The 72,089-nt window shown below is 42.1% G+C and overlaps 1 protein-coding gene across 12 annotated transcripts; it reads right to left on the bottom strand.

Annotated features, from left to right (window-relative positions):
• Positions 1-17,240: 17,240 nt before the first annotated feature.
• LOC110529439 (carbohydrate sulfotransferase 15) lies at positions 17,241-54,453 on the bottom strand. Of its 12 annotated transcripts, none has more exons than XM_021611650.3 (9): positions 53,674-54,453; positions 30,144-30,288; positions 28,228-29,215; positions 27,735-28,077; positions 26,741-26,884; positions 26,070-26,226; positions 25,505-25,661; positions 19,378-19,525; positions 17,241-19,212 (listed from the first exon to the last, which is right to left on the bottom strand). In XM_021611650.3, exons 3-9 carry the CDS (start codon positions 28,606-28,608, stop codon positions 19,022-19,024), a joined length of 1,521 nt encoding a protein of 506 aa, XP_021467325.2. In that variant the 5' UTR covers positions 28,609-29,215; positions 30,144-30,288; positions 53,674-54,453; the 3' UTR covers positions 17,241-19,021. The 12 variants fall into 12 exon arrangements, with proteins under 12 accessions (XP_021467325.2, XP_021467288.3, XP_090097036.1 ...); XM_021611613.3 differs by having other exon boundaries at positions 19,382-19,525; XM_090240910.1 differs by having other exon boundaries at positions 28,228-29,212; positions 53,674-54,429.
• Positions 54,454-72,089: the final 17,636 nt, after the last annotated feature.

Genomic DNA, 72,089 nt, shown 5'->3' with positions numbered 1-72,089 from the left:
TCTGTCACATGAAGGTGTGCGTGCTGGGGTGGGAGTGAGTGGGTGTACACCCCCTAGGCCAAGTGACTAACACTGAGTACTATGCACAGACCATTTGTTTTTTTCATTACATCGTTTATTATAACCCAAGTAGTTCAGGGTCATATCATTCTGTCCAATTATTTCTCATCTAAGAATATATGCGTAGTCTGTAACCGGATTGATGCGTAAATGAATTTACACATGGCTTTACCAGTGAATTGGGTGGTCTCTATGGCAACATGACCTTGAAAGTTATCTGTGTCAAAGAAGATTTGTTTCTTCGCAGTAGTGCATATACTCGACAGCCGAGTGTCCTATCATCTTAGTTATATTGCATTACAGTATGAACTGATCATGAGGCTTAGGAAACATTTAAATTACAAGAAGATAATAAAATGCAGCTTTTAATTCAAAGCACACATCATTTTGCTTATCAGTGTTAATATATATGTTTTCATGCAAAGACATGCCTTCTTCTTCTTAACTCCTATAACCTTTATGTAAATCTCGGTCTGGATTTTGAGTCATTTGAACAAACCTTGAAGTGATGCTACCTGAGCAACTATGACAGATTCCCCTCAAACACAAGTTACAATAGATACATGGTATGCATTGACACAGCACTGTAAATGCATCTAATATAGGGAGCACTAACTGAATTTTTCCATTCTGTGAGCGCAGAATGAACACAGACCCAACACTGTGCAGCCAAACAGGACGATGGGCTGAAATTGAAGGCATACACACAGTTGAACCATGATAGATTGCTTCTGCTTTGGCCCAGTGGAATACAAAGATGTATCTCTTTCTGTTTGTCCTTGAAAATGAGACGTGCTGCATTCAGGTGAAGTTATTGTTACTTCAAGTAATAGTTAAACTCTCCAGTAGGTTTACCAAAACATTCAAGGGTCATTTTCTCAAAAGTGGGGTTACAAGTTTATTAACTTTAAAAGTAGAAATACTTTCCCATTGTTCCTCAACTGTATTGTATGATATACCATTTTCTAGCTCTGAGTCTTTACTTTTATCCAATGCAAAATGTTGTTACATAAGACCGAATCGAGCTGGTCAGTCACATATGCTTAAACCATCAGAGTTATTTTTAGGTGCTCTAGAGAACAACATATACTTAGTTTAACCTGCATTCATTACTACTTTCAGATCAATAAAGTTTTTCTGTAATATAATGAAGGCAGACGGTAGTTCAGACAGAGTCTGGACAACTGTGGGGGCAATAGAATAGACAACAGTATCCTAGGCATGCAAGTGCAGTTTCCATTTTTTTTTACAGACAAGTCAATATTGTTACTGTAAACAGTAAAAAGTACAGGACTCAGAATCGACTCCTGTGGGACACTGTCACGCCCTGACCATGAGAGCTTTTTATTCTCTATATTGGTTAGGTCGGGGTGTGACTAGGGTGGTTTATCTAGGTGATTTATACATCTATGTTGGCCTGGTATGGTTCCCAAACAGAGGCAGCTGTTTATCATTGTCTCTGATTGGGAATCATATTTAGGCAGCCATTTCCCCTTTGTGTTTTGTGGGATCTTGACTATGGATGTTAGCACTATTGTTAGCGGCAAGTTTTGTTTGAGATGTATTGTTTTGCTGTGAGATTCACTTAGTAATAAAAAGATGTGGAACCCAGATCACGCTGCGCTTTGGTCCACTCATTATAACGATCGTGACAGACACCTTTTGTAATATCCAGGAAATGTGATTTAACACCATCAGTAGATACACATTGAGTTCTATCTGTCAAGTCATTTTTAAACCAGTTACAAGCAATCTAGTCTTGGCCAATTGAGGAAAGCCTCTGAATTAGCAGTGAGTGATCAACCTTATCGAAAGCCTTTGACAGGTCAATGAAGAGGGCAGCACAATGTTGCCTTCTATCCATACAGTTAACCACGTCATTTATAACTAGGGTTGCAGCAGAGATAGTGCTATGACCTGGTCTAAAACCTGACTGATGTACATTTAGGATACATTTCAAAGACAAGAAAGATCTTATCAAGGATTTTAATATTTTAGCTAGGCAAGAAAGTTTAGAAATAGGGCGGTAATTATTTAGGTCACAAAGGTCAACACCTTTGTGAAGGGGGAGTACATGGGCCGCCTTCCAAACCTTGGGGAGAGTACCAGATTTAATCATCAGCTTAAAATATGGGTTTATTATTATTTAACAATCAGGGGTTGCAGAGAGCTGCAGTAAAAATGGATCAAGCATATCAGCCCCAATGGATTTGTTTTTACCTCAATCTTAAGCAAGTTATCTAGCACATCACAGATAGTAAATTGTTGAAATGAAAACAAAGGTTCAATAGAATATGACGGGTTAACCGTCAAATCAGCTAGAGGCTGACAGAGGGAAGAGCAGCCCATTGACTGACCAGGGTCAATTAAACAACCGTTTCTCTCAAATAAAAAGCCTGCCATGATAATAATAGTGATCAGTTATGATGCCAGAGTCAGAGAGAACTTTCTTATGCAGGGAAGAAGAGGAATTTGTACACTTCCCTGCATTTATTTGTACACTTCCCTGTTTTCCAAAATGTTGAAGGATCACCAGCAGAGTCAGAGACAGAGCTTAACAAGTAGCTTGATTTAGATTTCTTAATGGAGATAGTACATCTGTTTCTCAATTGTATGAAAGAATGCCAGTCCACTAAAGAGTCAGTTTTCCTTGCTTTGGCCCAGACCTGATTTCTCATCTGACTAAGCTCAGAAGAAAACTAAGGGTTAGATCTATCTTTGACTCTGAATTGTTTAAAAGGAGAGTGTCTATTTGCCAGAGGAATAATTATGGAGGAAACATTTTCCAGAGCCAAATCAAGGTCACGGGTACAGTAGAATCAGTGTAGAAGATGTCATGTAAAAACCCTTGAGGAGAAAACATAAAAAAATATATATTCTTAATTAAACAAGGATTAGTATTTTGCTGTTTTGTATCTCTAATACATACTATGGGACAATGATCACATGTAAATACTCCACTTTGGGGGTTATTAGTTAGAATTAAATCAATAAATGAGGAGTTAAACAGGTTTCTTTAACAGTTATTTTAACATATCTGATACATATCTGATTTTTTCCCTAATGTGTAAACAGCAAAAAAATCTGATATTTTATCTTTCGATTTAAACCATCTCCATATATGGATCTGAATCCTGATTCAAACACGATCCTCCGTACTCTCCATCCTCTTTCTGGACGTTCAGATCAGAAGTGTTTTTTTGTACATGACCTGATGTTGACAACCACCCCAAAATGTAAAGGAACAGTGACAGGAAATGAGTATGGCATCTGTGTGCTACATCAGTGTGAATTTGCAAATTTTATATGGGTCACATGTAAAACTGTGTTTGGAACAGTGGAGGCTCCTCAGAGGAGGAAGGGGAGGACCATCCTCCTCAGGGAAATTTCATACAAATAAAAATAGTGAAACACTAAAAAGGTTATCTTTTTTAGATAAAACTACACTAAATATATTCATATGTCACCAAATAATTGAATAAAATACTGTTTGCAATGAAGGTCTATAGTAACTTCAACAGCACTCTCTGGGGTAGCACCATGGTGTTGCCGGAGGACAACTGGCTTCTGTCCTCTGGTACAATGCAAAACCTAGGAGGCTCGTTGGCCTCACCCCCTTCCATAGACCTACATGGTAATTATGACCACTTTCAGAGGACGTCCTCCAACCAATCAAAGCTTTTTCAGCATGAACTGACATGTTGTCCATCCAATCATAGGATTAGGATCAGACAATGAACCTAGTGTGTTGTATTGGGGTTGTGCCACAGAGCATTATGGAGGGTTATATGTGTTGAGAAGCTTGGTGAGTTGGTGACATCATTGGATAGAGATTGAAAAGTGATAGTTTAGCATTTTTGGGATATTGTTCAATTCAAATTAGTTTCTTCAAATTACAGGAGACGGAGGAGGTAGATTATGAATAATTTTCTTGGTTTTATAACTTTCTTTTTGTGTCCAGTTAGTGCAATTTATTTCAATTTGCCTTGCTAACTTCAGTAGCAGTAGCAGTAGCTAGCTACCAGCTCGAGTGTGCGTGCACCCTTTGCCGCCGAGCTGGTAGCCTATGTCCGCTGTCCATTTGGTCAGGGTAACTAATTGGTAACGTTATGTATTTATAGTCCATTTGTGTGTAAGGAGAAAATGTGAATGTGATCAAATTTGGTTTATATTCAAAATGCATCTGGCTAGGCTGCCTATATGTTTTCAATCCAAAATGATTAACTGGAATTAATCAATCAACATAATACTGATGACAGATGTGAGTACATTTTTTACAAGGCCTACAGTTGCATAGGCCTGCATGATGCAAACATGAATAAAGCAAGCTCAGCCCTGTGAGTTCTATTGTCTATCAGTTGTTGTCTCTGTGTCTGGGTAGAGGTAATCCCCCTCCTAATCTAGTTTAAATATAATTCATATGAACACGTATATGGTTTCTGCAGTTTGACAGGGTTTTTACAACTGATGAATCCCTGTCATACCGTATAGGGTCCAGGGTTTTCCTGGTTAGGTAAACAGATAAGGAAAAACTCTGGGCCACAGGGGGTAAAAATTTCCCCACCACTCTGGGACCTATGGTGCCACCAGTCTGCTTGCAGTAGTCAGTTATCGTCAGGTATGTGGATGATCAGGGCTTTATTCAGGAACGTTTCTTGGGCTACTTTGATGTGTCAAGTGGGTGAGATGTTTAACTTCATGGACAAACTTGTTGTTCAAACCTACGATGGCGCAGCTGTAATGGAATGTATCTGCTATTTGTATTTCCAGCTAAGTCCCCTCCTGTTCATGAACTGAAATCCCCTCCTGTTCGTGAACTGACATGAACTGAAGCCACGTCTCATGTGCCCGCTCATCCACTTGCACATGGAATGTTTCCTCTCTAGCACTGTGAGTACCCTTATCAATTTTCTCTCATTACTGTATGTAGAGTCAATCATATACACAAACACAATCACATTATTACACATCAATGATTTTCCTCCTTGCTTGGACAAACTCATTCTTAGTTCTTTTGTCTAACTGTGTAGTGTGTTGTGTTATTTTTTTTTTGTCTTCTCAGTTAAATCCTGTCCTGCACTGAAGTCAAGCATCTGAGCACCTCAACTCATGCCTCATACCCTTATTCAATCACTGCTGTGGTCCCTTCCCAAAATGGTTTAAGTAGCCCTCTCACTAACATTTCCCATAATATTGTATTATAATTGTCTTTATTAAATGCTTTAGGTAAAAATAATTACTCTTTGATGATTTTTAAAACACACTTACAGTAGACATCTCCGTGTGTTCCACACCTATACCATGTGTCTCCCATCCTCCTACATTTTTGAAGTCACCAGCCTCCACTGGTGTGGACAGTCAGGAAAAAAAGGATTGATATAGAAAGAAAATTCAATTTGGGTTCTTAGGGTGGCTGTCTCAACACCGCCTCAGCCGTCTGGGGATGGGCCATGAAATGTAATTAATATGGCTGACTGCTATCTGAATCACTAAAGAAGATAGAAACATTGGGTTGTTCACAGCATGCATGACCTCAAAATGTTGATGTTAACAAAGAATTGTCTCAAATTAAATTAGATTTTGGTTGATGAATAACATAGTATGCCTCCTAACCTTATAAAAAGCCTTTTTGGCACACTGTAGTCATATTCTCTGTCTTTAATTTGAAAATTGTCCATTTGTTGCTGATAATTATCATTGTCATTATGTTATTAGCAGCATTGTTGTCATCATCGTCGCCATAATCATCATCCCCGTCACCATCATTCCCGTCACCATCATTATATGTGTTAGGTGCCTTTGTCATCCTAAACTTAACGAGATAGAAAGTCACTTTCATGCACTTTTCATGTGCAATGAAGTTAAATCACTATTGTTGTGGTTGTATCCTCCTGATTCCTGCTTACAAGCAAAAATTAAAGCAGGAAGCACCAGTGACTCGGTCTATAAAAAAAGTGGTCAGATGAAGCAGATGCTAAACTACAGGACTGTTTTGCTATCACAGACTGGAACATGTTCCGGGATTCTTCCGATGGCATTGAGGAGTACACCACATCAGTCACTGCCTTTATCAACAAGTTCATCAAGGACGTCGTCCCCACAGTGACAGTACATACCCCAACCAGAAGCCATGGATTACAGGCAACATTCGCACTGAGCTAAAGGGTAGAGCTACCGCTTGGAAACTATGACATACTACAAAGGGAAGCACAGCTGCGTGCTGCCCAGTGACACGAGCCTAGCAGACGAGCTAAATCACTTCTATGCTCGCTTTGAGGCAAGCAACACTGGGGCATGCATGAGAGCATCAGCTGTTCCGGACGACTGTGTGATCACGCTCTCCGTAGCCGACGTGAGTAAGACCTTTAAACAGGTCAACAAACACAAGGCTGCGGGGTCAGATGGATTACCAGGACATGTGCTCCGGGCATGTGCTGACCAACTGGCAGGTGTCTTCACTGACATTTTCAACGTGCCCCTGATTAAGTCTGTAATACCAACATGTTTCAAGCAGACCACCATAGTCCCTGTGCCCAAGAACACAAAGGCAACCTTCCTAAATGACTTCAGACCCGTAGCACTCACGTCCGTAGCCATGAAGTGCTTTGAAAGGTTGGTAATGGCTCACATCAACACCATTATCCCAGAAACCCTAGACCCACTCCAATTTGCATACCGCCCAAACAGATCCACAGATGATGCAATCTCTATTGCACTCCACACTGCCCTTTCCCACCTGGACAAAAGGAACACTTATGTGAGAATACTATTCATTGACTACAGCTCAGCGTTCAACAACATAGTACCCTCAAAGCTCATCACGAAGCTAAGGATCCTGGGACTAAACACCTCCCTCTGCAACTGAATCCTGAACTTCCTGATGGGCCGTCCCTAGGTGGTGAGGGTAGGTAGCAACACATCTGCCACGCTTATCCTCAACACTGGAGCTCCCCAGGGGTGCGTGCTCAGTCCCCTCCTACTCCCTGTTCACACATGATTGCATGGCCAGGCATTACTCCAACACCATCATTAAGTTTGCAAACGACACAACAGTGGTAGGCCTGATCACCGACAACGACAAGACAGCCTATAGGGAGGAAGCCAGAGATCTGGCCGAGTGGTTCCAGAATAACAACCTATCCCTCAACATAACCAAGACTAAGGAGATTATGGTGGACTACAGGAAAAGGAGCACCGAGCACGCCCCCATTCTCATCAACGGGGCTGTAGTGGAGCGGGTTGAGCGCTTCAAGCTCCTTGGTGTCCACATCAACAACAAACTAGAATGGTCCAAACACACCAAGACAGTCGTGAAGAGGGCGCAACAAAGCCTATTCCCCTTCAGGAAACTAAAAAGATTTGGCATGGATTTGGCATGGGTCCTGGCATGGCAACATCGAGAGCATCCTGACTTGTTGAATCACTGCCTGGTACGGCAATTGCTCGGCCTCTGACCGCAAGGCACTACAGAGGGTGGTGTGTACGGCCCAGTACATCACTGGGGCTAAGCTGCCTGCCATCCAGGACCTCTACACCAGGCAATGTCAAAGGAAGGCCCTAAAAATGGTCAAAGACCCCAGCCACCCCAGTCATAGACTGTTCTCTCTACTACCGCATGGCAAGCGGACAAAAAGGCTACTCAACATTTTTTACCCCCAAGCCAAAAGACTCCTGAACAGGTAATCAAATGGCTACCCGGGCTATTTGCATTGTGTGCCTCCCCCAACCCCTCTTTTTACGCTGCTTCTACTCTCTGTTTATCATATATGCATAGTCACTTTAACTATACATTCATGTACATACTACCTCAATTGGGCCGACCAACCAGTGCTCTCGCACATTGACTAACTGGGCTATCTACATTGTGTCCCACCCACCACCCGCCAACCCTTCTTTTACGCTACTGCTACTCTCTGTTCATCACATATGCATAGTCACTTTAACCATATCTACATGTACATACTACCTCAATCAGCCTGACTAATCGATGTCTGTATGTAGCCTCGCTACTTTAATAGCCTCGCTACTGTATATAGCCTGTCTTTTTACTTTTGTTTTATTTCTTTACCTACCTATTGTTCACCTAATACCTTTTTTGCACTATTGGTTAGAGCCTGTCAGTAAGCATTTCACTGTAAGGTCTAGAGCTGTTGTATTCATTGCACATGACAAATACAATTTGATTTGTTTGTTGAGGTGGAAACAACTGTAAAACAAAAGAAAGCCTGATGTGTGATTAGCTGGAATAACTATGCTGGCTTTTCCCCCTCATTGTGTGGGTCACTATCCCCATGGCAACACCTCAAGCCTGCTCTGTGCTACACCACATTGCTGGTAGAGTACATTGATAACAAGTGGAACATCCACATGATAACAGCTAAAGAAGACATGCTAAGCTGCTGCTTAGACATGGATGAGCTGAATGAATGCACTAATTTAACATGAAGCCCAGACCAGAGCCTTGCACAGATCTTTTGGGTGACATGCTCAATTTTTTTTTTTTTTTTTTGCATCATGTCCTAATCATCCAAATGTATCTCAAATGGATTACGAAGCTCAACAAAGTCACTTCTAGATGATTTGAACATGATGCACACCTGTATTAATGGCCCCTGTTTGAACTTGTTATCAGTATATCAGTGGGAGAACTTGCACAATTGGTGGCTGGCTAAATACTTTTTTGCCCTACTGTATATATTCTAAAAAAGAAAACGAAAAAGATAAAACTAAAACACTATAGTAAATACTACAGTATACTAGAGTAATGTCCACTGAAACACTGAAGTAAATACTATTAATATATATTAATATGTTACAGTATATTACTGTAAATATATTACAGTAATGTCTACAAGAACACCACAGTAGATACTACACTACACTACAGTCATGTCAGCAAAAACACTGTAGTAAATACTAATACTAACTAACTAATACTAATACTTTCTAGCTATCACATTCATTTTGCAAGTTAGTTAGCCAGCTAGTTAGCCAGTCAGAGGCACTGACAGGTTGAAACTGATACACCAACAAAATATGTTCATTTCTATCCCATAGAACATGACATTGCTAAACAGGCTAACATATTGTAATTTTAAAGTTTATTAGGTAGTTTACTGAATAAGTTAGTTACTCAGCAGACGTGGTTTCCATTTCCAAATGGTTTCCATTTCCAACTGATTTTTCTTCTCCCCCTGACTGGTTGTCAACGGTTACTGGTCTTGAAACTCATGTGTTTACCAGAAACAGTTTCCCATTAGTGCTGCAGATTCAAGTAGATTCTCGAGAGAGTTGTTTGCCATAAAAAAATCTCTGGCCAACTCTTAGCCACTAGTGGTAATAAATATCATTTTTTGCTGCAGACTCACCACCAGTGGCAACATTTTATGGCACATAATAATGTGCAGTAAATTTGCCACAAAATTGCAGAACGTTTGCAGCAGCAAATACATTTTTGTGAGTGTCTCCAGCCAGCCACATTATTGGTTACTTTCTACAAGGCCTGCTGAGATAATTGTCTCTGTTTTAATCATGTACACAGTTTCCAGTGTGAGTTTGTTGTCTGACAGGCATAACCTTAGGTTAAAGGGGAAGGGGCTAGTCTCCAGGCTTCCTCTGTTCAGCTCCCAATATCAGTTACCCTGGCCTCCATTAAAGGGAGAATGGACACATTGAGCCAGAGTTAATTCACTGCACCCTGGTATCACTATTGTTGTCTCTAGGGAATGTTAGGAAAGAAATTAATCACATGGGCAAGCTGATGCCATAGATCCAGCTTCACTGTTGCTACTTCCCTCACAAAGTCCTCACTCACCCCTGTAGGTGGACAGTCTACATTACCTGGTCACCTGGTCTGGAAAAACTATTGTCCCTATGCATTAGAAAGACATTAATGCCTTGAAAAGCAGTACATACTGTAATGTATCTCTCCACTCCACATACAGTGATGCCATTGCACATTCTGGTTCAGTATGCCTCTATAACACCCCTCTAATTCTAATGAACTTCAGGGACTGTAGGAGAGGTGATTGTTATTCATTACAATCTGAATTGATTAGGCAATCAATTGAGCAAAAGATGCTCCAGAACTTCAATTGCTTACGATAATGTTTAATAATGAACATTGGGCCTCCCTAGTGGCGGAGTGGTCTAAAGCACTGCATCACAGTGATAGCCACTAGAGATTCTGGGTTTGAGTCCAGGCTCTGTCGCAGCCCCATCGCGCACTAGCGACTCCTGTGGCAGGCCGAGCGCAGTGCACGCTGACACGGTTGCCAGGTGTACGGTGTTTTCTCCAACATTTTGCGTCTGGCTTCTGGGTTAAGTAGGCATTGTGTCAAGAGCAGTGTGGCTTGGTTGGGTTATGTTTTGGAGGATGCACGGCTCTTGACCTTCGCCTCTCCTGAGTCCGTACGGGAGTTGCAGTGATGATACAAGACTGTAACTACCAATTGGATTCCATGAAATTGGGGAGAAAAAGGTAACTAATAAAAATACATAAATAAAGAATAAACAGTGACAGACAGCCACTCACGTATCTCACTTAGGATACAGTGCCTTCGGAAAGTGTTCACACCCCTCAACTTTTCCCACATTTTGTTATATTACAGCCTTATTCTAAAATGTATGTTTTTTTAAATAGCCCCAAATACACACAATACCCCATAATGACAAAGCGAAAACAGGTTTTTAGAAATTTTGCAAATGTATTAAAAATAAAAAACAGAAATACCTTATTTACATAAGTACTGAGACCCTTTGAATGAGACTCGAATTTGAGCTCAGGTGCATCCTGTTTACGTTGATCATCCTTGAGATGTTTCTACAACTTGATTGGAGTCCACCTGTGGTAAATTCAATTGATTGGACATGATTTGAAAAGGCCAACACCTGTCTACATAAGGTCCCACAGTTGACAGTGCATGTCTGAGCAAAAACCAAGCCATGATTTTGTCCGCAGAGCACCGAGACAGGATTGTGTCGAGGCACAGATCTGGGGAAGGGTACAAGAACATTTCTGCAGCATTGAAGGTCCCCAAGAACACAGCGGCCTCCATCATTATTAAATGCAAGAACTTTGGAACAACCAAGACTCTTCCTAGAGCTGGCCCAGCCAAACTGAGCAATCGGGGGAGAAGGTCCTTGGTCAGGGAGGTGACCAAGAACCCGATGGTCACTCTGACAGAGCTCTAGAGTTCCTCTGTGGAGATGAGAGAACCTTCCAGAAGGACAACCATCTCTGCAGCACTCCACCAATGAGGCTTTTATGATAGAGTGGGCAGACTGAAGCCACTCCTCAGTAAAAGGCACGACAGACCGATTTGAGTTTGCCAGAAAGCACCTAAAGACTCTCAGACCATGAGAAACAGGATTCTCTGGTCTGATGAAACCAAGATTGATCTATTTTGCCTGAATGCCAAGAGTCACATCTGGTGGAAACATGTCACCATTGCTACGGTGAAGCATGGTGGTGGCAACATCATGCTGTGGGGATGTTTTCAGCGGCAGGGACTGGGAGGCTTGTCAGGATTGATGCAAAAATGAACAGAGCAAAGTATAGAGAGATCCTTGATGGAAAACCTGATCCATAGCCCTCAGGACCTCAGACTTGGGCGAACGTTCACCTTCCAACAGGACAACGAACCTTAAGTGGCCCAGCCAGAGCCCGGACTTGAACCCAATCGAACATCTCTGGAGAGACTTGAAAATAGCTGTGCAGCGACGCTCCCCATCCAACCTGACAGAGCTTGAGAGGATCTGCAGAGAACAATGAGAGAAATTCCCCGAACACAGGTGTGCCAAGCTTGTAGCGTCATACCCAAGAAGACTCAAGGCTGTAATCGCTGCCAACGGTGCTTCAACAAAGTACTGAGTAAACAGTCTGAATACTTATGTAAATTTGATATTTCATTTTTTTATTATATAAATTAGGAAACATTTCTGTGTGCAGATTAACGAGAACAAAAAAAAAACATTTATTCAATTTTAGAATAAGGCTGTAACCTAACAAAATGTGGAAAAGTCTAGGGGTCTGAATACTTTCCGAAGGCACTGTATTTTCCGGATCACAGCAGATTATTTTTTTAAAGGCATCTGTTGTTTTGGTCATTTAAATGACTTCTGGGGAGGAATGGAACACTATTGAGGTTCAGCTCATTCTTTTGGAATGACCAGTTTGTTGATGAGTAGTAATTGTGACTACTCACCCTTGATAAGAGACTGTCTTGTTTGATGACCTAATGACAACCTAATGTTTGACAACCAGTAGGAGGTGGATCACTCTTGCATTACAGTATATATTTGTAGCAAACATTTTGCACTGATCATGTGATATGAAACATGTGCATGGTTAAAGCAGGAGAAAGCTGTCCTAGCCCATCACACATCGGGCATGTCGTCTAAGTCCTTGACAAAATGAGAGAATGTCAAATGAGACCTTATCAGTTTCCTTCCGCCTGTCAAAATCCAGTGGATGATTCGTGTTGATAGCACAAGGAGGGGGCAATCAACCACGCTTCACTGCTGCTGCTTCACTCACCACGCACTCACTCGCCACTGTAGGAAGACAGTCGACATTACCAGTTCTACCCAATCACACTATTCGACCGTAACCACCCTACAACTCCCTAATCAGAAAGCAAAGATGTTGCGATTCATCCTCTGCACTAATCACTTTTCATCAAAAGAGAGAGTTGGTTGCAAAAAATAATTTAATCTAACACCTATGGTTATAATTGCAATCAAGGTAAACAATGCTCTTGTCAAAGAGTCTTTGTCAAGCACTGCTAATTTTGAAATAGTAGTGACTGATCTTGCTCGAAAAATACTACCGCATGCAACAGGGACAATTTTTCCATAACGGTATAACACTGTTCCAGGGTATGCCTCGGTGTTTGTCTCTGTTTGGGTATATGGCATACGCTTACCTATGTGATATTTTTTTTCCATCTACGACCAAGCAAACAGTCCCTAGAGACAAAAAGAGTGATTCCAGGGGCAAGTGATTTAACTCTGGCTCAGTGAACACTCTCCCTTTACTGGAAGCCGGAGTTGTTTTCTGTCAAACAATTCTCTCGAGATTCTATTTTAATGTTAACAATATCTATTGCCGCTAGTGGCAAACAGTTTACCAGAAGTCGTTTCTGGTGAACACAGGAGTTTGAAGACCAGTAACTGTTGACGACCAGTCAGGGGAAAAGAGAAATCAGTTGGAAATGGAAACCAAGCGATCTACCTACCAAAGTTGTCTGCTGAGTGTCTAACAACTTATTAATTAAACTATCTAAATAACTTTCAAATTGTGTTAGCCTGGTTAGCAATGTCATGTTTTATGGGATAGAATGACACATTTTGTTGGTATATCAGTTTCAACCTGTCAGCGCCACTGGCTGGCTAGCTAGCTATCTAGGGCTAACGCTTAGCTAACTATGATATTGTTGCACAATGAGTGTGATAGCTACTAGCTAGCTAGCAAATTAATGATTTTTATATATTTTAAAACATCTATTTTTAGGTGAAGAAGTTGCTGTCTTTTAATACCAATATCCATGTCAATATGCTATTGTCACTGTTCAGGAGCATGTTAGCTAGCACAACAGCTAGCAACAACATGAGCTGACTTGATATTAAGGCAAAACTTCATTTTTGCAGATGGATATCCTTCCCCTACCCATGGTGTTGGAAGATGCTGTATTGAGAAGAGGATGCACCAACACCCTGGAAATATGTTTGTGGTGCATTCACACATAACACTTTTGTGAGTGATAAACTAGTGTATCAACTTCAAGCTTGATATGGTAAGCAAATGCATGTATTATTGTCATAAAAGTAGCCAATACATTCATTATTTCAATAGATGTTTAATTGCTTTAAACTAGTAGCTAGCTCATCTTGATCACGTGTTCCCATATGAAAAAATATTATAGCATTGTATTATTTTATTTACAGTGCATTCAGAGAGTATTCAGACCTCTTCCCTCTTTCCACATGTTATGTTATAGCCTTATTCTAAAATGGATTAAATGAAAATAACAATCCTCATTAATCTACACCCAATACCTCATAACGACAAAGTGAAATCAGCTTTTTTTTTCAAATGAATTAAAAATAAAAAACAAAAATACCTTACTTACCTTATTTATACTTTATCTGGGGAAGGGTACCAAACATTTCTGCAGCATTGAAGGTCCCCAAGAACACAGTGGCCTCCATCATTCTTAAATGGAAGAAGTCCGGAACTACCAAGACTCATCCTAGAGTTGGCCGCCCGGCCAAACTGAGCAATCGGGGACAAGGGTCTTGGTCAGGGAGGTACCTAAAGGACTTTCAGACCATGAGAAACAAGATTATCTGGTCTGATGAAACCAAGATTGAACTCTTTGGCCTGAATGCCAAGCGTCATGTCTGGAGGAAACCTGGCACCATCCCTATGGTGAAGCATTGTGGTGGCAGCATCATGCTGTGGGGATGTTTTTCAGCGGCAGGGACTGGGAGACTTGTCAGGATCGAGGGAAAGATGAACTTAGCCAAGTACAGAGAGTTCCTTGATGAAAACCTGCTCCAGAGCACTCAGGACGTCAGACTGGTGCAAAGGTTCACCTTCCAAAAGAACAACGATCCTAAGCACACAGACAACCCAACGCAGGAGTGGCTTCGGGACAAGTCTCTGAATGTCCTTGAGTGGCCCAGCCAGAGCCCGGACTTGAACCCGATCGAACCTCTCTGGAGAGACCTGAAAATAGCTGTGCAGCTGTGCTCCCCATCCATTCTGACAGAGCTTGAGAGGATCTGCTGAGAAGAATGGGAGAAACTGCCCAAATACAGGTGTGCCAAGCTTGTAGCGTCATACCCAAGAAGACGAGACTGTAATCGATGCCAAAGGTGCTTCAACAACGTACTGAGTAAAGAGTTTGAATACTTATGTAAATGTGATATTTCTGTTTTTTTATTAGTACATTCATTAAAAAAATACAAAAACCTGTTTTTGCTTTGTCATTATGGGGTTTGTGTGTTGATTAATGAGGGGGGAAAACGATTTAATCAATTCTAGAATAAGGCTGTAACGTAACAAAATGTGGAAAAAGTCAAGGGGTCTGAATATTTTCCAAATACACTGTATATACTACAGTATTCACTGTAGTGTTTTTGAGGACTGTAGTATAGTGTAGTATTTACTGTGATGTTTTCTAAATTACCTTTTGTTTGTTACCTTTTAAATTAAATACATTTTATATATATTTTTGGGGGCTTTCTCCTTGAGGAAACTTACTGGACAAAGACTAAACAAGCAAATTGTCCATAACCTGTAGGTAGATGGGTAGGCCGGTGGTCTGACCAGTTAGGTTCAGCGCTTTTGCTCTTTTCTATAACCTGTAGAGAACACAATAGCTGGTATATACTTGGCATGTAGGTTTTTCCATCATAAGTGGCACAAATTGGGATATGGAGGAGGGGAATGATCATGGCATATGCAAATGACACATTAGCATATCAATACAGTGTGTAGTATAGTATTCTACAGATTACTATGAAATTATATAGTAAGCACTACAGTTTACAGAATACTATAGAATGATATAGTAAGTACAATACTATTCTATAGTAAACTGTAATATTTGTTATGTCGGTTGTAAAAAAGACAGATTGCCAAGCCTGTCCATTAGCTAGTGAGTATACCTTTTAAGATGGCAAAATATCAAATGTTCTCAGTATCTTAATGATGCTTTTGTTTTGTGTTTTCTGATTGTTAAAGTGCATGTATTCAACAAGCTTTGGAAGAAGGACTTCCACAGGTCCGCAATCTCCAATGTTCACTCGGTAAGTCAATAGCCCTGAACTGGGTTTGAAAGCTCATTGCTCAGTTATCACTTGCCTCACATCATTTCTGTAGTTGCCCCTTTAAACATCCTAAGGTCAAAATCCCCAGTGTTCACATTTCTCACATGTAAATGTTATAGCTACTGTACATAAAAATATGAAACAATTTATTGGAGAAATATTCCGTCTTTGCTCTTTTCTTCATTGGCATGCGGATGATTTCAAAGTTAATATTGTAGCACTTGGCATAATGTTTTCAATGTGAGATAAGATGTATTGGATTTATTTGTATCTGTTTAATACATTGAATACATATGGTATATTAAGTAGGTTTTCTCTGCAAGAAGGAAGCTCATGTAAAGTTATATTTTATTTGGTTTATGTAGATAAGCCATTTTATTTTGGTTAATATACAAAAGTAACCAAAGATATAATTTAATTTACATATTCATAATGAGTTTGCAGCAAACAGTAGAATGTTCGCCACAAGTTGCCCAGAATTGTTTGCCAGAAGTTCACAAGTCACCACAAGTTTGCCACAAAACAAATTTGCATGTGAAAATATGAGCTTGCTGCTTTTTTACCAGTTCATTAGGGAAGTTAATACTGTTTGTGTGAACAGTTCCTCTGGATTCGTCTCAAATAATACAATATAGCCCATTTAGTGCAATTTGTAGTCACCAAGCTAACAGCAGTGCACTATAAGGTACAGTATATACACTGAGTGTACAAAACACTAGGAACACCTTCCTAATATTTAGCTGCAACCCTTTCTCCATCAGAGCAGGCTCAATTCGTCGGGGTATGGACTCCACAAGGTGTCAAAAGCCTTCCACAGGAAAGCTGGCCCATGTTGACTCCAATGCTTTCCACAGTTGTGTCAAGTTAGCTGGATGTCCTTTGGGTGGTGGACAATTCTTGATACACACGTGAAACTGTTGAGCGTGAAAAACCCAGCAACGTTGCAGTTCTTGATACACTCAAACCGGTGTGCCTGGCACCTACTACCATACACCATTCAAAGGCACTTAAATCTTTTGTCTTGCTCATTCACTCTGAGTTGCACACATACACAATCCATGTCTCAATTACCTCAAGGCTTAAAAATCCTTCTTTAACTTGTCTCCTCCCCTTCATCTACATTGATTGAAGTGGATTTAACAGGTGACATCAATAAGGGATCATAGCTTTCACCTGGATTCACCTGGTCAGTTTATGTCATAGAAAGAGCAGGTGTTCTTAATGTTTTGTATACTCAGTGTAGTGTGTGATTTGAGTCAAGGACTCTTATGACAGTAAAACACTTGAAAAACACGTCAACCTGTGCTGAGACACATCAAAAATTGACTAGAGATGCAAGTGGGTGGCTGGTAAGTTATCAAATACATTTTATTTGTCACATGCGCTCGAATACAACAGGTGTAGACTTCACCGTGAAATGTTTACTTACAAGTCCTTTCCCAACAATACAGAGTTAAAAAGTAAGAACAATTTGCAAAATAAAAAGGAAATAGTAACACAATACAATAACAATGCTATATACAAGTACCAGTACCGAATGTGCAGGGGTACAAGATATTTGAGGTGAGGTAATACGTATATGTAGGTTGGGGTAAAAGTGACTCGGCAATCAGGATAGATAATAAACAGAATAGCAGCAGCGTATGTGAAGAGTGTGAACGTGTTTCTATGTGTTAGTTTGTGTGTGTGTGTGTGTGTGTGTGTGGCATCAACATGCATGTGTTTTGTGTGTGTGTGAGCGTGTGTGTTGGAGGGAGTGTCAGTATAGTATGTGTGAGTCCAGTGAGTGTGCATAGAGCCAGTGCAAGAGAGTCAGTGCAAAAAAAAGGGGTCCACGCAAATAGTCCTGCTAGCCATTTGACTAACTGTTCAGGAGCCTTATGGCTTGGTGGTAGAAGCTGTTCAGGAGTCTTATGGCTTGGGGGGTGGAAGCTGTTCAGGAGCCTTTAGCACCCAGACTTGGTGCTCCAAGATGAGAGGTTGTTGTTCTGGCACCACACTGCCAGGTCTCTGATCTCCTCCCTATAGGCCATCTCATCATCGTCAGTGATTAGGCCTACCACCGTCGTGTCATCGGCACACGTAACGATGGTGTTGGAGTCGTGTGCAGCCACACAGTCGTGGGTGAACTGGGAGTACAGGAGGGGACTAAGCATGCACCTCTAAGGGTCCCCCATGTTGAGTGTCAGCGTGGCGAATGTGTTGTCGCCTACCCTCATCACCTCGGGGCGGCCTGTCAGGCAAGTTAGGCTTGATGCTTGAGTTTACGTAAAATGTGTCCATGTGCAGAGCGTGTACAAACAAGAAAACTACTGGAAAATATAAGTTAGAAACAAATTTGCCAGTCTTTGGTGAGAAGATAGTTTGCATTGGTGGGAAATTAGATTCCATAGTGTGTCTCTGTGGTTCTGTTGCCCTCTGGTGTGAGGATGTGTCCATTGTGAGTCTAGACCAGTGTATAATGGCATCACCATATTTCACATTAAAAAAGCAGGTTACGACCACGTGGTCACTTCTTTGCCCTTTACTTAATTGAATGTAGTTAAAAAGAACAGCGTATGGCGTTGAAGACGGGGTGTTTCATGTTTGTTTAAAGAAAATTGTAGGCAACATCATGATAAAATCCATTGTACTGTTTGCTCCCAAATTGTTTTTTACATAATGGTTTCACAATGATTGAGAGTAAAATACCCAGTGGCAAACAGTATTTTAAAATTATCAATCATTAGCATGTGAAGGCTCTCTTTCTACTCTCAATATTTGTCGTGTCAAAGCTTTCCCACTAGAGGGAGTAGTCCATCAGGCTCTACCCCAGTCATTTTCCAATAGTCTTTCCTACAAAAAGCAAACGATTCTACAATATACAGTATAAGGGCACCGCCGTCAATGCATCATCACGAAAGGCAAACAAAAGGAAAAACTTCAAGCACTAGACAGATGCATTGCTCAGGTCTTCGGAGCACCTCATACATTTTACTGACTATATGTTCTCCCATTGTGACTTAATTCATGTCCCATGGCTTATCCCACTTGACAGTTCATCTCATAGGACTCAAATGACCATGGGGGATTTAGTACAGTACTTATTCCTCAGTTCTGTATCCATCTGAGGTGGAGCCATTCCTTATGTCTCTGTCCAGTGGAAGACCTTGTTGTCCAGGATTGTGGCCAGTTTGTGGTTGAATGGCTGGTGGAACTCCCTGAGGAGGTCCCTGGTGCTGGGCAGCATGGGGCCCAGGCTCCTGTCTGCTGCTCTCCGTGTGTTGGACATGGGCCTCTTGGTGAGAGCTGCCTCCGTCTGCTCAGATAAAGGCCCTGAGGGACATGCAGTAAAGACAGACACATACAGGATCAGTAGATGTTGAAATTCACACAGAGGAAGAAGCAGACATGCATCACCAACATTGTGTCCTAACTCTGGACACACCTAGGATGTTGATGTAGTATCAGTGGAATAACTGTTTTTATCCCGGTACGTACCCACATTTAGGAAGTCAAAGACTTTACGTATGGTGAGTCTCAGATTGGCAGCGTAATCTTCTAACTGCAGAACTAGGATCTGATCTCTATGGAAGACAGTCAACCAGTCCAGCAGGAAGACACTATACAGTCCTAGGTTCAGTCTGACCTGGAGAGGATCACAACAAACACTGCAGGTAAGACTTCTATATGATTTCCATAACTCTAAGGCTTCATTGTGAAGGTGGAGAACAAGCTACATGCTATGACTCCTGTTAACAGTACACAACTTAACCTGCAGGGAGTGCTAGAGACCACAGCATGACTCCTGTTAACAGTACACAAGCTAACCTGCAGGGAGTGCTAGAGACCAACCGACAAAAGTAATTATGTCTCTGCAGATGCAGCAAAAAGAGAAGTGGCACCTTCTGAGAAAAACATGACATATTTTTTAAATGATCATAAGCTCAACAGCATGGATTCAGAAGTCAAATGTAAACGGGGAGCTACTGTAGGTCAACATTCATGCCGGTTGACAATGACATTCACGTTGCTGAACATCAAATGCATTTTACTTAGAAACTATGTGCCTTAATAGGTACACACGGAACTCTGAGCCCCATGTTGGCACCAATACAATGACATTACTACCACAAATCAGGCTGAGATGTATGTAGAACAGTGTGAACAGTAGTGTACATCTCTGGCAGTAGGTATCTAGATTTGTGCTTTTCCTATGTAAACTAGCTGTGCCCCAGGCCATGACAGCTGCACCCAAGTAAGGAAATGTTTACAGCATTAAAACTTGTGGACCCCAGGAAGAGTAGCTGCTGAAAGTGTAACAGCTAATGAGGATCCAAATAAACTAAACAAAGCATACATACTGTGCCTGTATAAAACTGAGCCAATATCCATTTCAGGGTAGTAAAATAGTTAAAACAGTAATAAGAATTTCTGGAAATAAATGCCAATATTTCCAGACAACTACTTCCTAAATGACTTACAGTAACTGCATCTCAGTCGAATCTGTTCTGAAAGGAAACTTCACGGTTCTTGATTAGTTAATCAGTTATCAAGTCAGTAGATCTACTGAGGCATATGTCACAGCACATTTTCACCACCTTCCAGGAAGTGGCCGTGATTTGAATAACAAATCCTATTAGACATGGGGAAAAAAGTCCTGAGTTATGGATCGCAATTTGGCATGGAATCTATTTAGTTAAGTAATACAATTTGGCATAGACAAAGCCATCTCTGCTTAACTTTGTATGCACTTTGTTTACATAATCAGATCTCTTAATAAATGCAGTCAAACTAAGTGTTTCTTCTTGCTTTTGCACAATTTTCTTATGTTTCCATCTAGACAACACACTATCCACCAAGAACAGTGATACAACAGGATATGCATTCCAATGCATTTACCTTGAACACCTACGGTAGTGCTGAGGGGGGGGTGGTGGTGGGGGGGGTTCTGTTATTAAACAACCGATTGACCAACGTCGGTTCAATTACTTGAATTCCATTTAGTTTTTTTTTTTTGTGAGCTCAACGCTCTGTTTCTCTAGAGAGAAATCAAATCATTCTGGATGTCATTCACGCTGGATTACAGGCACATTTTAGTTGTAGTTTTCATTAGGCAAATATTCAACCTAGTTCAGAAGAGAAACATGGTAATTAACTACAATTACCATTATCCATTGTGCCTGTTCTGACAGAGATGGATAGCCTACACACAGAACGCATGAGAGAGGAATGTACACAACACAATGAAGAGAGGGATAGAGGAAGTTTGTGAGGTAGCTCTACTGCATTGATAGTTGTAGTAGTTGGTAATAAGCAGTCTTGAAAGTATTGGGACAGTGACCATTTTTGTTGTTTTGGCTCTGTACTCCAGTACTGATATAATACAATGACTATGAGGTTAAGTGCAGACTGTCAGTTTCAATTTGAGGGTATTTTCATCCATATCAGGTGAACAGTTTAGAAATTACAACACTTTTTGTACATAGTCCCCCCATTTTAGGGGACTAAACGTATTGTGCCAAATTCACATATGTGTATTAAATTAGTTAAGTTAGGTATTTGTTCCCATATTCATAGCACACAATGACAACATCAAGCTTTTGACTCTACACATTTGTTGACTGCATTTTGCCACACCCTGATCTGTTACACCTGTTTTTGTGCTTGTCTCCGCCCACCAAGCTAGATGCCCTCAATTTCATACAAATCATCAAGGAACCCATCAGGTACAACCCTAAATCCATAAACATGGGCACCCTCATAGACATTATCCTGACCAACTTACCCTCCAAATACACCTCCGCTGTTTTCAATCAGCATCTCAGCGATCACTGCCTCATTGCCTGTATCCGCTATGGGTCCGCGGTCAAACGACCACCCCTCATCACTGTCAAACGCTCCCTAAAACACTTCTGCGAGCAGGCCTTTCTAATTGACCTGGCCCGGGTATCCTGGAAGGATATTGACCTCATCCCGTCAGTCGAGGATGCCTGGTCATTCTTTAAAAGTAATTTCCTCACCATCATAGAAAAAATGCAGAACTAAGAACAGATATAGCCCTTGGTTCACTCCAGACTTGACTGCCCTTGACCAGCACAAAAACATCCTGTGGCGGACTGCCATAGCATCGAATAGTCCCCACGATATGAAACTGTTCAGGGAAGTCAGGAACCAATACACACAGTCAGTCAGGAAAGCAAAGGCTAGCTTTTTCAAGCAGAAATTCAAAACCTGTAGCTCTAACTCCAAAAAGTTTTGGGACACTGTAAAGTCCATGGAGAACAAGAGCAAGTCCTCCCAGCTGCCAACTGCACTGAGGCTAGGTAACACGGTAACCACTGATAAATCCATGATCATCGAACATTTCAATAAGCATTTCTCAACGGCTGGCCATGCCTTCCTCATGGCTACTCCAACCCCGGCCAACAGCTACGCCCCCCCCCATGCAGCTACTCGCCCAAGCCTCCCCAGCTTCTCCTTCAACCATATCCAGACAGCAGATGTTCTGAAAGTGCTGCAAAACCTGGACCAGTACAAATCAGCTGGGCTAGACAATTTGGACCCTCTCTTTCTAAAACTATCCGCCGCCATTGTTGCAACCCCTATTACCAGCCTGTTCAACCTCTCTTTCGTATCGTCCGAGATCCCTAAAGATTGGAAAGCTGCCGCGGTCATCCCCCTCTTCAAAGGCACCCTAGACCCAAACTGTTACAGACCTATATCCATCCTGCCTTGCCTATCTAAAGTCTTCGAAAGCCAAGTTAATAAACAGATCACTGACCATTTCGATTCCCACCGTACCATCTCCGTTGTGCAATCCGGCTTCCGAGCCGGTCACGGGTGCACCTCAGCCACGCTCAAGGTACTAAACAATATCATAATCGCCATCGATAAAAGACAGTACTGTGCAGCCATCTTCATCGACCTGGCCAAGGCTTTCGACACTGTCAATCACTGTATTCTTATCGGCAGACTCGATAGACTTGGTTTTTCTGACGATTGCCTCGCCTGGTTCACCAACTACTTTGCAGACAGAGTTCAGTGTGTCAAAACGGAGGGCAAGTTGTCTGGACCTCTGGCAGTCTCTATGGGGGTACCACAGGGTTAAATTCTCGAGTCGACTATTTTCTCTGTATATATTAATGATGTCGCTCTTGCTGCGGGCGATTCCCTGATTTACCTCTAAGCAGACGACACCATTCTGTGTACTTCTGGCCCTCCCTTGGACACTGTGCTAACTAACCTCCAAACGAGCTTCAATGCCATACAACACTCCTTCCGTGGCCTCCAACTGCTCTTAAAATGCTAGTAAAACTAAATGCATGCTCTTCAACCATTCACTGCCCGCACCCGCCCGCCCGACTAGCATCACCACCCTAGACGGTTACGACCTAGAATATGTGGACAACTATAAATACCTAGGTGTCTGGCTAGACTAGACTCTCCTTCCAGACTCATATTAAACATCTCCAATCCAAAATTAAATCTAGAATCGGCTTTCTATTTTGCAACAAAGCCTCCTTCACTCACGCCGCCAAACTTGCCCTAGTAAAACTGACTATCCTACTGATCCTCGACTTCGGCGATGTCATCTACAAAATAGCTTCCAACACTCTACTCAGCAAACTGGATGCAGTCTATCACAGTGCCATCCGTTTTGTTACCAAATCACCTTATACCACCCACCACTGTGACCTGTTGGCTCTAGTCGGCTGTCCCTCGCTACATATTCGTCGCCAGACCCACTGGCTCCAGGTCATCTATAAGTCTATCCTAGGTAAAGCTCCGCCTTATCTCAGTTCACTGGTCACGATAACACCCACACGTAGTACCCAAAGCCAACACCTCATTTGGCCGCCTTTCCTTCCAGTTCTCTGCAACCAGTGACTGGAACGAATTGCAAAAATCGCTGAAGTTGGAGACTTATTTCCCTCTTTAAACATCAACTATCTGAGCAGCTAACCGATCACTGCAGCTGTACATAGTCCATCTGTAAATAGCCCACCCAATCCCCATACTGATTTTATTTTATTTACTTTTCTGCTCTTTTGCACACCAGTATCCCTACTTGCACATTATCATCTGCTTATTTATCACTCCAGTGTTAATCTGCTAAATTGTAATTATTCGCTCCTATGGCCTATTTATTGTCTACCTTTTGCACACACTGTATATAGACTTTCTTTTTTCTACTGTGTCATTGACTTGTTTGTATTATTGGCTTGTTTATTGTTTACGCCATGTGTAACTCTGTCTGTGTCATACTGCTTTGCTTTCTTGGCCAGGTCGCAGTTGCAAATGAGAACTTCTTCTCAACTAGCCAACCTGGTTAAATGAAGGTGAAATAAAAATTAAAAAAAACATCCTGTTTTCTAGTTTTCCCAGTTTTGACCATTCTGCCTGCCCTGGGCCTGCCTTCCATTCAGTACCTTGTCACACCGCCCTGGATTATTGACCTCTGCTTGCCCTGACCCTGAGACTGCCTGCCGTTCGGTACCTTTTGACTCTGATCTGGATTACTGACCTCTGCCTGACCTTGACCTGTCGTTTTGTCCGTCCATGTTCTAGTAATAAACTTTTGTTACTTTGACACTGTCTGCATCTGGGTCTTCCCTAAAACGTGATACATTTGCAGTTTGTTTTGGTTGTGTTTCAGTTTAATTGTGCCCAATAGAAATTAATGGTAGATAATGTACAGAGTCATTTTTGAGTCCCTTTTATTGTAAATAAGAATACGTTTCTAAACACTTCTACATTAATGTGGATGCTGCAGTACCAGGATTATGTATAATCATGAATAAATTGTGAATAATGAGTGAGAAAGTTACACACAAACCTCATACCCCAAGACATGCTAATATCTCACCATTACAATAACAGGGGAGGATTATTCACAATTCATTCAGGATGATTCATAATCAAGGCAGCATCCACATAAATGTAAAAGGGTTTAGAAACATTCTGTTCTTGATGTAGTCATTGCGTGCTATGAATATGGGACCAAATACTTAACTTTTTACTACTTTAATACACATGTAAGTGATTTTGTACCAATACTTTTGGTCCCCTAAATGGGGGGAATATGTACAAAAAGCACTGTAATTTCTAAATGGAAAATACCCTCAAATTAAAACTGTCAGTCTGCACTTTAACTTCATAGTCTTTGTATAATTTCATCCAACGTGCTGGAGTACAGAGCCAAAACAACAAAACAATTGTCACTGTCCCAATACTTTTGGAGCTCACTGTACTTGAAGAACTGGTCAAATGATTTTGTCAGACAGCTCCCCAATGTGGACCTGACAGAAACAATGGAATGTTTTCAATGTTTTGGAAATTCATTGTTCACTATTTTTAGCTTTGGGATATTCATTAAAAAGCTCTCAAATATTTTTATGTCATTATTTCATAATACATTTAATGTTTAAAAAAATGATCTATACCAAAATCAAAAACGGTGATTATTTTTTAATAACCTAATCGAACCGACCTCAAAAAGCACTCATCACTAATCGTTCAGCACGAACATACAGTTGAGTGTTGTACATTTTCAATGTCAGCAATAAGAGTAAAGTATGTCTGCTAAATGGCATATTTATTATTTATTCATAAGAGTCCCGCTCACCGTCATGGCATTGGAGAGGGTTGTGTTGTAGACACAGGAACGCACAGAGTTTTCTGCTAAACAAGCCTCAAACAGCTGTAGGGATTCTGAGACCCTCAGGTCAAAGTCCTCCACAGACTTGTTAGCCATGTTGAAGTACAGGTAGTCTGAATATAACCTAAACCAGAGGGAGACACACACACACACACACACACACACACACCCCCCCCACACACACACACCAACCAGAAAACATACTTTCTTCAGCTACATTGACCAAATGCACAGATATTCCTATAGTGAAAACTGTGACAGCATGCCAAAACATTACTGAGTCCTACAGGTATAGGACTTAATTTGATCACGCTGTTGTGTGAGAAGGGTGTACTCAAGGTTTAAAAGGGCTTCTAAAGTCTGATGTTTTCAAGTGGAAATGACAGACTTTATTTGCCCTAACAAAACATTTATCAACCCCCTACAAAAATGTCCATTCATTATAATCCACATAATCATTTACAATTCCTGCTGCTGCATGATTATTTTCCTGCTGTGAGAAACTGCTAAATTAAAATTCCCACATATTTACCTCTCTACTGGGTCTCTGAGCATGACAATGATTTTAGCATTGGGCTGAACTGCGTGGATGAAGTCCTGGGCCAGGAAAGGAGGCTCCCCATCTGCCCGGTAGTCATGGAGATAGCTCCAGGCTTGGTTGTCCCACATTGTGGATGCGCTTGCTTCACCTGTCAAACATATTTGTGATACCCATTATGTGATTACACTTGACACTGCATATAACACAACAGTCGTAGCCTTTCATAATTCCTCAATAACACTGGACCTTATGGTGGCTTTAGCAACAACATTCTACTTCAAAACCTTGCCCTTAAATGTCAGTTTTGAGTGTTGGCATTATCATGCTGGTTAGTGCAGAGCCAATTAAGAGGGAATGGAGTGAATAATGGAGTGAGAGAACTGATAATGGAGGAAGGAGAAACAAACAGTCTTCTGGTGTTAATAAGTGTCGAAGGTCCTAGACTGGCTGTGAATACTGAATGAGGTTTGTAATCACACAACATCTCTTTCTCTCTCTCACACACACACACACACACACACACACACACACACACACACACACACTTTGTTGAAAGCAGTACATCCCAAGAGTTTATAAAGATTTTAAAACTTGACCTAATTTTATTATAATTCAATATGTATCCAGTAGATATAAATGACCTACGATGACCTGTAGGTTACCTGTAATAATGTGTCGCTGGCTGTGGTCTCCAGAGGTATTCCCCAGTATTCCCTCCTGGATGTGGTAGGCAGCCAGTTCAAACAGGTCCAGGTAATCCTCCACAGGGAAGCGTTCTAGGAGGCCATCTTTAAGATGGATGATACCTGCAAGGGAGAGCAACACCGTGGTCAATGACGTCATCATTCAATCAAATGTCACTATCGTCTACTTCCATCTATGATCTATCATAGACCTTCTCAAAAGCAAAAGGTGATCAAAGTCTGAGAGGAAGTTCTGTCCATATTTTCACACTTGTCAGAGCTCAAAGAAGATCAAGACTTCTTACTAGACGGCCCCAGGAGACCTGATGTAGATGCCCTTCTCATTCAATTGTCAGCACAAAGATCAACATCCCAAACCATTTCCCCCTGCTGCTTTGAATGCCCACAAACCCACTTGGCGATGGAGCCTGAAATCAATGCGCTCTGCATGATCAACAGTATAGCTCTCCTTAGAGTGTGATCTGACACCTACACTGCCTCTCAGACTCTTAAACATCTCATTCAATTAGATGAATTACAACAGACACTAGTTTGGATGGCTGGACCTGGTCTCATCCATCCCCCACACACTACAGTAGAGGTTCAGAGCAACACTTACTCACTCTGTACAAATCTTTGAAAAATAACTGTAAGGAAAATTAGAAGCAGATGATTATCATAAAAGAGACAACACTTTGGGTTTTCATTCAGTTATACTGTTACTAGTGTGCAAAGTGTAGAATGTAGGTACAACAATTAGGAAAATAAGCACACAATATTACCTCAAAATAGATATAATATGAATATAAATGGGAAGAAGTTATTCCACACATCACTGGTGGTTCCCCCTAGAAATTTATTTTGGCAAGGTGAAAAGGCTGTTGAAGCCAATGTAAAAGTTTTCCATCCAAATCAATGGAAGCCAAGTTCTCTGGGCAGCTCTACCAAAGTAAAGACGGGGACTAGTGCTTACCAAACCTTTTCCGCGTCCACCAGTGGGGCTCTTTCATGGTGGTGAACTTGACCTCCGGGTGTAGCAGCAGTCGGTGAAACAGGTCCGTTGTGCCACATTTGGGCTGGCCAATGATGTAGAAATATGGCAGACAGCGCAGGCGGTATTGCTTGTTGTCGTCACTGTGGTACAAGTGTTCCTGGAAATGTTTCCTTAGGTAGTCACAGACAGTCCGGAAACTCTTAGAGCGAACTGCATACAGGTTTTTACTGTAAGGATCCACTTTGGTTTTCCCAGAGAGCTCCTCATACCAGCATGGACTCTTGGTATTGGGTAGGAACTGACGAGGAATAACGGAAAACAACTGGGAAGGACAAAACAGAGAAATTGTCAAAATACCTTTCAAACACTTCTAGACAATTGTAATGATGCTATTATCTTATTTGCTATTATAAATGCTTGAAAGGATTTTTGTCTTGAGACAAAACGGCACACATACTCTGCTCATACTCACATGAGAGTCCGTATTGACAACGTCCTTCAGAAGAGGCAGCTTCCTTGGGCTGAACTCAAGCTTAGATGTAATGCACTTCACCAGGAGCTTAATGTTGGTATAGTCCTTGGTAGAAGACAGGTTATGGGGGAGGGTGCTGCTTGGGTTGACTATAGTCCTGAGGTGGAACGGTGACATTGTCAGCATCAGACCCTTTTTATCCCAGGTTAAGATGTAAGAAGCCATGATGAGGAAGGTCAACGTCAATCCTAGCAGGAAGCTGATAACCTTGACCTTTCTGACACTCCTCAGGGGCCCCAATGACCATAGAGGAACCCGCCTCAACTCTAGGACACTGGGCAGGCCTCTGCGGCTGTTATCCCCATCGTCCAAACAGGGCATTGTGCGTCTCTTCCTGTAGTTCTCAACTTACATAGGGCAGGGTGGGCCATATGTGTAGTCCATTTGAGGAATGGAACCATGTTTGTAGTCTGTAAGAGACATGCTGTAGACCTGATGGAACAGAGCTGTGTGGAGGGGGATGGGTGATGTCAGAGGGGAGGGACTTCGAGGCACATCTGCCGTCAAGGCACATCTATAATGGGATGGAGGTGTGTGGAGGAGCAGTGGAGGGTTCATCCATCATGACTGCTCCAAATGTTGCTGTAGGCACACCAGGTACTGTAACACCACATACGGTGCTTAAAACAGAGGAAACTTTTGGACACGACAATTCTCAATTAATCTGTGATTCGTTTTTCCCCTTCAACGGTGTAGTGTTTTGAGGGGCCCTGGACTGTGTTATAGACAGCTCACAGCTGTTTCCTGACCAGGTGCTAAGTATTATTCCAGGATGAGGGTTCAGTTAGGGGCGATCGAACATGAGACATCTCAGATGAATTCTTCTTCCTCCACTAGCAAGGGTGACTTCAGCCCAATTACTCATGACAACCTCACAGGCAGCTCATAGCAGAGAGAGTGTGAGTTCTTGTCGGATAACGCTCCCCTGCTTTAGGGAGAAGGATAATACAGTGGGTACAAAAGCTTATAATGTGAGAGCATAATGGTAAGTCTGCACCTTCATCCTCTGCGTTTAGGGCTGATCAAAGAAGAAGACAGTTTCATCACTGTTGGCTAAAATAAACATCAACCTCTTAGAACACGCCAGATCTCTATCCTACAAGGAAATACAAGGTTGATCCATGAAAATGTTATGTTTTTGGAGATGAAAGGTTTTCTCGTGACACCAAAAGTGTACTGTATTGATACAGGTGGACGAGCAGTGCGGCAAGGTCTTTCCCTCAAGTTAGAGAGAGAGAAAGCGAGTATTATTTCTGGACCTGTGTGTTGAAGAATTCCAGACACAGGACCGACCGAATGTTTCACAAACTCTTCCATCACACTTCCTGGAGCCATAATTCATCCTGCTTTCTTTTCTTCCAGAGTTTACACACGTTAACAATTACTCTGGATGTTGAAATTAAACCCCCGCCCAGATACAGTGAATTACACTTGGTACATTCAATGAATTCAGTGTTATTTCTCATTGCATAAATGTTGTTCTATTCACTCTTGGGCCTTATTAAACAGAGACCACTAAACGCCTCTGTGATTTTAAATAATCACATATTATATTTCTATCACTGGCTGTCAAAAACTGTGGGTTACACTTTACTTGAGCCATGTGCCATACAACCTGTAGTGTACAGCAATTAAAAACACATTTAGTTGAAAGACACATTCAATGTATAATATGATACAGTATATGCCATTTAGAATATGCTTTTATCCAAGGCGACTTACAGCCATGCACGCATACATTTTTTACATACGAGTGGTCACAGGAATCAAACCCACTATCCTGGCACTGCAAGTGCCATGCTCTACCAACTGAGCTATGCATCATTATGTAGTATAAAGGTTTGTATCCTACTTACAAGGTCTCAGCTGAACATGTTCTTCTCCTGGTCGTGATCTTGGTGTTGCTGACGGAGAGGGTCTCCTGTCCTCTCTCTGTAAAACCCATGGAAAGTTATTGTCTGCCAGAGCCAGCATTAAACATCCGGATTGTAGGCTTGATTTCTGTAGAGAGAGAAGAAGGGGATGGAGATGTGCAAGACGGAGAGATGAGGATAGACAATATGAAGGAAAGAGTAAAAACAAGGTACGAAGGAGAGAGGGCAAGATAACCATTAAAGCCCATATAGAAGCATCTGTGATGGAACTTGCGTGGGAAACTGACAGGGGCTGAGGAGGAGGAGGACGGGGCTGAGGAGGTTGTGAGGGGAGGTGGGAGTGTGGGAGCCAGAACTGAACAAATATATATAGAAAAATATCTATTTTAGATAAAAATAAAAAAAAATCAAATCTATTAAAAAAAATGTACAAATGTATAACAAAATATATGTTAATTGCATCGGAAAATGTATTTAAAGTATTTCAAAAAATATATACACTATCAGTCACGTTTGGTCAACGTTTGGACACACCTACTCATTCAAGAGTTTCTTTATTTTTACTATTTTCTTCATTGTAGAACAACAGTGAAGACATCAAAATTATGAAATAACATGTATGGCATCATGTAGTAACCACAAAAGTGCTAAACAAATCAAAATATATTTTATATTTGACATTCTTCAAATAGCCACCCTTTGCCTTGATGACAGCTTTGCACACTCTTGGAGCATTGTACAATGTATAGTTTTTGTTTAAATCCATAAAAACAAAAGAAGAATATAAAAGAATATAAAAAAATATCTAAAAAACATTAATGCAGGTATTTTTATTGCCATATTATCAATAGCCAATTTGCAATTCTACATACTGAGTGTTGCTAATGACCTTTATATGAGAAGTGTTTATCACATGCTAGTGACTGTAGAGTTTCTTTAACTTTCCAGTCTGCTCTCTGCTCTAGCGCATGCACAGTAGCTATGCCATTAGATAAGATATGTAGCCAGGAACTAGAGAGAGCTATGCCTTAATCCCCTTAGGCCTTACATGTCTCTCTTTCTTTCACATGGTTATTTCTTATGTCATGTAAATATCCCTGTGTTTCATACTATATTATAGCAATCATTTGTAGGTATAATATCATGTCTTATGTTTGTATGTTATTACTATGGAGTATATTACTCTGCATTGCTCTGCATGGCTCCTAATGATTGTGGTTCTAACAAAGGCAGAGTAAACAATCACATAAAACACATTCAAATGGAAACAGCTGTGTGTGTGTGTGCGCGTGTGTGTGTGCGCGTGTGTGTGTGTGCGTGTGTGTGTGTGTGTGTGCGTGCGCGACTGTGTGATGGGCCTCACTGTCACGTTAACTGTACAGCATAACAGTGGATAAAAAACAATCAGTATTAAGTGGGTGAGTGCATATCCAGCCAACCACTCAGACGAGCTCCAGCTAGACGTATTTACATGGTCCTTCGCATCGCCGGATTCTGTCCTGCTATATTTGAGATGTTGAGGTGCCCCAAAGAGGAGTCAGTGCATCTTGCCAAGAGACGCCTGTCAGCACCCACGTCAGCCCACAGCGCCACACAAAGCCGTCGCGTCACTGAAGAAGATGGCGCAAGTTCTGGTTAGCAACTAAGTTGCCTGTGTTTATTTTTAGGAAATGTAACCAAAAATATAGTATTTTTAGCTCTTTGAAGCTGATGTACAAAACCAAAAGTAAAAGATGCAAAAACAAAACTAAAGAAGAGGAAGCATACACATATGGCACATAAAACAGATCTACCGCGTCTTAGACTTGCTTTCAATGAGAATGACAGCTCTATAACACATATTTCTATAAACTTACATATTGCCGCTTTAATGAACCTATTGCATCGTTATATTTACTATTATGAGTATCAAATTAAATCAATGCACCGAATACAACAGGTGTAGACTTTAACGCTTACTTTCAAGACCTTAACCAACAATGCAGTTAAGAAAATATTGACTAAATAAACTAAAGTTTGTTTTAAGTTACAAAATAAAATAACAATAATGAGGCTATATACAGGGGGTACCGGTACCAAGTCAATGCGCGGGGGTACAGGTTAGTCGAGGTAAATTGTATATGTAGGTAGGTGTAAAGTGACTATGCATAGATAATAAAGAGCGAGTAGCAGCAATGTAAAAACAAAGGAGTATGAGGTGCATGTTACTATTACTGGAAGAGAGTGTGTATATGCCAGCTAAAGTTAGTAAGTTAGTAGAAGATTCTAGACCTCTGGAGCGCTTCCGCATGCACATTTGATTTATCTGATAAGCTCTCTAGCTGGCGAGAGGTTCTAGGAGTTTCAGAGACCATCCTCCATGCTCCAGCATGCGCAGTAAGATTCATGACTCCGGCACCAGACTCAGATAAGATCTCCACCAGTCAGCGGAGAGGACCATAAATCTAGCCTGGTCTAAGTAATTAGTTCTCTCTCTGAGATATGTTTATAAATATACTGCTGTAAATGTATATGCTGTTATGTGAATAGTCTGGTATAGATGCTACACCATTCTTTCCTGAGTACATATTCCCGTTGCATAGCTTACAACATTGTTTGTTATTGCCTTTCAGAACCACAAGTCGATTTCTAAATCACTGAAGAGTGTGTTTGTGTGTTAATACTACATGTGGTGGTAATGAAGATAAATAAAACTGGACACATCTGCCTTGTAGTGAGTCAGAACCTTAACAAATCAGCATTAAGTGCAAGTACATCTTTCCCTTGATCCTGACTAGTCTCCCAGTCCCTGCCGCTGAAAACATCCCCACAGCATGATGCTGCCACCACCATACTTCACCGTAGCAATGGTAACATGTTTCCACCAGATGTGATGCTTGGAATTCAGGCAAAATAGTTAAATCTTGGTTTCAGACCAGAGAATCTTGTTTCTCAAGAGAGTATTTACAGTAGGTATGGTGTTCTTTGGATGCAACTCAGCATTCTTTGTCCTCCAAACACAACGAGTTGAGTTTTTACCAAAAAGTTATATTTTGGTTTCATCTGACCATATGACATTCTCCCAATCTTCTTCTGGATCATTCAAATGCTCTCTAGCAAACTTCAGACGGGCCTGGACATATACTGGCTTAAGCAGGGGGACACGTCTGGCACTGCAGGATTTGAGTCCCTGGCGGCGTAGTGCGTTACTGATGGTAGGCTTTGTTACTTTGGTCCCAGCTCTCTGCAGGTCATTCACTAGGTCCCCCCGTGTGGTTCTGGGATTTTTGCTCACCGTTCTTGTGATCATTTTGAACCCACGGGGTGAGATCTTGCGTGGAGCCCCAGATCGAGGGAGATTATCAGTGGTCTTGTATGTCTTCCATTTCCTAATAATTGCTCCCACAGTTGATTTCTTCAAACCAAGCTGCTTACCTATTGCAGATTCAGTCTTCCCAGCCTGGTGCAGGTCTACAATTTTGTTTCTGGTGTACTTTGACAGCTCTTTGGTCTTGGCCATAGTGGAGTTTGGATTGTGACTGTTTGAGGTTGTGGACAGGTGTCTTTTATACTGATATCAAGTTCAAACACGTGCCATTAATACAGGTAACGAGTGGAGGACAGAGGAGCCTCTTAAAGAAGTTACAGGTCTGTGAGAGCCAGAAATCTTGCTTGTTTGTAGGTGACCAAATACTTATTTTCCACCATAATTTGCAAATAAATTCATTAACAATCCTACAATGTGATTTTCTGCATTTTCTTTTTTAATTTTGTCTGTCATAGTTGAAGTGTACCTATGATGAAAATTACAGGCCTCTCTCATCTTTTTAAGTGGGAGAACTTGCACAATTGGTGGCTGACTAAATACTTTTTTGCCCCACTGTATGTATGTATATATATTAGTTTTTAAAATTTATTTAACTAGGCAAGTCAGCTACGAACAAATGTTTATTTACAGCTCCTAGCCTGGTCAAACCCTACCCCGGATGATGCTGGGTCAATTGTTCGCCACCCTATGGGACTCCCAATCACGGCCGGTTGTGATACGGCCTAGAATCGAACCACGGTCTGTAGTGACGCCTCTAGCACTGAGATGCAGCGCCTTAGACCCCTGCGCCACATACTGTTGAAATCAGTTTTAATGTCTGGATTCTGTGATCCCGCCCGTGTTCTCCACAACGTAGATTTTATAGGGCCCTACAAAACGCTTGATAGGACCTTACAATACGTGTTATAGGGCCCTAGAATACATAGAGAGGAATTTAAGAAGCCGAATTAGGAACCACTTTGGCCACCATGTAGACTAGATGTCATTACCATTCATTTAATAATATTATCAGGCATTACTTACATTTGAGGAAATATGCAAATGTATTTAAAACACATTTGATATATTTTTTTACCGTATGGAAGGGAATGATTGATACAGTAACACACACCCACAGTCATTTCTACCATAATCTAGAATCCTTGTGGATATCCGAGCAGATGTTTGCAGACACCATGAGTGCTCAATGTTACAAAGGTTGATGCGAGTCCAATTTCCATTTGGATTACCCACAATGTCTACATGCTCTTGAGCTGAGTTAGAAATACAATTACCCCCAAAAAATGCAATGTGTTTGAGGTCCTCTCCACAAGGTGGTTGCCTGGCTACCCATCCACATCACTCTGGCCAATCTGTCTCACTGTCTCTTTCTCTGTGTTCTGAATTAAATTGGAGTATTAGGGCCTGCAGGAACAAATATCAAGATTTATACGTGGCTTTCATTCCCTGCCAAGGAGATAAATTGTAATCTATTGATTTGAGCTGAGTGAGGCCAGCCAGATAAACATTAGGAAGCGTTTGTAAGTTCAGCATTACGCTTATGAACGCAAACACATTCCGACTGTTCTGATTGGTCCCAGAAACCGATGGGTTGGGCCAGAGCCGGCCTAAACAATTACGTTATCAACTTTGATTGGTTACATTTGTTAGAGACGTTCCAATCACTGCTTATTTTTTTTTTGTACAACGCCCCTCACACAAACAACTTCTAGGATGGCAGATTAATAAATTAGTATTGGGACAGTGACAAATATTTTTTAGTTTTGGCTCTGTACTCCAGCACTTTGGATTTGAAATTATACAATGACTGAGGTTAAAGTGATGAGTGGGAAAGTTATACGCACAAATATCATACCCCCAAGATATGCTAACCGCTCACCATTACAGTAACAGTGGAGGTTAGCATTTTTTGGGCATCTGTAACGTTTTCACTCATCATTATTCACGATTCATTCAGGACTATCCGCAATCATGGTAGCATCCACATTAATGTAGAAGTTTTAATTAATAACATGTTCTATTCTTATTTACAATAAGAGTGATGACACAATACATTATTTACCATTCATTTCTATCGAGCACAAAATAATCTGAAATACAACCAAAACAAACAGCAAACGCATCAACAAATTTGTAGTCACAAGCTTGAAGTAAGCATTGTGTGCTATGAATATGGGACCAAATACTACACTTTTGACTACTTTAATACACATATAAGTGAATTTGTCACAATACGTTTGGTCCCCTAAAATGGGGGGACTATGTAAAACAAAAAAAGTGTTGTAATTTGACCCCTTTAAATGATGGATTTGGCTATTTTAGCCCGTAGCTGACAGGTTTATAAAATCGAGCACACAGCCATGCAATCTCCATTGACAAACATTTGTAGTAGAATGGCCTTACTGAAGAGCTCCGTGACTTTCAATGTGTCACCGTCATAGGATGCCACCTTTCCAAGAAGTCAGTTTGTCAAATTTCTGCCCTGCTAGAGCTTCCCCGGTACCGGGGCAGTGGAAACATCTAGGAGCAACAACTTCTCAGCAGCGAAGTGGGAGGCCACACAAGCTCACAGAATGGGATCGCAGAGTGCTAAAGCATGTTGCACATAAAAATAATTTGACATAAACACTCACTACCGAGTTCCAAACTGCCTCTAGAAGCAATGTCAGCACAAGAACTGTTCGGCGGGAAATGTGGGTTTCCATGGCCGAGCAGCCGCACACAAGCCTAAGATCACTATCTGCAAAGCCAAGCGTCGGCTGGAGTGGTGTAAAGCTCACAGCCATTGGACTCTGGAGCAGTGGAAACACGTTCTCTGGAGTGATGAATCACGCTTCAACATCTGGCAGTCCGACGGACAAATCTGGGTTTGGTGGATGCCAGGAGAAAGCTACCTGCCCAATTGCATAGTGACAACTGTAAAGTTTGGTGAACGAGGTGCTGTTTTTTATGGTTCGGGCTAGGCCCCTTAGTTCCAGTGAAGGGAAATTGTAACGCTACAGCATACAATGAAATTCAAGTCGATACTCTGGTTCCAACCTTGTGGCAACAGTTTGGAGAAGGCCTTTTCCTGTTTCAGCATAACAATGCCCCCATGCACAAAGCGAGGTCCATACAGAAATGGTTTGTCGAGATCGGTGTGGGAGAACTTGACTGGCCTGCATAGAGCCCTGACCTCAACCTAATCGAACACCTTTGGGATGAATTGGAACGTCGACTGCGAGCCATGCCTAACATCAGTACCCGACCTCACTATTGCTCGTGACTAGAAAGCCTTCCCAGAAGAGTGGAGGCTGTTATAGTAGAAAGGGGGGCCAACTCCGTATTAATGCCCATGATTTTGGAATGAGATGTTAGACGAGCAGGTGTCCACATACTTTTGGTAATGTAGTGTATAAGTGAATTTGTCCCAATACCTTTGGTCCCCTTAAAATGGGGGGGACTATATACAAAAAGTGTTGGACTTTCTAAACAGTTCACCTGATATGGATGAAAATAACCTCAAATTAAAGCTGACAGACTAGTAGTAGTCATTGTATCATTTCAAGTACAGGGCCAAAACAACAAAACATTTGTCACTGTCCCAAAACTTTTTGAGCTCACTAAGTAGGGATCGATAGAACAGAGGAATTAAATTCAGTATGAGTCGTCAGGCAAACAAGGTGTAGGTCCAGTATGTAGTTTGCATGCAAGCAGAGCATACATAAACTGTGTCTCCGGGATGAGAGATCAGTGGTGATACTAGTACAAATGTAGGATCTTAATTTAAGCTAGTTTGCTAAAGCAGGAAAATAATCCTGCAGCAACAGGAAACGTGAATTATTATGTGGATTATAATTTATGAACATTTTATAGGGGTTGATACATTTTAAGTAAGGGAAAACCAAGTCTGAAATTTCAAAGTGGAAATTACAAACTTCAGAAGTCTTTTTAAACCTCAAATACACTACAAGTTTTACATTTCCTGCATTGTAGGAAAGTTTTCCTGCGACAGTAGGGCCGGGATGATACCAGTTTCATAATATTTTTTTCCATGGCAAAAATGAAAACAACATAATGATGTTAGTTTCCAACATTAGAAGTTAAATCCGCTTTGTGTTTTGTTTTACTTGCCATCACAATAATGAGTATTGCAATACTGGTATCGTCCCGGCCCTAAGCAACAAGGTGATCAAATTAAGACCCTACACCTGTACTGGTACTGGTGGAGGAGGGGACATATAAAGCTGAAAACAGGGCCCCAGTTGGTGAGGGTAGCAACAACATATCCGCCACGAGGACCCTCAACACAGGGGCCCCTCAGGGGTGCATGCTTAGTCCCCTCCTGTAAGACTGCGTGGCAGCGCACGACTCCAACATCATCATTAAGTTTGCTGATGACACGACGGTGGTAGGCCTGATCACCGACTACGATGAGACCGCCTATAGAGAGGAGGTCAGTGACCTGGCAGTGGTGCCAGGACAACAACCTCTCCCTAAACATCAGCAAAACAAAGAAGCTGATTGTGGACTACAGGAAATGGGGGTCCATCCAGGATCTCTATACCAGGCAGTGTCAGAGGAAAGCCCTAAAAATGGTCAAAGACTCCAGCCACCCAAGTCATAGACTATTCTCTATGCTACCGCAAGGCAAGCTATCCAGATTATCTGCATTGACCCTTCCCTACTCCATTCCATATGTCCTTCTGACCATTACCCCTGGTCTCTCTCCATGTCCAATCCTCAGATATCAAGAAGAGAGAGCGTCACTACCGCCAGGAAGACAATGCTGTGACAGTCCGATATTAAAAGGTAGATTGTAATTCATATAAAATGGCAGATTTACATGTTCTTGTGTAATTCATGAATATCAGGCCTTTAATTGGGAGTAGGTTATGCAGTCACCTGTATTTCACAGCCTCCATCACACCCTCCACACACACACACACCACACACACACAGGCAGCAGCCCAGTGGGATTCCTAGGTAGGCTTTCAAAGACACAAAGTGCTATCATAGGGGATGTCTCCATCCTTTAAAGTACTCGCTTTCATTCATGTTCTAGAATGGGAGTGTGAAGATTTTTTTTTTTAACTGAATATATTCAGACGTCAACATTTCCTCAAAGTTTGTACCAGATGTAGCCAATTGAATAGCATATCATTATGGAAAATGTATCCTCCAATTGCAACGTCTGCATATGCCCACACATATTGTCTGAAGAAAAGGTTGTATTTTAATACCCTCAAACACCAAGCATACAGGAGGCTACCTAATTTCAATCAAAGCGTACAGTGCATTTGTAAAGTATTCAGACCCCAGACCCCAGAATTACCATATTTACGTAAGTATTCAGACCCTTTGCTATGATACTCGAAATTGAGCGCAGGTGCACACTGTTTCCATTGACCATCATTGAGATGTTTCAGCCACTCCTCAGTAGAAGGCAGATGACAGCCAAATCAAATCAAATGTATTTATAAAGCCCTTCGTACATCAGCTGATATCTCAAAGTGCTGTACAGAAACCCAGCCTAAAACCCCAAACAGCAAGCAATGCAGGTGCAGAAGCAGCCCATTTGGAGTTTGCCAAAAGGCACCTAAAGACTCTCAGACCATGAGAAACAAGATTCTCTGGTCTGATGAAATCAAGATTGAACTCTTTGGCCTGAATGCCAAGCATCATGTCTGGAGGAAACCTGGCACCATCCCTATGGTGAAGCATGGTGGTGGCAGCATCATGCTGTGGGAATGTTACTCAGCGGAGGGCCTGGGAGACAAGTCAGGATCAAGGGAAAGACGAACAGCGCAAAGTATAGAGAGATCCTTGATGAAAACCTGCTCCGGAGCGCTCAGGGCCTCAGAATGGGGCATTGTCCAAAAGGACAACGACCCTAAGCACACAGCCAAGGCAACACAGGAGTGGCTTCGGGACAAGTCACTGAAGGTCCTGAGTGGCCCAGCCAGAGCCCTGACTTGAACCCGATCTAACATCTGTGGAGAGTAGAGGTCGACCGATACCGATTATTGGAGGACCAAAATAGCCGATACCGATTAATCGGACGATTTTTCAAATGTATTTATTTGTAATAATGACAATTACAACAATACTGAATGAACACTTATTTTAACTTAATATAATACATAAATAAAATCAATTTAGCCTCAAGTAAATAATGAAACATGTTCAATTTGGTTTAGATAATGCAAAAACAAAGTGTTGGAGAAGAAAGTAAAAGTGCAATATGTGCCATGTAAGAAAGCTAACTGAACGTTTCAGTTCCTTGCTCAGAACATGAGAACATATAAAAGCTGGTGGTACCTTTTAACACGAGTCTTCAATATTCCCAGGTAAGAAGTTTTAGGTTGTAGTTATTATAGGAATTATAGGACTATTTCCCTCTATACCATTTGTATTTCATTAACCTTTGACTATTGGATGCTCTTATAGGCACTTCAGTAATGCCAGTGTAACAGTATAGTTTCCGACCCTCTCCTCGCTCCTCCCTGGGCTCGAACCAGCAACACAACGACAACAGCCACCATCGAAGCAGCGTTACCCATGCAGAGCAAGGGGAACAACTACTAGAAGGCTAAGAGCGAGTGACGTTTGAAACGCTATTAGCGCACGCTAACTACCTAGCCATTTCACTTCGGTTACACCAGCCTCATCTCGGGAGTTGATAGGCTTGAAGTCATAAACAGCGCAATGCTTGACACACCATGAAGAGCTGCTGGCAAAACGCCTGAAAGTGCTGTTTGAATGAATGTTTACCTGCCTGCTTCTGCCTACCACCGCTCAGTCATGTACTTAGATACTTGTATGTTCAGTCAGATTATATGCAACACAGGACACGCTAGATAATATCTAGTAATATCATCAACCATGTGTAGTTAACTAGTGATTATGATTGATTGTTTTTTATAAGATAAGTTTAATGCTACTAGCAACTTACCTTGGCTTACTGCATTCGCGTAACAGGCAGTCTCCTTGTGGAGTGCAACGAGAGAGAGGCAGGTCGTTATTGCGTTGGACTAGTTAACTGTAAGGTTGCAAGATTGGATCCCCCGAGCGGACAAGGTGAAAATCTGTCGTTCTGCCCCTGAACAAGGCAGTTAACACACCGTTCCTAGGCCGTCATTGAAAATAAGAATGTGTTCTTAACTGACTTGCGTAGTTAAATAAAGGTATATAAAAAAATAAAAAAATAAAATTGGCCCCCAAAAATACAAATTTCCGATTGTTATGAAAACTTGAAATCGGACCAAATTAATCGGCCATTCCGATTAATCGGACGACCTCTACTGGAGAGACCTGAAAATAGCTGTGCATCGACGCTCCGCATCTCACCTGACAGAGCTTGAGAGGATCTGCAGAGAAGAATGGGAGAAACTCCCAAAATACAGGTGTGCCAAGTTTGCAGTGTCATACCCAAGAAGCCTCAAGGCTGTAATCGCTGCAAAAGGTGCTTGAACGAAGTACTGAGTAAAGGATCTGAATAATTGGGTAAATATGATATCAGTTTTTTTTATAACTTTGCAAACATTTCTAAAACCTTTTTTGGCTTTGTCATTGTGATATTGTGTGTCGATTAAAAAATGTATAGAATAATTTAATACATTTTAGAATAAGGCTGTATTGTAACAAAATATGGAAAAAGCCAAGGGGTCTGAATACTTTCCGAATTAACTGTATATCGGCTAACCATCCTAAAATCTCATCAGAAATTAGGTGTTTTTGGTGTAACAGTAGCGCTATAGGCATACTATGCTATCATATTTTGTTATCTTATGTAAAATGCTAATTCATTATGTGATGTAGTGTGACATTTTATCAAATCAAATGCTTACTTACAAGCCCTTAACCAACAAAGCAGTTAAGAAAAATAAGAGTTAAAAAATATATTTACTAAATAAACAAAAGTAAAAAATAAAAAAAAGACCAACAATAAAATAACAATAACTATGCTTAATACAGGGGGTACCAGTACCGAGTCAATGTGCGGGGGTACAGGTTAGTTGAGATAATTGAGGTAATATGTACATGTACAGTGCCTTGCGAAAGTATTCGGCCCCCTTGAACTTTGCGACCTTTTGCCACATTTCAGGCTTCAAACATAAAGATATAAAACTGTATTTTTTTGTGAAGAATCAACAACAAGTGGGAAACAATCATGAAGTGGAACGACATTTATTGGATATTTCAAACTTTTTTAACAAATCAAAAACTGAAAAATTGGGCGTGCAAAATATTTCAGCCCCTTTACTTTCAGTGCAGCAAACTCTCTCCAGAAGTTCAGTGAGGATCTCTGAATGATCCAATGTTGACCTAAATGACTAATGATGATAAATACAATCCACCTGTGTGTAATCAAGTCTCCGTATAAATGTACCTGCACTGTGATAGTCTCAGAGGTCCGTTAAAAGCGCAGCGAGCATCATGAAGAACAAGGAACACACCAGGCAGGTCCGAGATACTGTTGTGAAGAAGTTTAAAGCCGGATTTGGATACAAAAAGATTTCCCAAGCTTTAAACATCCCACGGAGCACTGTGCAAGCGATAATATTGAAATGGAAGGAGTATCAGACCACTGCAAATCTACCAAGACCTGGCCGTCCCTCTAAACTTTCAGCTCATACAAGGAGAAGACTGATCAGAGATGCAGCCAAGAGGCCCATGATCACTCTGGATGAACTGCAGAGATCTACAGCTGAGGTGGGAGACTCTGTCCATAGGACAACAATCAGTCGTATATTGCACAAATCTGGCCTTTATGGAAGAGTGGCAAGAAGAAAGCCATTTCTTAAAGATATCCATAAAAAAGTGTCGTTTAAAGTTTGCCACAAGCCACCTGGGAGACACACCAAACATGTGGAAGAAGGTGCTCTGGTCAGATGAAACCAAAATGTAACTTTTTGGCAACAATGCAAAACGTTATGTTTGGCGTAAAAGCAACACAGCTGAACACACCATCCCCACTGTCAAACATGGTGGTGGCAGCATCATGGTTTGGGCCTGCTTTTCTTCAGCAGGGACAGGGAAGATGGTTAAAATTGATGGGAAGATGGATGGAGCCAAATACAGGACCATTCTGGAAGAAAACCTGATGGAGTCTGCAAAAGACCTGAGACTGGGACGGAGATTTGTCTTCCAACAAGACAATGATCCAAAACATAAAGCAAAATCTACAATGGAATGGTTCAAAAATAAACATATCCAGGTGTTAGAATGGCCAAGTCCAGACCTGAATCCAATCGAGAATCTGTGGAAAGAACTGAAAACTGCTGTTCACAAATGCTCTCCATCCAACCTCACTGAGCTCGAGCTGTTTTGCAAGGAGGAATGGGAAAAAATTTAAGTCTCTCGATGTGCAAAACTGATAGAGACATACCCCAAGCGACTTACAGCTGTAATCGCAGCAAAAGGTGGCGCTACAAAGTATTAACTTAAGGGGGCTGAATAATTTTGCACGCCCAATTTTTCAGTTTTTGATTTGTTAAAAAAGTTTGAAATATCCAATAAATGTTGTTCCACTTCATGATTGTGTCCCACTTGTTGTTGATTCTTCACAAAAAATACAGTTTTATATCTTTATGTTTGAAGCCTGAAATGTGGCAAAAGGTCGCAAAGTTCAAGGGGGCCGAATACTTTCGCAAGGCACTGTAGGTAGGGGGAAGCACAGATAATAAACGGCAAGTAGCAGCAATGTAAAAAAGGGGGTGGGGGAATCAATGCAAATAGCCCAGGTAGCCATTTGATTAGCTGTTCAGCATTATTATGGCTTCAGGGTAGAAGCTGTTAAGAAGTTTTTTTTGGACCTAGACTTGGTGCTCCGGTACCACTTGCCATGCGGTAGCAGAGAGAACAGTCTTTGACTAGGGTAGCTTTGGGCATTTTTAGGGCCTTCCTCTGACACCGCCTGGTATAGAGGTCCTGGGTGGCAGGAAGCTTGGCTCCAGTGATGTACTGGGCCATACGCACTGCCCTCTGTTGCGCCTTGCAGTCCGATATGGAACAGTTGCCATAACAGATTTTGATGCAACCATTCAGGATGCTCTCGATGGTGCAGCTTTATAACTTTCTGAGGATATGAGGACCCATGCCAAATCTTTTCAGTGTCCTGCAGGGGAATAGGCATTGTCGTGCTCTCTTCATGACTATCTTGGTGTGTTTGGACCATGATAGTTTGTTGGTGATTTGGACACCAAGGAACTTGGAAGCACTCAACCTGCTCTGTGCTCGGCCCTTCTTTTCCTGTAGTCCACAGTCATCTCCTTTGTTTTGATCACTTTGAGGGAGAAGTTTTATTGCTAAGCTTACATATGGAATTTATTTAAGATTTAGGAAAAAAAAAATATTTCTATTTTTTTATTTTACCCCTTTTTCTCCCCAATTGTTAGTAGTTACCGTGCACTGCGCCCGGCCCGCCACAGGAGTCGCTACCGCGCGATGAGACAAGGATATGCGATGCAGTGCCCTAGACCACTGTGCCACCCGGGAGGCCCATCATTTACCCATTTGATTGAGAATTTTAGGTGTAAGAAAAAAGAACATTTTAAACAAAGATAAGATATTGATTTTGGCCTTTACTACTAAAGCCTATAGAAATGCATTGGATAACACATTCAGAAATGGCAAAAAGGACAGTCAATAGCTAAATCATAAGAAAAAAGGTTTTGAGGTGTCTGTCCTAAATCTTATATATATTATAGTTTTTTTAATGTTTGTTTTTTTACACATATTTAACCCCTTTCGTTGGGTTGCCACAAAACTACCTCTAACTTCCATTTGTTGAACCAACTTGTAATGCTGAAGGATAGCCCTGCCATTCGGCCAGTTCACGAACAAACCACAATGTGCAGTAACCTATTGCCTAATAGGCCTATGACTATGTGGTATAGCTATTTGTAGGCTATAGTCTAATGTAAATACTAATACATATAGTTTAGTTTATTACTTCCAACATTTTGAAAAAACAAGCACCCTTGAAAAACTTGAAAAAGCCATACATGCACATGAGTTTAATCATGGAGGATAACACACAATGCAATCTGGGACTTATTTTCATTGTGGTCCTCTTGAAACAAGATGGCTAGACAAGATCGAACACGGTTGAACACAGTATGACAGCACCAGATCCTACTCCCTCTGATCTGGCAGACTCACTAAACACAAATTATTGTTTGTAAATTATGAGTGTGACCCTGGCTACCTGTAAAAACAAATGTTTTTAATTATTGTACCTTCTGGTTTGCTGAATTTAAGGAATGTTAAATTGTTTGTACTTTTACTGTTGATACTTAAGTATATTTTAGCAACTACATTTACTTTTGATACTAAAGTATTTTTAAAACCAAATACTTTTACTCAAGTAGTATTTTACTGGATGACTTTTACCTTAATAGAAAAAGACTTAAGTATCTTTACTTTAACTCAAGTATGAAAATTAGATACTTTTTCACCACTGGGGGTCATTAATTTGGGCACAGAAGACATCAAACAGTTTTTTACCTTATTTTTAAAGCTGCCCAGAGAGGACGTCGTGGCAACTCATTCTACTCGGAGGCTCCAGTATACAATAAAGTACATTTCCCAGCAATACTACTGAACCTCTATAATCACACATTAGCAACACCTGATCTGGTGCAGTGATTGCGTGTGTCCCTAACATGGGGAACGTAGTCAGTTAAATATTTGGGCGCAGAACCATAAATACTCCTGTAAACCAAACCCGGTCTAATCTGGGACACTCTAGCCTCAACAGGCAGCCAGTTAAGGACTTGAAAGCAGCTCCTGCCTATGTGAGTATGTGGACTCACCTTCAATACTACCCTGATCAGCTTGTTCTGGGCTATCTGGAGCTTGCCCTTCATTATCTTAGAGAAGTCCCCAAACCAGGAAGTACTAGCGTAGTCAAAATGGTATTGAATAAGGGCAGTGGCTAGTACTTTCATGGAGCCCTTATCAAGCAGCTTGGACTTTCTAGACAAAAACTCAGTCCTAGCATTAACCTTCCCTAGCACTTTAGTAGCCATGCTCACACCTCCCAAGCTTCCATCAAGGATGCATCCTAGGTAGCTAACAGAGGTTTTAGTAGTCAGCACCTCACCCCTTAATTTCAGAGGACCTACTGTACTCAATTCAGGTCTGGATCCAAAAAGAATTGCCTCGGTTTTACCTAAGTGCAGAGATGGTGCATTATCTCCAAGCCATTTGCTAATGTTCGTAAGTCTGTGCTAAATATTCTCTCCAACATAGTTTTACTTTCGTGAGACACAGGATGTGTCGAGTCATCCGCATAAAGGAAAAGACGGCCAGAACAAGCATCTTTCATATCGTTAATAGACAGTAAAAACAGTAGAGGCCCAAGCACGCTCCCCTGCGGAATGTCACAACTCATTGGTTTTGCCTGAGACAGTGAACCATTAACGTCAACTACTTGCTCCCTTCCTGATAAATAGGACTTTACCCGGCCTAGAGGGATACTGCTTAACCCCAGTGCCTCCAGTTTGGAGATTATGAGACAGTGGTTAACTGTAACAAAGGCCTTCTGTAGGTCAAGCAGTACCATTCCACACAGATTTACTTCATCAATCTCTTTCCTGATGAAGTCAGTCAAATAAAGTAGAGTATGTTTTTCTAAAACCCGACTGAAAATCATTAGACTTTGTTTGTTGACATGTATTAATACACTTGCTCATGTAAAACTCTATCCAGGATCTTTGATGTTATACTGAGGATAGATACATGCTTATAATTCCCAGGTTCAGACCTTATCCCCTTCTTATACAGAGGTATAACTTTAGTGTGTTTAATGTCCCTGGGAAAGATGCCTAATTCAAAAGAGAGGTTAACGATATGTGTAATACAAGGGCCAATTTGCTCAGCAGAATCTATAAGAAACATTGCAGGAATGTTATCGAGGCCTGTGGCTTTGGAGCGTTTAAACTCTGCCAGCATACTGGCTATTTTGGCTGTTGCTATCTTTGCAAAAGAAAAATAGTTTGGCTGAACCCCTAACTCGGCATAATACTTCTTGACTTGGTCACTCCCATACAAACCAGAACTGGTGGGCAGCTTGCTAGCCAGCTTACTGGCAACAGAAGTTAAATTCATTGGCAACCTCTGCTTTTTCATATACCATCTCCCCCCTGATGTTGAGCCTAATACTGTTTTGTTTATTTTTGGTAGTACTACTACAGCCTAGTTAAATTATTTCCCAAACATTTTAGGGTCTTTTCTTTTCAATGATTTTATCAGCAAAGTAACCCCTTTTAGCTTCGTCCATCCTGCTCTGTGCTTCATCCATCCTGCTCTGTGCTTCATCCATCCTGCTCTGTGCTTCATCCATCCTGCTCTGTGCTTCATCCATCCTGCTCTGTGCTTCATCCATCCTGCTCTGTGCTTCATCCATCCTGCTCTGTGCTTCATCCATCCTGCTCTGTGCTTCATCCATCCTGCTCTGTGCTTCATCCATCCTGCTCTGTGCTTCATTTCTGTGACGTTTATATAGGACAAAATCATGCTGCTCCTGAGAGTTCTTAAATTTGGCCTTATTCCTTGCTTGGATAGATTCTAGAATCTCATGATTAAACCAAGGGCTAGATCTCCGCTTTATTCTGACCTGTCTAATAGGAGCAATCACATTCCCCTCACCAAGGAATCCACATTTAAAGGCTTCCCAGGCACTGTCTACCCCTACACTATCCAGCACAGGTGACCAGTCAATTTTAGCCACTAAACATTTCAACACAGTATTTTTGGAGTCCTCTGATTCTAACAGTTTTGTGACACTTAAATGTATCTTTAAAAACTCTCCTTGTGCATAATGTAATAAATTGATCACTGATTCCATATACTATTTCTCCACTCTGCTATATTTTAGATTTATCAGACACCAATATTAAGTCAATCGTACATTGCACTGTTTCACATACCCTGGTGGGATCTATTATCAATTGGGTCCGAGTAAGTGATCTACAGAAGTGCATAAAGACATTGCGGGATGTGCTATCCTTTTTGCAAACATCATTATTGAAATCCCCAAACACAATGATTTCCTTCACTGGGGAATCATTACAATTTGACAACAATTTCAAGACCTTCATTGAATACAATCTGATTGGGCAGCCAGTAACACACCAAACAAAATCGGCTTGGTTTTGGGAAGGCAAATATCCAACCAGACAATCTCCAGCTTACTATCATTGCACTGTTTGCAAGGATCACTTTATTGTGAGTAGGCATTTCATTGTATTGTGAAGCTTAAAACGCTGTATTATAAATAAACTTTGATTTGATTAGTTTTGTGGACATGAGGCGGTCGCGGTCACGCAACCAGGCAACCCTTCCTGCGAACTTCAAAACCAGTGTCTGCCCTCAGCCCAATTGGGGATTTCCTATTGGTGTAACGGTCTAAGAGATTGGTTGCTCCTGTGGGAGACCTAGGTTCATATCCCATATGTTACATTAGCTTGAACACATGGTTACAATATACAGTACTGTTCAAAAGAAAACAGAGAGGTGAACTATCAATTCATATAATTTGCATAGATTAAACATTCTATCAAATCAATTGAACCAGCAGTGAACATAAATAATTGCAGGAAATTTGTTTTAAAACAGCCATAAAATCAAGCTTTTGGTGTGGTGTATTCATACATCTCAATAAACTATAACCTACATGCATTATTACCTCCAACTTGGCCCAATTCACATTTCCAATTGCCCACCCTGACATACCAAGCTAGAACGGCCCTGCGTCTCAACCTATAGCCAATGTAGGCTAAATATCACAAGCAGGGCTACAGCAACTTCCAGAGAGCCAGGCTCCTTGGGCTATGCAGTGGCCACTCTGGTTGGGGTGTCCTTGGCAGAACGGTGTAACCAAGTGGTCACATATCATTCTGGGTTCCACTGCGCAAGATGAACGTCAAGGCAGGCACACAGTGAATTTGCATTTTTTTGTAATGTTCTGATTGGCCAAAGTGGTCAAAACTCAGACGGGCCTCCGCATTGCACACATGTAGTCTATAGTTCTTCATCATTCTCGCCACCATCAGAGAGAAGACAGGGAAGAAACCACCACATTTACCTCTAGGCTACTATACATATTTATTTAGTTTGTGATTCTATCATTTTTCATGGAATTTTTGTGGTAATTAAATATAATTTATTTAGAATTTATCTGAATACATTTTCCAGAAATAGTTTTACCAACACTGTGTATTCTATAATTGAAAAAAAGTGAGGGAGCGTCACTCCTCCGCAATTTGGCAGCACTACATCCCTGGTATTTACAGCCTTCACAAAGATCTGCTTTGGGCAGGATTGACTACAGGAAAGGAGAAGGAAATAAAATACGACAGAGAGTGTGTTCTCTATAAATCATGCCATTATTTCAGATAAAATATGACATTAAAAAGTACTCTTCCCTCTCTCTCCCAATACTCCGTCTCCTTCACCCCTTCTACATTTCTCCTTCCTCTCACATTGACTGACTATAGACAACTCTTGCCTGACTTTGTTGTGCAGTCCATCTCTCTCTTAATACTCGGTCGTTCCAGAGACTTGGCAAAGCAGTTAAAGAGGAGAGTAAGAAAGTGAACTAATCCTGTCTACATGTTTACCACTTCCAGATGAATGTCTTGTTCAGAACACTCTGTGGGGAGAGCGGTAGTAGACCAGATAAGCTTCTTCTCTGGGATTGGGAAAGAGATGGCACAAAAACACTGAACCATTGCAAAAGAGTGCGATAAGAGAGGAATCCCCTTCTGGTAGGGGAGATTTGTGATATGTATTGTGCAAAACAATAAGTAAAAACTAGGCTTTGTGGTAAAAAGGACTGGAACGCTTTGGAATAACAGCACACCATTCATCACCCTCTATTGAGAATAAGTGCATCCAGTGTCTCCTGACCCCTCCTGTCTCAGCCTCCAGTATTTATGCTGCAGTAGTTTATGTGTCGGGGGGCTAGGGTCAGTTTGTTATATCTGGAGTACTTCTCCTGTCCTATTCGGTGTCCTGTGTGAATCTAAGTGTGCGTTCTCTAATTCTCTCCTTCTCTCTTTCTTTCTCTCGGAGGACCTGAGCCCTAGGACCATGCCCCAGGACTACCTGACATGATGACTCCTTGCTGTCCCCAGTCCACCTGACCGTGCTGCTGCTCCAGTTTCAACTGTTCTGCCTTATTATTATTATTCAACCATGCTGGTCATTTATGAACATTTGAACATCTTGGCCATGTTCTGTTATAATCTCCACCCGGCACAGCTAGAAGAGGACTGGCCACCCCACATAGCCTGGTTCCTCTCTAGGTTTCTTCCTAGGTTTTGGCCTTTCTAGGGAGTTTTTCCTAGCCACCGTGCTTCTACACCTGCATTGTTTGCTGTTTGGGGTTTTAGGCTGGGTTTCTGTACAGCACTTTGAGATATCAGCTGATGTACGAAGGGCTATATAAATACATTTGATTTGATTTGATTTGAGGTAGAGAACATAGCCTTAGGCCTGGCCCAGAGTAAGTCTGGTTAGATGTTGGCAGGGACATAGCCTTAGGCCTGGCCCAGAGTAAGTCTGGTTAGATGTTGGCAGGGACATAGCCTTAGGCCTGGCCCAGAGTAAGTCTGGTTAGATGTTGGCAGGGACATAGCCTTAGGCCTGGCCCAGAGTAAGTCTGGTTAGATGTTGGCAGGGACATAGCCTTAGGCCTGGCCCAGAGTAAGTCTGGTTAGATGTTGGCAAGGACATAGCCTTAGGCCTGGCCCAGAGTAAGTCTGGTTAGATGTTGGCAGGGACATAGCCTTAGGCCTGGCCCAGAGTAAGTCTGGTTAGATGTTGGCAGGGACATAGCCTTAGGCCTGGCCCAGAGTAAGTCCAGTTAGATGTTGGGAAACCAAAATGTGTTCTTAGAAGAACACAGAGATCTGTAAGTCTGATTAATTTACCTCATTGGGTCAGATGAGGTTTCCTTTTTCCACCATTATTTTTGTTACAGAGAAAGTGATTCACTACTGAAATATCAACATCAGGCTATTTTCTCTCATTTCTGAAAATGTAATGAACATGTAACCACAAAAATATTTTCCTCAATATTTTAACTTCTGACATTTATTGGAGGGTTGTGTCTGTAAGTCAATGAACTCGCAACCCCATTGACACGGGTTGAATATCTATGCAACCAAAGACTCTTACCGGCAGCAACTATTACATTAGCAGAAGGGTTCCCAAACTGGTGTAACAACCCCGAGTCTATGAACCAAGCGCAACCCCATTTTCAAATCAGGTGACCCCACATGGGGTCGTGACCGCTAGTTTGGGAAAATGGGGCCTTGAAAGGAGTCTATAAGACCCATATTTTATGTCCAAGTCCTATCACTTGAGAGATAAGGATAATTAGCCTAGTGTTGTAAGAGTCATTCCCAGAAGACACTGTTTTCACAAGTTCAGGGCAGCAGGTCATTGCAGTCCAGTGCTGAGACATCTGGCACCAAGCTGTGGTCTTGAGCGAAGATCTGTATGTTTCTATTGAAGTGTGGGACCATTGCACAGTGCTTTAATGCTATTAAAACTTCATAACAACCAAGGTTATGTTGAAAGGTTCCTCCTACTGTTTAACAGGTGCATTTTCAGTGAGGGGGAAAGAGGACAGGGACCAATGGGGATAGGAGGTATACAGAAGCTGTGGAACTATGACTGAATGGGGGAAAAGCATAACATGGCAACAGACAAACCACTGTAAAATAGATTACAAGTATCTAGAGCCATAAATGTAGATATATGTCTCTGTATCTATCTATTCAAAGTAATGTATTTTATGGGGGGGCATATCATGGAATCCTGTGGTTAGATGTACCGTGAATGGCCTGAAACAGCAGATAGCAAATACACTAAATCTTTGTTATGGCCCACAGAAGATAAATGATGTCAGCACAGCCTATTAAATGTGAGTAGCCCTTGGAGAATAGACTCTCTCTGCCTGATCACTAACTGGGCATCGATCAAGTCAATCAATAGCTGCCATGGAGGAAGGGGTGGGGCTTGCGTTAGCATTACCCATAAAACAACAGATAACGATCTTCATGACTCAAAAACAAGTCAAGGCGTCAGGCTAATATGCCTACTCCTCCACTGAGCCCATCAATCCGAGGATGTAGCTACAGTATACGGATAGAAACGAGCAGAAGCTCTCCAAGGAGGTCTACTGTACTACAGCACTCTATGAAGCTGGCACTGTTTAGAGGCAAAGCGTCACACTGAAGATATAAAGTAACAGTGATGTTGAAGCTTCCATCAGGAAGTCCATCTATCATTTCACCTGTCATCTCCTTCTCCATGGACTAGTGTCAGCAGTGTGGTTGGCTGGTCTTACTGTGAAACTGCTTAGACACACAGACTGTCATCACCACTGTTGTGGTTCTAAGCGTGGATCCTGGATTGTGCACGCACACACAAAATCTATTCCTAAAATGACACAGTATTTTTCCCCCAATTTGGCCTTGGCGGCAGGGTAAGCTTCCCCATAGCAATCTCTCTTTTCATGCTTTCAACATGACCAAAGTGTACAACATAGTGCCAAGAGAAACACAGCCTTGGCGTCTCAAAAGCTCCAGACTTTTGCTCAGCCTATTGGTGACCCCAAAACCTCTAGTCCAGTGAGTCAGCCTCCAGGGTAGGGCACAAACTTGGAAAAACAGTAACTGGGGAGACCGAGTTAAGAAAAGGTCCTTCAACCTCAACCACCCACCTCTCCCTAACCCCGACCCACCGCTTGCTCAAAGGCACTTTAAGCGTAAGTCAACATGAGTCTACAGAGACAGGTTTATCCAAAGGTCATCTGTCTACCTACCATGGCCTCATGTCAGAGCACTGAGCAAAAGCCTACCACAGCTCTCAGACAGGAGGGGGAGAGAAAACGTCAGAAGGAAACAGTGGGCACTCTGACATCTGGCAGATCAGCAGATTGTACCACTGATTCAGACATTAAACACCTCTGGATGCCAGTGGATGATTCATACAATATGGTATTGCCATCCTACCTGACAGGTGTGTGTGTGTGTGTGTGTGTGTGTGTGTGTGTGTGTGTGTGTGTGTGTGTGTGTGTGTGTGGTCAGATATAAAGTAATGAAACAATTAAATTGTGAGAGAAGATACTACATTTCTGATGTGCCGAGAAATTCATTTGTTAATTCCACCTCATGGAATAGCCTTTTCTGGTTTAGTCTCTGGTGGACTAGAAGAGGATTCGACCCCCAGGAATGACACAGACATTCTACAGCAGTTCACTGAGGAAAAATAAGTCTGCCTCAGAAGAAGAGCATTCTGACACAGCTCCTATCTGAGCAAGCACCTCTATAATATATTCCACTCAACACAGAAGTTTCGTTTTGATTTACATTCGGTTGAGTTGTCAACGACTGTGAATTCAATGTGAAATCAACAAAACATTTCACCATGTCATTGGATTTAGGTTCAAAGTTGAGTGAAAAAAAAGAGGAAGTTCCCTTACGCTGATGACTTTTTGCAAATCTAACCAGTTTTCCACCTCGATCACATTTAGTTTTTGGGTTGAAATGATGTGGAAACAATGTTGATTACACCAGTTTATGCTCAGTGGCATGTGGAAATGCAATTTGGCCCCAATAATGTGTTAGATATAATGTGTTAGTGGATGTAATCTTCAATTAATGGGTACACTTTTAGTTCAACCTGAGGGCAGCAGTTTGTCTTTATACGTCTTCTAATGCAATCTATTGTAGGAGTACATAGCCACAAAGCATTAAACTAACTGGCTGCTCTTTGTTTGTTGAAACTCTAGTTTGATTCCAATATGAGAACATTAAAATGTTGACAACTCACAAAAATGGTCACTGTCGCTAAAATATTGGCATGGGCATTGATATTTATTCAGGATCGGCTAATTTCCTACACTTAATTTTCTGCAAAATGTTGAAGTTGGTTATCAGAAAGAAGTACGTTGCCGGTTCCATTATTTATTTTGTTCATAATTGTCATCACAAGTTGGAGTGAAGGCTATAATATAGTACAACCCCTGTGAATAGGGTAAATATTTCTAAGTGGAATAGCAGTACTCTACGAGAGAATGCTCTCATTACTAAGCCAAAGTAAGACCACAAACTTTGTTTGGTTTGCATATCGGGCAACAACGGTCAAATGTTGCCTACACATGCTGGTAATAACGAGTGGCCAAATTAAATTGCTGTTACTCACGTTCAAGATCCGATGAATCAATCAAAGCGACTTCTTTGCGCGCTCTTCATGAACATTCCATATCCATTCTAGTAATACAAAATTAACTCAGTTTTGTCTCAATGAGGTAAGGTATACGAGTTTATACAGGCACATTATAATGAATTCACAACTGCGTTCTTTTGAATGGCACTCTATCAAACACTGGTTTTATAGCGCGGGCGTTTAGTGACTATCAAGCAAGGATCTAAGTTGGATCCTTCGGGTGTCCACACTCTGACGTCAGTACATTGCAATTCAAATTCAACACGGTTAAATTAAGGTAACCGTTGAGGTTAGGGTTTAGGGCATGGACATCCCAAGGATTCCGGAAAGCAATAACCTATGAAGCATCTCGTCTCTCCAGATGATTATTATGACCGAGCTGCAAGAGTCTGAAGAGTGGAAGGGACCAAGGGAAGAGAGGATTTGGGTACTCGACAGCCGCAATAAACACAGCAATACAACGAACATTCCTACTGTAGGCGACACCAGTGTCTGCATTTCTAGCCCCTTCTACCATCCTTCTTTGAAAAGCTGCAGACTGATTACATCTAGTTATGATGCAAACTATGTTCATAAATTAAGGTTGGCAGAAATATGTAGAGACATTTTCAAAAAGGCCGACAATACCATCAAAAAACACGGAATTTCAAAATAAAAAAGGATTCAGACTAATCAGGCATTCCTGCCAATATACAGGCTCTGACCAGCCTCGCCGTAAGCAATTCCAACACTGGTAAATGTTTCTAAATATCATCTAGACGTAAGTATTCATGCTGCATTCATAACCAAGTGGGAAGGTGGTAATTACCCTTCTTTTAAAAATCAAAGAGCAAATTGTAATCAAATAAGCTTTTTTTTGAGCAATGACCTAAAATATCCACTTTATGGCCTTTGAAGAATCATTGATGGGATGGTTCTTTAAAAAATCTAAACAAAATCAAAACCAGAAATGTTTCAGCCCTCCAAGATAGGAAATGAATAGCCCTTATGTAGGGTTTTAAGCCTTATTTCCACATTTCCCAGAGTGCCTTCCGAGTGAATTCTAGAGTTACCAGTATCACCCATGACTGTGCTTGCTAATGACAGAGATGTGCTTGTTGCGTTCATTCATTTTCAGTCCTGTGGCTTTCACCAGGTGAGACCTTGGATAAAATGGTACTATATAAAACAATACAATTTCCCAAGATATTCTGTTGAGGGCCTAGTTTTACCCTAATACAGTGACCTGAAATGTCTGTAGTCATCAGGCCTGTAAATCACATTGTGCCTTTTGAAATCCATCTAGATTGGGGATATTCAACATTAGACATTTTTATCCAACTGCAACTTGCTTCAGAATGACGACCAGGGTTGGGAAGACTAAGTTAAACGTCTAAACTAGAACAACCATTTCAGTAACGGGTACAATAAGTCTAAGTAACAGATTGGAATAGTTTAGAAAATGTTATTTATATTTGAGTAGCATAAGATTATTTAATCAATCAATGTACATGCAAAAACAAACTGTAGATATTGAAAGAAACTATTTAAAAAATCTACCTGCAATAAAGCATACTGATAATAAAGCATATACAGTATGATAATAATGGGCATGGTTTAAGTTCATCTGTGGTTATGAAAAAACCAACACTGTGGTTCTTTTAAACCACTGAGTGTTAGTTTAACTCTTTGTAGTGTTGATTTAACTCTTGAATCAACACTACAAATGTTGCACTAAAATATCAACACTAGTTATCACTGACCAATTTGCTGTGTGCTAATAAAGGGACACATCTGCAGGCTTCCAGCGTTTCAATAACCTTTTAGAATTCTGAAGAACCACCAATGCCACGTCCAAGAACCCCAAACTTAACTCAAAGGTACTTTATCGGGCAAGAGTTATCCAAGGAACGTTAAGATCTGAGGAAGAATAATTTAAGAAACTTAATTTGCAGTTATGAATTCGTAAATACGAGTTAAGTGCATTCGCGTAATGAACTGGGAAACACTCTCAAACATTGAGGTCATTAGAAGACGTGTGATTGTTTTGCTTTCACTTTCTAAACCAAATGGAAGATGAACAGAATACATTTTGTATCATCAATTTGTATAGTGTTCTTACCATTATCAACACCTGCTGAAGAGGCCGCCATTGTTGTTGTCTTTTTTACTGACAAATTACGTCAGAGGTGGAAGTAGGAATCTGGGAGCACAGGGATTATAGACGAGTTTCCCACTAGTAACTAACAGTTGGAGGGGCGTTCAAGTGGACATTTTCCAGCCGTATACTGGTATATGATATGTCACAAACACAGCATTATTGGAACCTCCCCCATAGCCACACCTTGGATTATACCATGACCCAAGTGGAGACTGTTTAATTCTACATTAAACAGTCTCCACTTGGGTCATGGTATAATCCTATGGGGCGGCAGGCAGCCCAGTGGTTAGAGCGTTGGACTAGTAACCAAAGGTTGCAAGATAGAATCCCCGAGCTGACAAGGTTCAAATCTGTCGTTCTGCCCCTGAACAAGGCAGTTAACCCACTGTTCCTAGGCTGTCGAAAATATGAATTTGTTCTTAACTGACTTGCCTAGTTAAATAAAAACATTCACGTGCTAGTCAGAACTAGGAAACTGAGAAATGTCTGACTTGCTAACTGGTTGAACACGGCACGTGAATAACTACAACCAAATTGTAAATTACAACTAGCACGTGAACGTGGCTTCAGCAAAAATACATAATCAGGTAAAATACAATTTTCTTAAATAAAGTGAATAAAGGGTACTTAAATAAAGTGATAAAGGTACTTAAGACAGAAATGATAGGAAGGAGGATGGGTGGGAATATACCATAATCATCTAGCAATCCAAAATGTGCGTGTTCAAGTCGTGTTGTCGATAACTGTAGCTACGCCTTCCCCTAACCTTTATTCTAATCTTAACCCAATTCACCTAACCTTTTACGTAAATTCTTCTTGTTGTTAGTTTTCTTATCTCCTTTGCTGTTGACACAACAAGCAACCTTGTCTCAGAAAAAGACGCATATCACTATATGCCGGTAATACTAATGATAAATTACGCCATCCAATTTGTATGTTATTGTATTATAACTAATTCATATGATATTGTGTGACCATTATTCCATTCATAATGTAACCTAACATAAAGTAAATGTACCAACCTAAATAGAGGGGACAGATTTACGTACCAAATCTTCCGAACTGCCCTGAGACTAGGTTGTGGAGGGAGAAGGTAGAAACTGAATAAGCAACTGACCTTGATAAATCTGAGAAACTGAGATGGTAAAGGCCAAGGCAGCTTTTTACTGCAATTTGGCTGTCAAATTCTTTATTTCTTTATAGTCTAAGACACTAGTCTTAACTCCTTTTTTTTGGGTAGGCACAAAACTACCTTCATACTTCCATTCATTTTTGTTTTTAATTGGCTACCTTCAGACAGGTACCGTGACACTTATCGGGCCGTAGAACGAAACGGAGAACACCATCCTGTTTGTGAGAGTCTCCCCTTAAAAGTAGGTCAAACCATTTGAATGCTATAGATGTTTTCGTGAGAAGACCGATTTTTGGGATGTCTCACTGTCTGACTAACATCGCTCTGGCTCTGCCACCTTTCACTACAGATGCGGTGGATTGAGACGCATCAAAATGCAAAAAAGCTGATATCTGGCTTAAACTGACAGATTTGGATGGGGATTGTTTTGTTATGTGACTTAGATTGTGTAGATGCAAAGCCTCACGCTGAAGATATAAAGTAACAGTGATGTTGAAGCTTCCATCAGGAAGTCCCTCTATCATTTCACCTGTCATCTCCTTCTCCCTGGACTAGTGTCAGCAGTGTGGTTGGCTGGTCTTACTGTGAAACTGCTTAGACACACAGACTGTCATCACCACTGGTGTGGTTCTGAGCGTGGATCCTGGCGTGCCCATGCACACACTCAATTTGGCCTTGGCGGCAGGGTAAGCTTCACCATAGCAATCTCTCTTTTCATGCTTTCGACATGACCAAAGTGTACAACATAGTTTCAAGAGAAAAACAGCCTTGGTGTCTCAAAGAAATAATAGACAAATAAAACACATCATAATAAAAGTAATAATAAATACATAATGAGTAACGATAACTTGGCTGTACACACAGGGTTCCAGTACTGAGGCGATGTGCAGGGGTACGAGGTAATTGAGGTAGATATGTAAATATAACTCGTCCCACTGGGCACACACTGGTTGAAGCAACGTTTTTTTCCAGGTAATTTCAATGAAATTACGTTGAACCAACATGGAATAGATGTTGAATTGACGTCTGTGCCCAGTGGGGTAAGGCCTAAGGCTTTTTGCTGATATACTGTATTATTTGTAGCATACACTCTCCTAGGAAATTAAACAGTAATTCACCCTAGCCATCCACATAGAACAAAAGGATCCTCATCACAGCAATCGATTTTCATTACATGCCAAATTGCATAGAACATTAAAGTGGCTTCCAGACAAGAGATTGTAATGAAATCTCTTCAGATGAGACTGTAGTCTTGCAGTGGTGATGAAAGACATGCTTATACATCTGTATCAAGCACATAACATATTTTAGAGGACCCGGTGAAGCTTGTCCGTTTGACTACAGTCATGTTCCTATAACGGTAACCTGTTATGATCTCCACAGACTGAAATATGACAGACAACCTTTCAACCGTCAGCTGACGTGTACTTCACATCACATTGCAGCTAATTGAAACACACTGTGTGGTGTTCAGGGAACACAAGAGAAGATTCACTACCCACATGTTTCCTCTACTACATCTAAGACATGGCGATATCACGGTGAGACGAGTGAATTATGAACTGTATCATACAGAGGCTGTTAGGATTTAGACCTGCCTTTAAAGTCATGGGATTAGCATTCTATTCCATCATCAGACGTCAAAAGGCTCTAGTGTGCAAATAAGCAAATACAGTCAGTTGTGTTATACAGCAACTGTATAAGACAACTAGACTGAATAGGCTTGTAAGGAAGGCAGGTTCCATTTTGACAAGCAGAGTTGACTGAGCAGGGGGTGAAATGTACACCCAGACCATGTTAAGGTCCATGTATGAGATGGACCATACCACTCACATTGTTGGAGATGGCATGTCTAGAAGACTAGATTAGGGGAATGGAGACATCGGAGGAGGGAGTTACAATGACCTTTGACTGTAAGAGGACCATCATCATCATCTGTGTTTTGGATTCCATAAGAACTAACTAACAACGTATTTAACGTGGTCTCTTTTGCCTTCAAAGGCCATATGAAGCAGGGATGCTGTTTAGATTTGGAGAGAAATAACTAGAATGATTGAAAATATTCCCAGAATCCCCTGGTTTTTAGTTGGAATCAGAGACCACTTCCCATTGTTCTTGATAATGCCAAACAGTCTGTCAAGGACAATCCTCTTGACATAATATGACATTCTGTGACAACCAAGGTTATGTAGAAGTGGACGATTGTAGGGTAAATGATAATGAGTGTTGTTGTTAGAGACTGCTAACATTTATTGTGATGAGTCATTGAACTGCTCTATTAATTAAGCTATATGCAGGGTTGGAGTTATAGACTGAGGTGGTGAATACATTATTTTCAGAGAAGTTTTCTGAGTGAATCCACACGGAACAAAAAGAGACCATGTTTTTGTTTTTTTTATCCATAGAATTGTCCTTTGGAGGAAGGATTGTTGAAATATATTTGACATTTATATCTAAAAGCATAATTTAGAAATTATTCATCAAATTTTTCCAGATTCATATATTAATGTAAGAAAAGTGTTTTTGGTATTACAGAAGAAGCGGTAAAGCTTCATATGATACCAAGTTTTGCTTTGTAGACTCTACAGATGAAACATTATGGAGTCTTAAAGGAGGCCTGGGTAAGGCCACTATGTCATAAACATACCAACTTTGATTAATGATTTCTCAATTATGCTTTTAGATAGACATGTAAAATATATGTCAACAATCCTTCCTACTAAGGACCGTTCTATGGATGAAATGTTGTGAATTACTCTTCTGTCGTGTTTCTTCTACTTTGAGAAGAAAATGTATTCTTCTGTGGAGATCGAGCTCTCCCCCAATCCATTACATCTGTTTCTTGGGCTGAAAAATAAATGAAATGTTGATTGCTGCATGATGTTCATCTTTCCAAACTCCCAGCAGTTGCGGCATTAAAAAGGTGAGATAGTTCATTTCTGACAAGTGAAAAAGCCAGCCGGAGAAGGTCCATGGCTCTGCACACACAGAGATAAACACTAATTTGAATAAATCATTTCCCACCAGCGCAAATCCATATTCATGAGAGGCTGAGTCTAATTGCTGATAATTCCCGGCTTGAGCGATACAGATTTATACACATTTCACTGTAGGAGGCTGGGTCCGCATGCCGATTGGATCACATCATCTGTCAACTCTCTCAGGCTCTCAGGCGAATCCTGTTAACTGGATAATCAGTTCTGATCGATTTTTAATTGGTTTGTTATTGAAACTCTTTTTTAGACAGGGGTTGATGCACTCATGCACATATCATTAAATGACTAAACACAAACACATCTGGATCGGCTCAGAATAGGAAACTCAATTTTCATGTGGACACACATTACTCTTTCTCATGGAGAGCCCAAATTACACTTCAGATGATTCATGCCAACAAACAAGGAGAATAGCGGACTGGCCACCGGGAGCACCAGGAGAACTCCCGGTGGACTGGTAAACCTCTGGGCCGGTTTGCCGCCTGCCTTATACATTTTATACTACTAATAAAAAAGTTGGCAGAAGGTTGAGCGACACGGGCCAATCTCCCCTTTCCCTCATGCCCGTTAGTCTATTCCAAACGAACCTCTATGCAACCCTTAGCCCCGCCCCCTTTTTCTCGCTCACACTCACAAACACATTTACACAAACAGCTCGAAAACTAGCTACAATAGAGGGTGGGGCTGAAAAGTTAAGAGACAAAAGAGTCAAAAGTCTTCACTCAAATGCAAGTAAATGTATAAAACTAACCAACTTATTTGGTAGTAGTAGTACTAAACTCAGCAAAAAAAAAGGAAACGTCCCTTTTTCAGGACCCTGTCGTTCACAGATCTTCATTGTAAATGGTTTAAACACTGTTTCCCATGCTTGTTCAATGAACCAAAAACAATTAATGAACATACACCTGTGGAACGGTCGTTAAGACACTAACAGCTTACAGACGGCAGGCAATTATGGTCACAGTTATGAAAACTTAGGACACTAAAGAGGCCTTTCTACTGACTCTGAAAAACACCAAAAGAAAGATGCCAAGCGTCCCTGCTCATCTGCGTGAACGTGCCTTAGGCATGCTGCAAGGAGGCATGAGGACTGCAGATGTGGCCTGTGTAAGGCAAGTCCTCACCAGACATCACCAGCAACAACGTCGCCTATGGGCACAAACCCACCGTCACTGGACCAGACAGGACTGGCAAGAAGTGGTCTTCACTGACGAGTCGCCGTTTTGTCTCACCAGGGGTGATGGTGAGATTTGCGTTTATCATTGAAGGAATGAGCGTTACACCAAGGCCTGTACTCTGGAGCGGGATCGAATAGAAGGTGGAGGGTCCGTCATGGTCTGGGGCGATGTGTCACAGCATCATCGGACTGAGCTTGTAGTCATTGCAGGCAATCTCAACGCTGTGCGTCACAGGGAAGACATCCTCCTCCCTCATGTGGTACCCTTCCTACAGGCTCATCCTGACATGACCCTCCAGCATGACAATGCCACCAGCCATACTGTTCATTCTGTGCGTGATTTCCTGCAAGAAAGGAATGTCAGTGTTCTGCCATGACCAGCGAAGAGCCTGGATCTCAATCCCATTGAGCACATCTGGGAACTGTTGGATCGGAGGGTGAGGGCTAGGGCCATTCCCCCCAGAAATGTCTGGGAACTTGCAGGTGCCTTGGTGGAAGTGTGGGGTACCTGCAGTACTTCCTTGGTGGAAGTGTGGGGTACCTGCAGTACTTCCTTGGTGGAAGTGTGGGGTACCTGCAGTACTTCCTTGGTGGAAGTGTGGGGTACCTGCAGTACTTCCTTGGTGGAAGTGAGGGGTACCTGCAGTACTTCCTTGGTGGAAGTGTGGGGTACCTGCAGTACTTCCTTGGTGGAAGTGTGGGGTACCTGCAGTACTTCCTTGGTGGAAGGAGTACTTAATGCAGCTTCTGGCCACACCAGATACTGGCGTATCTCCCCCCCCCCCCCCCTCCCTTTGTTCAGGTCAGGGACACATTATTCCATTTCTGTTAGTCACATGTCTGTGGAACTTCTTCAGTTTATGTGTCAGTTGTTGAATCTTATGTTCATACAAATATTTACACATGTTAAGTTTTCTGAAAATAAACGCAGTTGAGAGTGAGAGGACGTTTTTTTGTTGTTGCTGAGTTTAGTACCAGTGCCACAGACACTAACATCGAAGTCTAGACCGGCAAGAGGAAGATGCCACAACCCGGTTCGCAGGTAAAAGAGTAGGCGGGTGTCAATATGATGCGTACAGGTAACGAAGTCAGGTGCAGGAGAGCAGAGTGAAGTGAACATACCAAAGGCACATCAACGTGCCCAAAACACAGAACATAGACAAATGTCTGGCGCGTAACAAAACACCAGGTAACAAAATACACATAACAAACAATCTTACACAAAGACATGATTGGGAACAGAGGAATAAATACATGTAGATTGGAGAATGAAAACCAGGTGTTCAGGGAACAAGACAAAACCAAATGGATACATGAAAAATGGAGCAGCGATGACTAGAAAGCCGGTGACGTCGACCGCCGAACGCCGCCAAACAAGGTGAGAGGCCAACTTGAGCAGGAGTTGTGACAGTACACCCCCCCCCCCCCCCCCAGGCGTGTGGCTCCAGCGGCCCCTGGGACGACCCGGAGGGCAAGGCGCAGGGCGACGGTGGAACTCACGCAGCAGCTGAGGGTCCAATACATCACCCAGCGGAACCCAGCACCACCCTTTTGGACTGTACCCTTCCACTTCACAAGGTACTGAAGGCCCCTCACCCGACGCCTTGAATTCAGTATGGAACGGACGGAGTATGCCTGGGCCCCCTCATCCAGAGGGGGTGGAGGAACCTCCCGTACCTCAGAGTCCTGGAGCGGACCAGCCACCACCGGCCTGAGGAGAGACACATGGAATGAGGGGTTAATATGGTAATCGGGGGGAAGCTGTAACCTGTAACATACCTTGTTCACTCTCCTCAGGACTTTGAATGGCCCCACAAAACGCAGGCCCAGCTTCCGGGCAGGGCATGCGGAGGGGCAGGTTTCAGGTCGAGAGCCAGACCCTGTCCCCTGGTGCGAACACCGGGGCCTCACTGCGGTGACGGTCCGCGCTGCTCTTCTGGCGCAGCGCGGCCTGCTGGAGGTGACCATTGGCGGCTTCCCAGGTCTCCTCCGCGCGTCTGAACCAATTCTGCACCGCAGGAGCCTCGGTCTGACTCTGATGCCACGGTGCCAGAACCGGCTGGTACCCCAATACACACTGAAAGGGGGAGAGGTTAGTGGAGGAGTGGCGGAGCGAGTTCTGCGACATCTCTGCCCAGGGCACGAACACCGCCCACACCCACGGCCGGTCCTGGCAATAGGACCGCAGAAACCTGCCCACATCCTGGTTCACTCTCTCCACCTGCCCATTACTATCGGGGTGAAAACCCGAGGTGAGGCTGATCGAGAACCCCAAACGTTCCATGATCGCCCTCCAGACTCACGTAGTCACCTGGGGACCCCGATCAGACACTATATCCTCAGGCACCCCGTAGTGCCGGAAGACGTGTGTAAACAGGGCCTCTGCAGTTTGTAGGGCTGTAGGGAGACCAGGCAGAGGGATGAGACGATAGGACTTAGAGAAACAATCCACAACGACCAGGATTGTGGTGTTTCCCTGTGAGGGAGGAAGATCTGTTAGAAAATCCACTGACAGGTGTGACCAAGGCCATTGTGGAACGGGTAAGGGATGTAGCTTACCTCTGGGCAGGTGTCTAGGAGCCTTAAACTGGGTGCAAACCGAGCAGGAGGAAACATAAACCCTCATGTCATGAGCCAAGGTGGGCCACCAGTACTTCCCAGACAGACAGCGCACCATCCGACCGATCCCCGGATGACCAGAGAAAGGTGATGTGTGGGCCCAATAGATCAACTGGTCACGGACAGGAGACAGAACGTACTAACGCCCGACGGGACACTGGAGTGGAGCTGGCTCTGTATGCAACGCCTGCTCAATGTCCAGTAAGGTAATGGGAGCAGCCACCTGGCCAAAACCCAGGATAAAAATTGCTGCACCTCCTTTACCGTGGTGGGAGTCGGCCAATTACGCACGGCTGCTATGCGGTCACTCTCCATCTCCACCCCTGATGTGGAAATGTGATACCCTAGGAAGGAGATGGCCTGCTGAAAGAACCGGCAATGCTCCAACAGTCGTCCAAGTACCTTGCGCATCAAGGACACATGCTCGGCGTGTGTAGCGGAGTACAGTGATTTACTGTCATATGATTTTACTTAGCTAAATATGCATTTTCGTTTGATTCTGCTTGCTTTCGCCTTGTCTTTCTAAACGCTAAATTGCATTAGACATATACAAACGTTAATTAGCTAATTTTATTTCATGTTTATACAGCCATTGTGTCGCGCTGGTATAAAGTGTCGGGAGACAGGCGCAGAAATGCATAATCGTTTTTTTTATTAAGCACCAGCGTGCCATGCACATGCATGGGGACAAAGACCAAATAAACATGTATACAAAACATAGGGTAGAAACCCAAACAAAAGAGAGAGAAGTACCTTGAATAAATACACAATCGAACAATGATTATCACACTGGACGAGACCCATAATCATCTGCACAATATACGTGGCATGAAAGCCAAAACAACATAGCACAGGTACTCACACGAACCAACGGACATTGTAACAATAATCGACAGGACACTGGACACACTTATACAATTGCTAATCACTGGGAATAGGGGCCAGGTGTGCGTAATGAAATGTCCAGAGGGATCCGTGACACATTGGTTGCAAATAGTATACATGTTGTAAAACCAATCAAGTCCTGTCCCTCTCAAATTCATATTTTGTGCGGGAGAATATGTCTACAATGATTTGTTAGCAATGATCCTCATCGCCACAGTTTCTGCCACTTCACCTCTTACTAGACAATGTATTGAAACTCATCATCATGCCAGCAGTCCGGTGTGAACAGCAAGTAAAGCCACACAAAAAAAAAACATGTTGTGTTGTCATTCATTCACTTGATATGAAATAGTGGGGCTGCTGCTGTGTTTTTGTAGTTTTTCAAAATTGGGCCTTTATTAGTTAATTTAAATATTATGTTATTAATGTCCCAGTTGATGACAGGCCCAGTTCAGTTTCAGTGGAAGAGAGGATATTTGTGGTTGATGACAGGCCCAGTCCAGTTTCAGTGGAAGAGAGGATATTTGTGGTTGATGACAGGCCCAGTTCGGTTTCAGTGGAAGAGAGGATATTTGTGGTTGATGACAGGCCCAGTTCAGTTTCAGTGGAAGAGAGGATATTTGTGGTTGATGACAGGCCCAGTCCAGTTTCAGTGGACGAGAGGATCTTTTTGGTTGATGACAGGCCCAGTCCGGTTTCAGTGGAAGAGAGAGTCAGGGAAGGCCAGGATGCCAGACCAAGTTTTGATTATTTCAATAGACCCAAGTCAGATGACCTAAAAACATTTTTTGGTTTCCACCCTATGCAGGAATCAAATAACTCTGTGGTACAGAGGGTTTTCTGATTTAAAGACGGCACCAATCGGAAATGGCTGGCATACAATGAAGAAAGCTATGCGTTATACTGTTCAATTTGTATGGCATTTGCGAAGCCTACTGACAGCAGTATTTTTATGAGTGGAATGACGGATTGGAAACAGGTTCACCAAAGTGTAGAAGAGCATGAGAAGAGCGACATGCACAGAAGTAGTGCTGATGCATTCTTTTTAAGGTCCTCCGGAGCAGACATTCAGAGTCTGCTCAGTGGCAGTCAGGTGTCTGCAGTCAGGTGTCTGCAGTCAGGTGTCTGCAGTCAGGTGTCTGCAGTCAGGTGTCTGCAGTCAGGTGTCTGCAGTCAGGTGTCTGCAGTCAGGTGTCTGCAGTCAGGTGTCTGCCCACACAGAGCAGGTACGCAGGAGAAGGCAGGTGCTGGAACGTGTCGTAGACAGAGTGAAAGCCATTGGCAAGAGGGGGCTCAGTTACAGGGGGATACAGTCTGAGGCTGCGTATACATTAGAGGACACCAGTATCCATCACAGTCATTTCTTAGAGATGATAATACTGCTGGGAAAGTATGACGTCTGCTTGAAAGAACATCTTACAGAATGCTTTGACAAAAGCAAGAACCTACATCAGTCTGGGGCAAGAGGCAGAGGTTCTCTAATCACACTCCTCTCAAAGAATACTGTCAACACCGTCATTCACACAATTCAGACCATTATCCATGTCAAGTAAAATTGAGCGAGCTGGAATGTTCTCTGTCCAGATCAACACAACTCAGGACATAACTTCTCAAGACCAGTACTCTGTCATTGTGAGATATGTGACAGACGTCGTACAAGAGAGGCTTGTGGTGTGAGGCATCCACTGGACAGTACTTTGTCCAGTTGTTGACAGATGTTGTGGATAAACTAAAATTAGACATGAGCAAGTGCATTGGCAATGGTACAGATGGAGCATCCAATATGCAGGGCAAATATAAGGGCTTCTCTACTCTGTTATCCTCAAAGTCCCCCAATCAAGTACATGTATGGTGCTGTGCAAATGTCCTTAATCTGGTTGTCTGACACAACTGAAATTGAACTGAAATTGTCACACTAAGTGGGTCACTATTTGCTCTCCTTAACGACATTGCTGTGTTACTCTGTGAATCCTACCAAAATATGGATGTGTGGGAGAAGAAGAGCAGGGACACGTGACACAGAAGCCTATCTCCAATCTGAGAAACACGCTGGTGAGCTAAGGATAGTGCTTTGAAGAATGTCTTTGGATCCTTTAGAAAACCAGACAGGGTCTCTGTGTTGAAGTACTCCTCACACTATCAGCCATCAGACAACTGTTCATGTGAAGGCAAGAGGATTTACTGAGGTTCTTCTCCAATATGAGACAATACTATATTTCTTCTGATATTTGAGAACATGTCACCACTGTCCAAATACCTGCAGACAAGCGGGATGAGCATCCTGTCTGCCCATCGAATGGTTGTAGCTACACAGGAAACCCTGAAAGGCATGTCAAGAGGCTGACACCACTAAGTCGGCTCCAGACACATTTGTTCAGTTTGCAAATAAGAAGATCAAAGAACAGGATGAGGACACAGAGCTGGAGGAGGTGGAAGCCACTCTGCCACAGAAAAGGGCAAGAAAGAAGAAAATCATGTCTGGAGAGATGGCTCAAGATGAAGCTTTGACAGAGGCAGAGAGTGCCTATAAAGTCCACAATCAAATGATTGTACAGTCACAGATAGTATCCACAGGTGAGTTCTGTCTCATGGCACTCTATATGCTGACCTAGCCCTTCTGGACCCTATAAACTTCTCCCAAATAACATCCAATGGTCCTCTAGAGACAGCCCGTCAAGAGCTCAGCAAATGTTTGCTTCGATTTGATAGCCGAGCAACTGTTGACAATTTGCAGTGTGAGCTGAGGAGCCTCGCTACACAGTGGAAAAGACTGAAATGTTCAGGATTGGAGGAATACATGACCAGGACAGTGGAGGTTGGCCCTGATGGAAATGAAGATGGTGGAAATGAAGAATAAATGCTGCTCATCCTGCAAAGAATGTCCACTGTGTTGTTACCAGATGCTGAGACGGTACAACCTGCTGACTGATGCATACCAGATCCTTGGCCTTGGCTACTTGTTCCTACTCACCCTCTCAGTTACCCAGGTAGTTCCTACTCACCCTCTCAGTTACCCAGGTAGCTTGTGAGTAAAGTTTCTCTACCTTAAAGTATATCAAGAGCAGACTCAGGACCACTCTCTCAGAAGAACACCTAGAGGCCCTCATGCTGATGGCCACCGAGAAGGACATCCTAATAGCCCTGGATACTGACATGGTTACTGAGGAGGACATCCTAATGGCCCTGGATACTGACATGGTTACCAAGGAGGACATCCTAATGGCCCTGGATACTGACATGGTTACTGAGGAGGACATCCTAAAGGCCCTGGATACTGACATGGTTACTGAGGAGGACATCCTAATGGCCCTGGATACTGACATGGTTACTGAGGAGGACATCCTAATGGCCCTGGATTACTGACATGGTTACTGAGGAGGACATCCTAATGGCCCTGGATACTGACATGGTTACTGAGGAGGACATCCTAATGGCCCTGGATACTGACATGGTTACTGAGGAGGACATCCTAATGGCCCTGGATACTGACATGGTTACTGAGGAGGACATCCTAATGGCCCTGGATTACTGACATGGTTACTGAGGAGGACATCCTAATGGCCCTGGATACTGACATGGTTACCGAGGAGGACATCCTAATGGCCCTGGATACTGACATGGTTACTGAGGAGGACATCCTAATGGCCCTGGATACTGACATGGTTACAGAGGAGGACATCCTAATGGCCCTGGATACTGACATGGTTACTGAGGAGGACATCCTAATAGCCCTGGATACTGACATGGTTACCGAGGAGGACATCCTAATGGCCCTGGATACTGACATGGTTACTGAGGAGGACATCCTAATAGCCCTGGATACTGACATGGTTACTGAGGAGGACATCCTAATGGCTCTGGATACTGACATGGTTACTGAGGAGGACATCCTAATGGCCCTGGATACTGACATGGTTACTGAGGAGGACATCCTAATGGCCCTGGATACTGACATGGTTACTGATGAGGACATCCTAATGGCCCTGGATACTGACATGGTTACCGAGGAGGACATCCTAATGGCCCTGGATACTGACATGGTTACTGAGGAGGACATCCTAATAGCCCTGGATACTGACATGGTTACTGAGGAGGACATCCTAATGACCCTGGATACTAACATGGTTACTGAGGAGGACATCCTAATGACCCTGGATACTGACATGGTTACTGATGAGGACATCCTAATGGCCCTGGATACTGACATGGTTACCGAGGAGGACATCATAATGGTTACTGAGGAGGACATCCTAATGGCCCTGGACACTGACATGGTTACCGAGGAGGACATCATAATGGTTACTGAGGAGGACATCCTAATGGCCCTGGACACTGACATGGTTACTGAGGAGGACATCCTAATGACCCTGGATACTGACACGGTTACTGAGGAGGACATCCTAATGGCCCTGGATACTGACATGGTTACAGAGGAGGACATCATAATGGTTACTGAGGAGGACATCCTAATGGCCCTGGATACTGACATGGTTACTGAGGAGGACATCCTAATGGCCCTGGATACTGACATGGTTACAGAGGAGGACATCATAATGGTTACTGAGGAGGACATCCTAATGGTTACAGAGGAAGACATCCTAATGGCCCTGGATACTGACATGGTTACCGAGGAGGACATCCTAATGGCCCTGGATACTGACATGGTTACTGAGGAGGACATCCTAATGGCCCTGGATACTGACATGGTTACCGAGGAGGACATCATAATGGTTACCGAGGAGGACATCCTAATGGCCCTGGATACTGACATGGTGATTCATAGAGTTGCAGAGAAAAGCCAGCTGTTGAGAAAATTTCCTAGAACTTGCTTACTTACCATTATTTTACTCCTACATTTATGTCTCTTTTATCTGTCTTTAATATTGCTGTCCAGTACATTGACAGAGTGAAGCCAGCCAGCTGATCCTGAGCAGCAGTTAGACAGTTCTGTGTTTCAGTGAGTATTGGGGATATTAACGCATCTCTTTTTCACTCTGGGCTTCATGTGATGTGAGGTAGTTCGATCATGACAAGTTCAGTGTGTGTTCTGTAGAAGTTTTATAACAATGTGCAGCGTTTGTGTGTGTGTTCTGCAGCCTTTTTAAAGTAATACTGCAATAGTGATCAATGGTTGATGCAGCTAGGTGGTTGTATTAGGGGCTGGTCGTGTGTGTACGTGTGTGCGTTAGCAGGGCGGCCGTTATGGAGTATACGGGGGCCGGTTCTGGTGAGCCGGTCTGGATCAAAGTCCAGGGCCGATTTTTTTTCTCCCAGTCCGTCCCTGCACAAGGAAGATAAATCCATTTCACTCTGAATGAGAGGGTTTTCAAACTGAAGCTTTGTTGTGGAAAATTCTAATGCCTGTTTCCTCCTCAAGACAACAAAACGAATGCTTGTGTTTCTCTCTCAAAGTGTTATTCTATTCTCACATATACTGTAGTTATATGAAATCTGTTCCATTAGTCATCTCCTGAAGATACAAACACAATAGATTAAACGGTAAAAACATGATTTTTTAACTCTATTTTTCATTAACAATTGACAAGCGGTATTCTTTGGCCTTTATCCTGCCCCCTCAAGGAACCCCATCTGAGACAAGATGTTGTAATAAAGAACAGAGTGTGTATGAAGTGTTATTCCGATTCTGTTGTGAGTCCCTATATGTCTTAATGATCTCTACAACAGCAGAAACACTACGACCGTAGCCTTTGCCTTTCTGCCTGTAATCTATCACAAAACAATCTGAATCTCTGCTCATGGTTCAGTGATTCATCTCTAGCACTGATTGAACATTGTTGAAACCATGCCTCGGTCTTCTGGGAACCCAGTAGACTTTCATTCAGAGGATGCTGCTAGTGGTACCCTCTTCCAGAATAAATGATTTAGGCTGTTGCATCTCCTGTCTCTATCATTGGGCCTATATAATATATAGAATAACATTGAAGTTCATTTGTCAGTCATTAGTTTGTTGGCAAAGCCATTTTGAAGGGACGTCTATAAATGATTGCGTTAGCGGGTGAAGGCACTGATAGCACTGAGGTCTTTGATACTGACAGGATGTGCTGTAATTAACACTGTGTGTTCTGCTGAATGTTATCTGTGCAGCTGACCTTTGACTGGACCAAACCAACAACAAAATGCATTCTAGGGAAACCATGACAGCACTGTAGCTTTGTGAGTGGAGAGATGAGAATGCTGTGCCTAATATAGAGAGGGAGTGCAACATTTCAGCCTGACGAATATAGTGGGACATTAGGCTGTATTGATTTCTACCTGGAGAGGACGTGCCGAAAGTGCCTTTTGCTTTATGTACCACTTTGAGATTGTCTATGTAAACATGAAATGTATGATTCTGTAAAAAATTTAAAGTATCATTATGAAGGTATTCCCAAAGAGGACGTGCCAAAGGACAAACAGTACTTGGCCAATGACCTGAGCCTTTCTGTGAATCTGCAGTAGGATGTGTTTGAACAGAGAGCGTCTACGTAATTAGTTTTTGGCCAAGTCCCTGTGATGAGAAACATATTCCTCTCAGCCTCTCCTGGGTTCAGGCTGAAGTTCAGGATGACTCAAGGATACGGAATCCCTCCTCTAACCATGATTAGATCCCCCACATGCCCTAGCTGAAAGGCTTTCTCTTACAAAATATATATTTTCATCCACCGCTTGCAATGGGACCAATGGCCATAGAACCACATCAATGTGCTCCCAAAGACTTGGGAAAGGGAGTTGAAGCATTAAAATGTGGAGTGGACAAGCTTTATCTTCATGGCTTGCCATGGATTTATTCAGGCCTTGTTGCTTGCATCACTCAAACACTGACTTGCCATTTCCTGACTGTCTTGTAAATTGAAGTAGAGTGCAGTCGGCCTGGGAAACCATCCAAATGCTTTCCAAAATGTCAGACTAGACTCCAAGCCCCGTTCTAAATCAAGTTTGCCTCTGACTCCATTTTGATATTGACTTAACGATTCCATGACACCACAACAAGTTTAGCTTCAGGAGAATAAGTTAGGAAAATAGTGGAGTGATAATGAGCTATAAGAGTAGCAGTAGTTCTGAGTTGTATGAACTAATCCTGCTGATCCATTAGTGGAATTGAGGGTGATAATGAGCTATAAGACTAGCAGTAGTTCTGAGTTGTATGAACTAATCCTGCTGATCCATTAGTGGAATTGAGGGTGATAATGAGCTATAAGACTAGCAGTAGTTCTGAGTTGTATGAACTAATCCGACTGATCCATTAGTGGATTTAAGGTTGATAATAACCTATAAGAGTAGCAGTAGTTCTGAGTTGTATGAACTAATCCTGCTGATCCATTAGTGGAATTGAGGGTGATAATGAGCTATAAGACTAGCAGTAGTTCTGAGTTGTATGAACTAATCCGACTGATCCATTAGTGGATTTAAGGTTGATAATAACCTATAAGAGTAGCAGTAGTT

This window comes from Oncorhynchus mykiss, chromosome 1, assembly GCF_057628025.1.
Source record: "Oncorhynchus mykiss isolate SJ-2025 chromosome 1, ASM5762802v1, whole genome shotgun sequence".
Taxonomy (NCBI): domain Eukaryota; kingdom Metazoa; phylum Chordata; class Actinopteri; order Salmoniformes; family Salmonidae; genus Oncorhynchus; species Oncorhynchus mykiss.
The sequence above is the reverse complement of the archived record's forward strand: the minus strand, read 5'-3'. Positions and strand labels throughout refer to the sequence as shown.

Bases quoted from the DNA above. Each gene is read 5' to 3' on its own strand.
- LOC110529439 (XM_021611613.3), bottom strand. From the start codon at position 28,608: ATGCCCTGTTTGGACGATGGGGATAACAGCCGCAGAGGCCTGCCCAGT. The intron at 25,662-26,069 runs GTAAATATGTGG...CCTCTGGTTTAG, and splicing joins CTCAGAGACCCAGTAGAGAG to GTTATATTCAGACTACCTGT. The intron at 19,526-25,504 runs GTGAGCGGGACT...GATCCTCTCCAG, and splicing joins CCCTCTCCAATGCCATGACG to GTCAGACTGAACCTAGGACT.